At 41.6% G+C, this 65,325-nt stretch overlaps 2 protein-coding genes across 4 annotated transcripts; both read right to left on the reverse strand.

Moving 5' to 3' along the window:
* Positions 1 to 26,391: 26,391 nt before the first annotated feature.
* Positions 26,392 to 32,355, reverse strand: COPRS (coordinator of PRMT5 and differentiation stimulator). Of its 2 annotated transcripts, none has more exons than XM_087440771.1 (4): positions 32,197 to 32,355; positions 29,944 to 30,010; positions 27,358 to 27,579; positions 26,392 to 26,826 (listed from the first exon to the last, which is right to left on the reverse strand). In XM_087440771.1, exons 1-4 carry the CDS (start codon positions 32,293 to 32,295, stop codon positions 26,657 to 26,659), a joined length of 558 nt encoding a protein of 185 aa, XP_087296897.1. In that variant the 5' UTR covers positions 32,296 to 32,355; the 3' UTR covers positions 26,392 to 26,656. The 2 variants fall into 2 exon arrangements, with proteins under 2 accessions (XP_087296897.1, XP_087296898.1); XM_087440772.1 differs by lacking the exon at positions 32,197 to 32,355 and adding an exon at positions 31,864 to 31,941.
* Positions 32,356 to 34,190: 1,835 nt separating this feature from the next.
* On the reverse strand, positions 34,191 to 60,655 carry UTP6 (UTP6 small subunit processome component). 2 transcript variants are annotated; one of them, XM_004441907.3, is made up of 19 exons: positions 60,486 to 60,655; positions 59,182 to 59,266; positions 55,949 to 55,990; positions 55,622 to 55,714; positions 54,865 to 54,912; positions 54,354 to 54,417; positions 52,832 to 52,950; positions 49,514 to 49,591; positions 48,434 to 48,515; positions 47,555 to 47,636; positions 46,500 to 46,684; positions 45,859 to 45,938; positions 45,405 to 45,482; positions 42,598 to 42,777; positions 41,648 to 41,728; positions 41,337 to 41,446; positions 40,220 to 40,286; positions 37,298 to 37,370; positions 34,191 to 36,092 (listed from the first exon to the last, which is right to left on the reverse strand). In XM_004441907.3, exons 1-19 carry the CDS (start codon positions 60,575 to 60,577, stop codon positions 35,935 to 35,937), a joined length of 1,797 nt encoding a protein of 598 aa, XP_004441964.1. In that variant the 5' UTR covers positions 60,578 to 60,655; the 3' UTR covers positions 34,191 to 35,934. The 2 variants fall into 2 exon arrangements, with proteins under 2 accessions (XP_004441964.1, XP_087296899.1); XM_087440773.1 differs by lacking the exon at positions 37,298 to 37,370 and having other exon boundaries at positions 35,902 to 36,092.
* Between the last annotated feature and the right edge of the window lie 4,670 nt (positions 60,656 to 65,325).

Consider the following 65,325-nt stretch of genomic DNA (forward strand, 5'->3'; position numbering starts at 1 on the left):
CATACCTCTGGTGGATGCGAAGGTAAGGCTACTGGATGGTCATGGAGGGGAAGGAGAGTAGGAAGAGAGAAGAAGAATGGCTAAGTGTTCTTTACAACGGCACCGTGTCATTGGCACATGTACGTACACACATGCGCACACACACAGGTCCTCCCCACGCTGAATCAAGGTTTTGGGAGAACCTCTTGGGACGTTCTGTCACATACCCACAGCCCCTTTCAGGCTGAAGTCTGAAAGGAAAAAGGAACTGGTCGTTGAGGCAGCCCAGGCCATGGACATGAGAACAATCTAACCGATGGCTGAGACCCTCTGCAGAGAGCCCAGGACCAAGTGCTCTGGGGAAAACGAGATGGAACTATGGCCTCTTATTCAGTTTGACTCCCACCAGTGCAGGAGAGTGCAAGTCTGGGGCTGGACACACCCAGGGGTGAGTCTTAGTACACTTAAGCAAGTGACTTCCTTTCTCAGAGCTTCAATTTCCTTAGCTTTAAAATGAGAATAATATTCTCTACCTCCTGATGGTGTCTGAGGTCTGAGAGAGAACCCATGTAAGTGCTTGGCTCACTAAATGGAGGCCATACCAGATGTAGCCCTCCTAAGGCCCAGAAGCAACTTCATTGATCCAACCAATGAACAAATACTGAAAACCTTTCCACCGTAGACCTGGTTGTGAACACATGTGAAGAACTCACCAAAATTATCTTAACATTATGAAGAAACACTTGAAAGACTTAGTAAAAGGTTTACATAAGTATTTTCCCAAACCAGACAATCAATCACTCCTTAACAAATAAATTGACCTGGTTAGAAGGACAGATCCTGGAAATAACTTCAGATGGCCTCTTTGCACAAAAATTTGTTGAAGAGAAGTCACATATATCATTCTGATGAGAAATTCATTTTTAGTCTCCAACCCTATCAAAGAAGGCAGGTTAGTTAGGAGAGCACTAGTTGCTGCAACATATGAACTCCAGCATGTCAATGGCTTAACACAACAGAAATTTATTTCTCACTACAGTTAATTTCAATGTTCCTTGTGGATAGGTAGCTTTTCACCATGTGGTGACTCAGGGACCCAAGCTTCTTCCATCTTGTGGCTCAACCATCCCCTGCGGCCTCGTTATAGCCAGTGGAAAGATAACAAACAAGTGGAGAAGCTTCATTGCTTCTTAAAAGTTGACCCACGGGCACCACACGTCACTTCCACTCACATGTCTTTGGTGAGAACTAGTCACATGGTCACAGTGGAGGTAAGACTGGGAGGAAACATTTGCAAAAAAATATATTTGACAAAGTTCCACAAAGTTCTTGTGTCTAGAATATATATAAAGAATATATATATAGTAAGAATATATTATATATCTAGAATTTATACCCAGAATATATAAAGAATTCTTATAACTCTATAATAAGAAGACAAACGATTGAGTTAGAAAATGGGCAAAGGATTTGAACAGACACCTCACCAAAGAAAATATGCAGATGGCAAAAAAGCACATGAAAAGATGCTCAACATCATTGGTCATTAGGGAAGTTCAAATTAAAACCACAATTAGATACCACTATACACTACTGGAATGGCTAAAATTACACAGACTGAGTGTACCAAGTGTTGGCAAGGATGTGGAGCAACTAGGACTCACATACAATGCTGGTGAGAATGTAAAATGGTACAACCTCTCTGGAAAACAGTGTGGAAGTTTTCTTACATATAAGATGTTTAACTTTTTAAGATTGGATATACCCCCAACCCAACTATTTTAGGATACACATTTTTTTCGGAAATACATGGAACATTTAAGAAATTTAATTATATTCAAGTCTCAACAAATTTCAAAAGATTGGTATCCTGTAGACCACTCTTTCTGATCACAATACAATTAAATTTGAAGTCAATTACAAACAGAAAACTAGAAAAAAAAAAAACATGTTTAAAAGTTGTGGGTTATTGGGCCGGCCCCGTGGCTTAGCGGTTAAGTGCGTGCGCTCCGCTGCCGGCAGCCCGGGTTCGGATCCCGGGTGCGCACCGAGGCACCACTCCTCCAGCCATGCTGAGGCCGCGTCCCACATACAGCAACTAGAAGGATGTGCAGCTATGACAGACAACTATGTACTGGGGCTTTGGGGGGAAAATAAATAAATAAAATCTTTAAAAAAAAAAAAAAAAAGTTGTGGGTTAAATAAATCAGTGGAGATTAAAAAATATTTAGAATTCTACAATAATGATAGTACTATATGTTAAAACTTATAGAGTTTACCTAAAGCATTACTATGCTAGTGGGAAATGTATACTTTTATATGCTTTTATTATATAATAAATAAAAAAAATAGATAGAAAAACTAATAGTAGAACAAACCCAAAGAAATTTTAAGGAAGGAAATAATAAAAATAAGAGCCAGAATAATTAAATAGAAAATAAACATACATAAAAGGATCAACAAAACCAAAATTTGGTTCTTTTAAAAGATTAATAATACTAACAAACCTTTGGCAAGATTGATCAAGAAAAAATAACAGAAGGCATAATATTAGGAATGAAAAATGTATATATAACTGCAGATGCCACATAGATTGAAAAGATAGAAATTATAAACAATTTTATGCTAACAAATTTGAAAACTTAGAAAAACATGGACAAATTCCTAGAAAAATAAGCTGACCCAAGAAGAAATTAAAAATCTGAATAATCTTATAACCATTAAAGAAATTGAATCAGTAGTTTAAAATCTCACCACAAAGAAAACACCAGGTCCAGATGGTTTTACTAGTAGCTTCTATCAATCATTCAAAGCACAAATAATTCCAATATTCCACAAACTCTTTCAAATTCTAAAAGGAAGAAACATTCCCCAATTCATTTTACAAGGCTAGTATAAAATTAATACCAAAACTGACAAGGACAGTGCACAAAAGAAAAATTATGAGACAATTTCACTAACGAACATAGACACAAAACTCTTTTTAAAAAATAAGCAAATTAATTCCAGCAACATATAAAAGAATCACGACCAAGTTGGGCTTATTGTGAGAATACGAGATTGTTTTGATGTTAGAAAACCAATTCATATAATTCACATAAAGGAGAAAAATCACAGGATCATCTCAGTTAAATAAAAATATTTTTGATAAATTTTAATATCTACTCATGATAAAAATATGTATATAAATAGACCCTTAGAAAGCCAGAAATTGAATTTCCTTAACCTTCTAAAGTGTTTCTAGGGCCAGCCCCGTGGCTTAGCGGTTGAGTGCACCCGCTCTGCTGCTGGCGGCCCGGGTTCGGATCCTGTGCGCGCACCGACACACCGCTTCTCCGGCCATGCTGAGGCCACGTCCCACATACAGCAACTAGAATGTGCAGCTATGACATACAACTATCTACTGGGGCTTTGGGGGAAAAAATAAAAAAAAATTTTTTTTAAATAATAAAAACTTAAAAATAAATAAATAAATAAATAAATAAAGTTTTTCTATAGGAAATTGACAACAAAAATCCAATTTAATGGTGGAATATTGAATGTTTTCCCTTTGAGACCAAAAAAAGAATGCCTGCTTATATTTTCATTCAACGCTGTATTAATTTGTGACAACATGGATGGACATTGAGGGTATTATGCAAAGTGAAATAAGTCAGAGGGAGAAGGTCAAATACCGTATGATTTCCTTCTTAAGTAGTAGATAATAACAACAATAAACAAACACATAGAGACAGAGATTGGATTGGTGGTTACCAGAGGGGAAGCGGGGAGGGAGGAGGGCGAAAGGGATAATTCGGCACATGTGTGTGGTGATGGGTGTAATTAGTATTTGGGTGGTGAACATGATGTAATCTATGCAGAAATAGAAGTATAATGATGTACACCTGAAATTTATACAATGTTATATACCAATGTTACTGCAATAAACAAAAAGTTAAAGAAAAAAAAACAACGCTGTATTAGGAGGAGAGAAGAGAAATAAAGGTATAAGGGTTGGAAAAAAGAAATAAACATTCATTTTTCATATATATTATTGGCTACATGGAAAAAACAAAAATCTATAGAGAAATTATTAGTTTTAGTAAGAGAGTTTATCAAGGTTGCTGAATAAAAAAATCAATGCACAAAAGTCAATGAATTTCTACAATCAGCAACAAATAAAAAAGTAATTTTTAAAAAGATAATTATGTCAAAAATATATGAAATGAATAAAACAAATGAATAAATCTAATGAAAGCTATGTAAGTGCTTTACGGAAAAAATTATAAAACCCTTGAAAAACATTAAAGAAGATCTAAATAAATGAGGAGATTCATGGATACCTTTTAATTTTAATATACTTTTCTTCTAAAATGTTCAAAATTAACTCTTTGAAAACATATAACAACAATTTTAATTTTTGATGTGTTTAATATAGTCATTCAAACATCGATGGCCCATCTACAGAGCATCCAGACAGATACAATTATGATAAAATTTGGTCATATTTACTATTTTGCCAATTTCAGTAACACAAAATACATAAGTATACACTTTTTTTTAATCTTGTGATTGTGAGGCTATATTTGTCAAGGTAGGGTGGTGGAATACATTTTATTTAACACTTTGTCAGCTTGACTCATAACTTTTAAATATTTGGACAGACAGTATGTGGGCCTCCTTTTGTGTTCTTGTTGTGGGCTCCTCCGGCATTAGGGCAGGCCCAATGACAGGCATTTCAGTGGTTCTGGCTGTGGGCAGGGAACCCATTTCTGGCTCCTGCAGACTCTGAGGGCACCAACCTGGGTGAGTCAGAATGTCCTATTTGGAAATGTCAATCAAACCCCATGAAGCTGGCTCCTGGGAAGCAGGTGCTAACCCTAAGGGCAAAGCTACTCAAGCCACCAAGAGGGAAACTCAAGCATTCGAGGCCTCTTCCTCTCTGGCTGTGTTGAGTCAGGTCTGGAAGATGGGCAGGTGTGGCAGAAGGTTCTAGAAAGGAGGCTGGGGCTCATGAGAAAAACCATTGCTCCTTTCTGTCTGTGCATGAGCAAAGTCTGAAATTCATTCAACAAACATTTCCAGAGTGCTAATCATCATCATCGTCAAAACCGGTAAGATTTATCAAGCACGCATGTCCCAGGGCCATGTGAGGTGACTTCTATGTATAACCATACACAATATACATTATACACAATAGCCACATTCATTAGGTACTATTATCTTCCCAATTTTACAGATGAGGAAACAGAGGCTTGATGTTAAGCAACTTGCCCAGGGTCACATACAGTTTGTACAGGATAGAGCCAGAATTTGAATCTGGATAAACTTGGTGTGTCTGGGTCTACACGTTGGGCTGTGTGCCAGCACCTCAGTTACAGAAGTGAGTCAGTCATCGTCCTTACCTGCAGGGACGTCATGGTCTAGCGGGAAAGTCAAATATGCACATAGATACATTTTGATAACCCAACCTGGATAAAACTGGCCAATCACGAAGGACATCTAGATGAAGCAAAGTTAATGAGCTGGGAACAACAGGGCATGTTGTAAGGACAGTGAGGGGCCTATCGGACTCTAGAAAACGTTCATATAGAAACAGAGTGGGTGAGTGGTAACCAAGTTAGGGTAATACGGGATTGTGGAAGACTTCTGATGCCTAGCTGAAGAGTTTGGACTTTATCATCCAGCTAATGTTAAGGTAGAGGAGTGACATGAAGATTCATTTGTCTCCTCTGCGTTGGGTGGATGGAGTGGGCACAACTAATGGCAAGATGACCAAGGGACCAGTGAGGAAGCCCCTGGCACACGATGGTCTGGGCTTAAGGCAGGTGTTGGCAGTTGGACAGGAAGAAAGCAATGGTTACAGTGCGCTTAGCAAAGGAAGGATGGATAAGGCTTGCAGCTGCTTGGCCAGCTAAGGGAAACTGGCTAAGATAACGACTAGGAATAATACTAGGGTACCACCAGGAATGCAACGTAGCCTTTAAAAACAATAGTTATGAACACTACATAGAAATATGGGAAAATGCTTATGATGTAATGATAAATGAAAAGAGCAGAATTTTTTAAATCACATGTACCTATGATTACAAATGTCTTTTCAAAGCACAAGAAAGAATAAACTCAAATAAATTAATCATCCTACCCCCGAAACTTATTTCTACTTTTTTTGTGTTATGGACTGAATTGTGTCCCCCCCAGATTCATATGTTGAAGACCTAACCCCCAATGTAACCGTATTTGGATATAAGACCTTTAAGAAGGTAATTAGGGGGTCCGGCCCCGTGGCATAGCAGTTAAGTGCACGTGTTCTGCTTCAGCGGCCCGGGGCTCGCAGGTTTGGATCCCGGGCACGCACCGACGCACCGCTTGTCAAGCCATGCTGTAGTGGCATCCCATATAAAGTAGAGGAAGATGGGCACGGATGTTAGCCCAGGGCCAATCTTCCTCAGAGGAAAAAAAAAAAAGCTGGGGGGGAGGATTGGCATCGGATGTTAGCTCAGGGCTGATCTTCCTCGAAAAAACAAAAAGAAGGTAATTAAGGTTAAATGAGGTCATAAGGGCAGGGCCCTGATCCAATAGCACTGGCGACCTTATAGAAAGAGGAAGAGACACAGAACTCTCTCTCTCCACACACACACAAAGAAAAGGCCAAGAGAGCTCACAGCGAGAAGGCGCCATCTGCAAGCTGAGGAGAGAGGCCACACCAGGAACCAACACTGCTGGCACCTTGATCTGGGACTTCCACCCTCCAGAGCTGGGAGAAAATAAATTTCTGTGGGATTTTGTTATGGCAGCCCGAGCAGACTAATACAGTTAGCCAATCAGTCACCACGTCCTGTGGATCCTTCCTTTGCAATTCTCCTTGCAACCATTGCTTCCTTGCTCACCATTCCCCACGCCCACTGCAAACGTGGCCCAAGATCATCTTGTGCCCAGATGAACACAATAGACTCCCTTATCTTCTCTGACTTTGCACTTCCTGACTTGCTTCTTATATTCCCAGCCACCAATTCTTACCTTACTCCATCCTGACTATCATCTCAAACAACCGAGATGTTTGACAACTAATATTTTGCTCTAGTGCCCACCAACCCTTGACTCCCTCTTTCTAGAACTCTCTATGCTCACCTCTCAGATGCAAGTTCTCTGGCCTCTCCAGGCAAACTAGAATTTTTCCATTGTAAGTGCAGAAAGAAATCCACTTTAGACAAGCACTCCAATGGCTGCTGTGAAGATAATCTCTTTCCACCTCTCCCGCCTCGTTTCTGTGTGTCTCTTCTTAGCTCCATATTCCCAGGCTGCTCTTGCAGACGGCATTTTCCGCATGGAGGGAGAGAGGACCACCAGCAGCCTTGAGCCTAAATCATCCTAGGTTACCCAACTTCACGGGAAAACAAAGGTTTTTTCTGCCAGCATCCATATGTCAAATTTCAAGAAGGGCTGTGACTTCTTGGGTCAAATGCCTGCTCATGAGTCAGTCACTCTGGCCAAGAGGAAAGGAAACTTTACGAAGCCAGGGCTGGGTAACAATACAGTAGTTTGCCAGGGTGAGAGAAGCCCCTATTACCAGAAGAGGAAAGAGACGTTGAGCAGATAAAAACACATGTCTACTCTTGCAGGTGACACCTGCTCTGATGCAGCCCAGCACACAGGATACCTTCTCCAGGGGCCCCCTCGCTGACTGCCACATCCTCACAAGCGGGAATCAGAGGGCACCTCCCTAGACAGAGCCTGACATCCTGTACTGCCCCATACCTCCAGGGCCACAGGTACTGTAATCTATTCCAGTTGGTAATCCAGTAGTGAAGCATTTGAGCGCTTCTTGGAACAACAACAATGTTTTCTTCTACAGTGATTCATACAAACTTGGCCATGGGGCTTTACAAAGGAAAAACAAATAGACATTGACATCTCTGATGCAGAACTCTAAGTCCTTCCAGAACAAAGCTGGGCCCCAATTTGACAGGAAGGATTTGGTTTACAATGAAAAGGGGGAAAGTCTCTCAAAGGTTAGGCTAACACTGGATTACAGCACAAAATAAATCTACAGAAGCTGCATCCGGGGAGATCCTTTAAATATGGTAAGCCAATGCTGGCAATGGGAAAGTGAATTGGGCACACGTGTACGTTGTTGGTAAGGTTGTAAACCAGTATAAACATTTCCAAGAGAATTTGGCAATCATGTCTTTAAAATGCCAATACATTTTGACCCATAAATTGAATTTCCAAGAAACCATTCTAAGGAAAGAATACAAAACACTGAAGATGCTTTATGCAAAAAAGATGTTCACCGTGGTATTATTTATAAGAGTGAATATTTAGAAACAACATAAAGGAGTGATTAGATACACTATGGTAAATCAATTCCATGGGATATTTCTCAGCAATTAAAAGTGATGTCGGGCCAGCCCCATGGCTTAGCGGTTAAGCACGCACGCTCCGCTACTGGCGGCCTGGGTTCGGATCCCGGGCGCGCACCAACGCACCACTTCTCCGGCCATGCTGAGGCCGCATCCCACATACAGCAACTAGAAGGATGTGCAACTATGACATACAACTATCTACTGGGGCTTTGGGGGAAAAAAGGAGGAGGATTGGCAATAGATGTTAGCTCAGAGCCGGTCTTCCTCAGCAAAAAGAGGAGGAATAGCATGGATGTTAGCTCAGGGCTGATCTTCCTCACAAAAAAAAAAAAAAAAGTGATGTCTAGGGGCCAGCCTGGTGGCATAGACGTTAAGTTCACATGCTCCACTTTGGTGGCCTGGGGTTTGCAGGTTTGGATACCAGGCACGGACATACGCATTGCTCATCAAGCCATGCTGTGACAGCATCCCATATACAAAATGGAGGAAGATGGGCATGGATGTTAGCTCAGGGCCAATCTTCCTCAGCAAAAATGAGGAGGATTGGCAACAGATGTTAGCTCATGGCCAATCTCCCTCACAAAAAAAAAATGATGTCTAGTCAGCTCATAGAAAACAAAATATAAGCAGCTTTGAAAGATTTTTAGCCTTTCTTATAAGAAAAATTTATATTAAAATTGGAATACTATTTTTACCTTTCAGTTTGTCAAAGACCAAAAACATTGTTAACACTCTGTGTTGGTGACAATATGGAGAAACAGGCATTTTTAGATGTTATTGGGTAGCGATTAAATAGGTACAGCTCCTACAGAAGGCAATCTGATGATGTCTATCAAAATTTAAAGTGTACATTTTAAAATGCATCTGCTGACCCAGCAAAATTTCACTGTTAGGAATTTATCCTACAGATATTACTGACACATGTGCATGAAGGGCAAGCCTATTGCTTGAAAAATTGTCTATAGGAAAAAAAGGAAGGAATAGCTGTCAATAGGAGACTGGATAATATGTCACGGTACATCTATGTAATATATACTATTAGCTGTTAACAAGACCTAGTCAAAACCAAATGTGCTTTTGTGGGATTATTTCCAAGATACATTAAGTGAAAAAGACAAGAAAGCAAGATGCAAAACAGTATGTCTTGTGTTCTCTTATCTGTGTAGAAAATCCCATTTACGTTTGAATATGCATAGAATTTCTCAGGATACACAGGAAGTGACGACAATGGTTCCTCTAGGGAGGATGTCTGAGGTCAAGGGAAAGAGACTCTACATTGTACACCCTGCACTATTTGAATTTTTTTAAATCATGAGTATGTACTTCCTTTTCAAAAAAAAGACAAAAATAATCCATGGGCTATTAAAAGGATGTCTATATATGTTTATTGTTATATAGATAAATGCCTATATTATAATGTTAAGTGAAAAAAGATAAGTTAAAAATTTGTCATATAGTATATTCACAGTTACGTGCAAGGAAAAAAAAACATTTTTTTTTTTTCCCCCAAAGCCCCAGTAGATAGTTGTCTGTCATAGTTGCACATTCTTCTAGTTGCTGTATGTGGGACGCGGCCCCAGCATGGCCGGAGAAGTGTGTGTCCTGCGCACCTGGGATCCGAACCTGGGCCGCCAGCAGCAGAGCACGCGCACTTAACCGCTAAGCCACGGGGCCGGCCCAAAAAAAACATTTAGAGAGAAAAAACTGGAAGAAAATGAGGAAATGTACCAAACTGTTAACCTTGGGACTAATGATTTATCTTTCAACTTTTTCTGTAGTTTTTAAAATGTCTTTAATAATGAGATTTTACTGTTATAATAGAAAAAATAAACTTTTAAGCATTATGTCAAAATATAGAATCCATCCATCGTTATACTCCAAACGCCTTCTGTATTTGGACTCAGGGGAGACAAGAAGTTAATACACCACTCAAGGTCTTTTCAACTCCATGATTCTGCATTAATGAAGCTTGTTGTGGTTTCTTAACTCCTTTTTACTTTTTCCGGCTTGGCAACTGCTGCCGATAAAGACGAGATATAGTTCATAAATCAGTCAAAAGAAAAGTGTATTCATAATACCCACTACCAATGAATATGCAGTTGGATGAGCTTTATCAGAGCTTTACTGCATTGCAAATTGATACCACCTTTTTGGAAAGCAATTTGGCTATATGAATCTGAAGCTATAAAAAGTGTTTACCCCCTATGACCCAGTAATTGGACTTCTGGAATCCTAAGGAAAAAACCTGAAATACTGGAGAAGTTTATGCATAAAAGTCTTAGTTAAGAGTGGTATGCAACCATAAAAAATTACAATTACAAATAGCATGTAGCGACATGGGAGAATGTTTATGATACAGCATTAAGTAAAGGAAAAAGAATACAGAAAATATGTATATCCTACAATTACAACCACTTAATAAAATGCATGTGAAAAAACCCTGGAAGGAAGTACACCAACGTGCTCACAGTGCTTGTGTTCAGGTGGTGAGATCTTGGGGGAGTTTTTGGGTTTTTTCTCCTTTTCTCTTTTCCAAAATGTTTATAATGTATTCTTTTTTAAAATAATATATTTGTAAATACTTAAAAAATTGAATTCCGGGCTGTTATACAGAAACAATTACTGTCTATGTCACTGTGTCTCTATTTCCCTTTAGTGAAAATAAAGCCCCTTCATCTCATGTAACAATAACAGTCACCGATATTTATTAAGCAACCACTTTCTGCCAAGCTCTTTACATATTTTAGTTCAATGAATCCAATGAAGTAGAAATTCTTGTTACCATTTTGCAGGTGGAGAACACTGAGGCTCAGACAGGCTACATGACACAACTAAGAGGTGACAGCATCGGGATTCAAATGCAAGTCCTTCTAGCTTCAAACCCAGTTCTTTCCACCACGTCACAGTAACTACCCTAAACAGTTCTTGGGGTCCAAGTTGTGCAAGAGAGAGTGCTAACGCTTTACGCACATTCTCTCATCTCATAACCCTGGAGACGTAGATGGCAGCCTCATTTCACAAATGAGGAAACAGCGGCTAAGGGAGGTTAAGTCACCAGTACAAGTTACCACAGCTGGTAAGAAGTAGAACCGGGATTCTAATCCAAGTTGGCCATGGTCATGGTAATCATGACGCTGTCATGCCTTCCCGTGACAAGGAAAAGCCAGACACCCTGAGCCTGGGACACAGGGCACCATGCCTGGCGCAGCCACTCTCAAAAACAAGCATCTGGTAGGGTGGTAAATGCAATAGGAGGTGGTCACCTGGGGCTGCCTGGCTGGGCAGGGCCCTCTCTGTGTACACTCGCACACCTGAGGCCCCCAGCTGGATGAGCTGGCGCTGTACACAGAGATGTCCATGTGGCCTGGCCAAGGGCCAGCACAGATGTCACGTCCTCCTCCCAGCGCTGACGGTGCTGGTGCTAACCTGCCAAAAGCCCTCAAGAAAAGCTGTTCAAGCTCTCTTGTAGGATTCCTGGTTCTGGGGGCTAGGGGGGAACGACACTGCCTCCTCTAATGGTGGAAAATTCCACTGCCACCTGGCTTGGCAAGAAAAAGTGATGTCTAACCTCCTTGACCCCCGGGAGCCATAAGGCCTTGCTGGGACCCAGAATCCAGGACAAGGCTGGAGCTGTGTGCCTGGACCCAGAGGCTGAGCCAACAATATGAGCAAGGGCTCCAACTCTTGGGGAAGCAGGAAGTCCAGGTCAGCCTGGGGTGACCAAACAGAGGTACTCAGGCAAGAGGCCAAGTGAGGCCTGAGTATAGCCAAGGGGCCTCTGAGATGTGAACATAGCTGAGGGGAAGACAGACCAGCACCAAAGAGAGCTCTGAGGATACGGAGTGTTGGGGATCCTCATACACTGCTGGACCCAAGCCTTTGGAAAACAGTTTGGCATCAGCCAGCAAGCACATACTCTATGACCTAGTAATTCTACTGGTCGTAATATACTTAGAGAAACTCTTCCACCACGTGGGCCCCAGAACGTTCATAGCAGCACTGTTCATAAAAACAAAAACTGCAAATAGCCCAAACACCCATGGACGTGAAAATGGATTTAAAAATATATACTCTATTCATTCAATGGAATACCATATGGCCATAAAAATGAATAAGCTACCACTTCATGAGTGAATCTCGTAATCAAAATGTTGAACAAAGAAAACAAATCACCATATAATATATACAGTGTGATTTCACTTAATAGAAGTCCAGAAAACTCTCCAGACTAAACAACATATTGATTAGGGACATATGCCTATGTGGTAAAACTACACAAGCAAGAGAATGACCAACACCAAGTTCAGGATGGTGATTATCTGCAAAGGATGAGGGGAAACGGTGGGATTTGAAGGGAGCACACAGGGGGTTTAAAAGTATTGGAAACATTGTCTTTGTTAAGTTAGGTGCTGGGTACATGGGTATTTATTTTTATTATTATTTTTCAAACTGCCCCCATGCATTATATATACTCATGTGTATCTATAAAGTATTTCAATTTAAAAAAAACACAAGGAAAATCTGAGTGGGGAGCTGCTGCTTGTTAAGTGGAGGTGGCCCAGGATCTGGCTGCCTGCCTAGCTCTGAGCAGGCCTCACTGATGGTGAACGCCCCAAAAAGATAGGGGCACAGGCTCCGGTTGGCCTAGAGAAGAGAGTGTGGAGGAGAAAGTGCAGATCTGAAGTCAGAAGGATGAGTTCAAATCCCATGTCTGCCATTGACTGACTGCATGACCCTGGGCAAGAAAGTAAAATTCTCTGAGATTCAATGTCATCTGTAAAATAGGATATGCTAAGACCCCAGGCTTTTATCTCTGAATCCTCAGCACCTAGCATCTTGTTTGGCATAGAATAATAAATACACATCAACTACCCAGTCTCATCAGAAGAAAAACATCAAATTCCAATAGTAGGCCATCCTATAAAATACCTACAGTACTCCTCAAAACTGTCAAGGTCAACAAAAACAAGAAAAGTCACAAAAAGACAAGTATTGTATGACTCCACTTACATGAGGTACCTAGAGTAGTCAAATTCATAGAGAAAGTAGTATGGAGGTTACCAGGGCTGGGAGGAGAGGGGAATGGGGGTTGTTGTTTACTGGCAACTGAGTTTCGGTTTAGGATGATGAAAACGTTCTGAAGATGACGGTGGTGATGATTGTACAACAAAATGAAAGTACTTAATGCCACTGAACTGTACACTTAAAAATGGTTAAAATGGTAAATTTTATGTTATGTATGTTTTACCACAATCTTAAAAAGTCAAACCAAAAAAAACCAAGAAAATTCTCAGAGAGTGCCACAGCAGCCAAGAGGAGCCTAAAGAGACATGACAGTTCAATATCAATGTGGTATCCTGGATGGGATCCTGGAACAGAAGAAGACGTTAGGTAAAACCTAAGGAAATCTAAATAAGCTATAGACTTTAGTTAATCATAATGTATGGATACTGCTTCATTAATTATAATAGATGTATCGTACTAATGTAAAATGCTAATAATGGGGGAACTAGGTGTGGGGTATAGGGGAACTCTACTATCTCCTCAATTTTTGTGACAATCTAAAAATACAGTCTTTTAATTAAAATTATATATAAATACAGCAAAATAAATACATAAAATTTCAAAAATAAAATTTTATATATATACATATATATATAAAACGAAGGCCAAAAGGGGCTAAGGGACTGGAAGGAGGAAGGAAGGAGGGAAGGAGGAGGGAGGGAGTGCTGGCCAGGTCCCAAGCCTCTGTGTTCAGGGCCTTCTGTTCAGGGGGCCCGAGTTACCAGCACAGTGGCGGATCCTCACCCACAGACTTACCATGTCCGTGCTCTGGTCTCGTCCACCTACCCAGGAACAGTGGCCCTGGTCCCTCGTGGAACGTCAGCCTCTTCCCTGCTCCCTCCCAGGTATCTGAGGAAGGGATTAACTGCTCTTTACCTTGTATTTCTTACCATTGACATTCTACATTGGCCATCCCTTCTTCCCAACCAGACTCAGGGCCTGGCAGACCACTGAGAGAATACAGAAAGGCCACCTAAGCTGGGAGCCTCTGCCCCTCACAGTCATGAGCTCCATTAAACAGAGACAGTCTCTCACTCATGTGGAATCACAGTCTTTGAGGCCACCCACCCCTAAGACTTTACTTATTTTATCAAGTAAGAAGCTGAGGCCCAGAGGGTCCACCTGACTTGTCTAAAATCGCAGCTAGTTGAAGGCAGGGCTGGGACTGGAACCAAGGATTCCCGAACTCCAGTCTTTTCTCCTATAACGTGCTGCCTTCCTAAAGCTGATATTTAATGGACTTCTGTTTCTGGCAACAGAACAGACTAGGCACTCTGAAGTACTTCCTGCTGAAACAGGAAAAATGCTGGATAGGGCCAGCCCGGTGGTGTAGTGGTTAAGTTCACGCACTCTGCTTTGGCATCCCGGGGTTCACAGGTTCGAATCCCGGGCGCGGACTGATGCACCGCTTATCAAGCCATGCTGTGGTGGCGTCCCACGTACAAAATGGAGGAAGCTAACACACAGATGTTAGCTCAGGGTCAATCTTCCTCAGCAAAAAAGAGGAGGATTAGCAAGAGATGATAGCTCAGGGCCAGTCTTCCTCACACACACAAAAAACTGCTGGATAAAATGTTTTCAATCCTTTAAAGGAATCAAGAAAGCTGGCAAAAAGGGTTAAGAATAGTCACAGGCCAAAAAAGAAGGGAAAGGAGGAACCCAGAGAGGATACGGAAGCTGGGCTTTCTCCCTGAGGAAATACACCAGAGCCAAGCAATCTTGAGCTTGGTTTTCAAGGCTTCATAGAGGGTATGAAAGAGGAAACAAATCCTAGCCCCATCAAGGTGGAGAATCCAATGGAGACCTTCCTGTAAAGCTGGGCCACATCTCCAGTACAAGAGTGGGCTACGATAAACTCATGCTCCCCACAGAGGAGCAAGGAAAATTGCTCATGTTAAACATTGGCAGTGGATGGAAAGAAAAAATCTTTTACCCTAAGAGTTCTTTAACCACAAGCCAGCTCTTATATTTGAATTCATAGATAGTGGGCAGAAGTCCTCAAACCAATTGAGCAAGGCTTTAACGGGGCAAGAGAGTTAGCCACAAGATTATTTGGGGGCCAAGCATTCCAGGCAAGCAGATGGCCAGGCTCTTGCCTGGCTTGTTCCAGGAATACAAGAAGGCCTAAAGGGCTAGAGTGGTGGCAGCCAAGCAGAAGTAGAAGAAGATGAAGTCACAGAGGTAACAGGAGACCAGGTTGGACGAGGCCCGGTGTGCCATTGTGAAACCCTGCACTCTTCCTCCCCATTGGGGGAGTTTGAGCAGAGGAGTAAGATGATCTCACTTACATATTAAAAGATCACCATGTGGTGATGGTTGTACAACAATGTGAATGTACTTAACGCCACTGAACAGAACACGTTAAAATGGTAAATTTTATGTTACGGGTATTTTACCACAATTTTAAAAAAAGGATCCCCCTGGCTGCTGTGCTAAGACTATGTGGAATGGAAGCTGCGAGACCAAACAGGAAGGTATTCTAGTAATCTAGGGGAAAAATGATAGTGGCTCCAGCAAGGATGGGAGCAGGAGAAGGGAGGAGTTCATATTTTGGATGTGTTGGGAGGAAGAGCCAATAGGTTCCTGAGCGATTGGAAGGACAAAGGTGCCATCGGCTGAACAGGGAACAGGTTTACAACAGGAGAACATAAGAAGCTACGTGTGGGACTCGCCGAGTTTGAGACATCTATCGAATATTCAAGTGGAAATGTCAAGTGTTGGTGAAGATGTGGAATAACTGGAACTTTCACACACTCTTAGGAGAGTCAAAATTGGAACAATCTTGGAAAACCCTTTGGCATTGTCTACTAAAGCTAAACATGTGCATAATTTATGACCCAGCAATTCCAGTCCTAGACGTCTGTCTAATAGCAATCTGTATGTGTACTCACCAAAAGACACAAACGAGAACGTTCATAGCAGCATTCTTCATAATAACCCCAAACTGGACATAACCCATCAACTACAGATTAGATAAACGGTGACATATTCACATAGTGACATGTTGTCCAGCAATGCAATGGAGCTAGCTACTGCTATGCAATAATATGGATGAATCTCACATGATAGAATATAATCTTCATAGATAATAAAGTCAAACGGAAAAAGAATATAAACCATGTGGCCAATTTAAGGTTTGAAAACAGACAAAAGTGGTGTTCAGACAAAAACTTGTTCACAAATGCTCATAGCGGCACTATTCATAATAGCCAAAAGATGGAAACAACCCAGAAGTCCATCAACTGATGAACGGATAAAGAAGTGTGGTACAGCCATACAATGGAATATGATTCAGCCATAAAAAGGAATGAAGTTCTGATATATGCTACAACTTGGATAAACCTTGAAAACATTATGCTGAGTGAGAGAGGCCAATCACAAAAGGCCACATATTGCATGATTTCATTTATATGAAATATCAAAAATAGGCAACTCCATAGAGACAAAAAGCAGGTTAGTGATGGGGGCGGCCCCGTGGCACAAGCGGTTAAGTGCACACGCTCCGCTGCTGCGGCCCAGGGTTCACTGGTTCGGATCCCGGGCGCGCACCAATGCACCACCTGTTAAGCCATGCTGTGGCAGCATCCCACATAAAGTGGAGGAAGATGGGCACGGATGTTAGCCCAGGGCCAACCTTCCTCAGCAAAAGAGAGGAGGATTGGCACTGGATGTTAGCTCAGGGCTGGGCTTCCTCACAAAAAAAAAAAAAAAAAGCAGATTAGTGGTTGCCAGCAGCTGAGGAGAATGGGGAATGGGGAGGGACTGCTATTAGGTATGGGGTTTCCTTTTGAAGTGATGAAAATATTCTGGAACTAGGTAATGCCAATGGTTGCACAACATGGTGAGTATACTAAATGCCGCTGAATTGTATGCTTTAAAATGGTTAAAATGGTAAATTTTATGTTATATGTATTTTACCACAATAAAATAAAAAAGATAAAACTAATCTATGGTGTTGTAAGTCAGGATAGAGGTTACCTTGGGGTGTAGAGAAGGGTGAGTGACTGGGAGGAGGACAGGGCTTCTGGGGTGCTGGTAATATTCCTTTGTCTTTTTTTAAAACCTGGATGGTAGTTACATGAGTGTGTCCATTTTGTAAAGATGCGTTGAGCTAGAAGAGATGAGTGTAGACAATTCTTTCAAGAATTTCGGCCGCAAAGTGGAGCTGAGAAAGTGGGCAGGAGCTAGAGGGGAAAGTGGGATCAAGGGAGGGTTGTTTTCAGATGGGAGAAATGACAGTGGTTTTTCTGCACAGGAGAATGATCTCATAGAGAGAGAGAAATAGATGACGTAGGAAAGGTAGGAGAGGATTGCTTACATGGTCCTTGAGTAAGGGAGAGCGGATGAGATCTAGTGCATGAGCAGGGGATCTGCAGTTAGTCCACCCATAGTGACAAGCAGGAAGTGATCCCATGGGTGTCAGTGCTGGCGGGTGGGCACCAGTGGTTAGTCAGCGGAAGTTCCCACCTCGTTTATTACCAGGTTTATTGCCCATAACTTATTAACAAGCAATCTGAGACTCAGGGAGAAAAGAGGATTGCTCACAATCACACAGTTCGGTCTCCCCGACTCCAGGTACCTGACACTAAGCTGCCCAAGTGCCACCGTATAAAGGAGCACTTTCCATTGTTTGCCCTGAAACAACTTCTCAAACTTTTAGGAGTAGCGCTCCGGGCTTCTAAGGATTCTGGGACTTGATGAACAAGTCTGTTCTGCCTTGTCGATATGCCTTATCACATAAAGGACTTTAATTACGGCCCCTCTTCAGCCTCTGTCTTTCCAGCCTGAAGAATTCTAACTGTGGAGCTCGCCCTGACGGTAAAAGCCCTTCATCACTCTGTTGGCCCTTTGCCAGTTCTATTACGTCTTTCTTGGAATGCAGAGGCCATAACAGCAGAAATCACAGTGGCTTCCATTTTGAAGAGCCCTTTGCAGGGACAAGGGCCCCATTTATATATTCAAACCGATGGTCAGCGAGGCTGTGGCTTGCTCAAGGTCACATAGAGTGTCAACAATAGAGCCCAGCAGAGGAGAATTCCAATTGCCATGATCTCTCCCGCACACCCGACTGCCTGCATGCAGGACTCCAGATGAGCACATACATCAGGGCACATTCAGTAGCAAGCGACATGGGAAAAATCATGTCACGTTGGCTTAAAGCAATATGGAGGATTTATTGGATTACAGAACTGGAAGTCCTGAAGCAGGCAGGCTTCTAGATTGGTTAATAGGAGCTCAATGACATCATCACGCTCCCAATTTCATTCTGTCTTGCCATCCACAGAGGCTGTAGTGGGTTGAACGGCAACCCCCAAAAAGATGTCTCCCTCCTAACCCCTGGAACATGTGAACGTGGCATTACTTGGAAAAAGGGTCTTTGTAGATGCAATTAAATTAAGGATCTTGAGAGGGGATCACCCTGGATTATCCAGGTGGGCCCTAAATCCAATGACAAGTATCCTTACAAGAGGCAGAAGACGAGAAGACAGACACGGAGAGGAAAGCCACGTGAAGACGAAGCAGTGATTGGAATGGGCAGCTGCAACCCCAGGAATGCCGGCAGCCACCAGAAGCTGAAAGAGTCAAGGAACAGACTCTCTCCTGGAGCCTCTGGAGGGAGCACAGCCCTGCTGATAACTTGATTTTGAATTTCTGGACTCCAAAACTGTGAGAAAATAAATTTCTGTTGTCTTAAGCCACCAAGTTCATGGTAATTTGTGAGGAGTTCCATCTGGCCTAGGAGACTAATACAGAGGACAAGAAATTCAATTATACAGGTTAACTTAGGCCTGAACTCCACCCCCTGCCTCTATGTCCAGGGGTGTGCTTAGCTTTCCCCAAGGTCACGAGCTTGTACCCACTCCTGTCAGCTCTACTTTCCGTAAATAATTCCAGTCCATCCCCTTCCATCTCCATAGCTGTTCCCCTAGTTTAGGTCACCATCCTCTCTTGCTAGATTACAGGCCCCAGATTGGCCTTCAGTCTCGGCCTCCTCCCACCACTCCCCACCAGGCACTAGAAGCGTCTTCTGAAAACGAAAATCTGCCCATGTCACATTCCTGCAACAAATCTTTCAAGCCCCTTGGCATAGCCCATTTCAAGGCCCCTTGCGTTCCTGACTTCATCCCTCACCATGTCCCTCACCAGTTCCCCAAATATGCGAGTCCTCTCATATCCGGGGCCTTTGCACACACAGCTCCCTCTGCCTGGACGATCCCCACCATCACTTGCCTGGCCAAGTCCTCCAGGGCTCAGCTTTGAGCTGTCTCCCTTGAGGGGGCTCCCTGACCTCCCACGTCTTCTTCTGGGTTCCCACTGCACCCTGGGCTTCCATACTCCTCTGGTGCTGTAACGCTCTGTTGGTGCGCCATCACCTTCCCCCTAGACTCCGAGCTCCCTGAAGGCAGGAACCAGGTCCTCTACTGCTCCATCCTGAGTACATAGTACATAGCAGGTGTTCAGAAACAAATTGAGGAATAGAGATCAAACCTACACTGGATGGATTCCCTTGCTATTTCTGAAACAAAATTCTTCTTAGACTTATACGAAATCTAGATGTTTCCCACCTCAGGAGAGTAAGCATACAAGCCCAAAAGCTTGGAGTCAGAAGACCTGGGCCACACCCTTATGTTTGTGACTTTTGGCCAGTTATTTCACCTCCCTGAGCCTCAGTTTCTCTTTCTGTAGAATGAGAATTATAAGCCTTACTTCATAAGAAAAACCACCGACCACATCATCAGGCACAGGGATGCAGCACAGTGCATTCCACTTTCCCTGCATGCACGCACACTTTGGTTGAAGTCAGCAAACATGTACTAAGCACTTACTATGTAACGGACTCTGGGGTAGGTGTTGGGGGGTAACAATGATGATGTTTACCCCAGATTTCACAGTAACCTTTTCGGAGAAAACTCATCTATAAAATCAGGAGGAAGCCCACTAACAGGAATGTAACTCTGAGCCAGCTCAGCCTCTCCTCCAGGGCGCCCCACTTTCCCTTTGGGCACGCTAGAGACAGCGAGTCAATGGGTCTTTACTGCCACCTGCTGGAGGAACGGAATAAGGCCACAAGGCAGCAGCCAAAGAAAATCAGGCGCCTGCCTTGAGTTGCCAAACACATGGCTCTAACTTCCATCTGCCACATTTGTTCAACAGCTAATGAGAAGTTGTCAGAGGAAATTGCTTTTGAAATCAAAATCACTTCACCAGAAAAGAGGAAAAAAAACGGAAAACCAACTGCACCTTGCAATGGCCAGAAAGCAGAAGCGTGCCTCCTGGGGAAATTTCTCTCTCTGACTCAAAGGAGACCCAAGAACCCTGAAGGCGGAGAAAAATATCTTCTTCAGAAACTTTGGCTATAATTTACTCCCCAGGCCATTATCAAGTACAGATCCTGGTAGAACTCTCCAAATCTTGGCGCCCTGGAACCCAACTGAACTGTCCTCCTGCCCATAAACACCTGCAGGATCTAGCTCAGTCCCAGAACCAGCTCGGTAGAAACTGCCGGAAGCAAGGAGGCCATTCTTTCCAAAGGCCTTGGCTTTGCAGCCAGGATCGCTAAGTCAACAAACTGAGAGCCAGCCCTGCCGCTTGCCTTCCTGTTACACACCCTCCAACTTCTCCCTGGCCTGCCACGCTCACACCACATACTTGTGTGTGTGCGCGCACGCACACACACACACAGAGTCCTCCAGATCCAGCATTCTCAGTTATCTGGGTGGGGAATCTGCTCTGGGAGAACTGGGAAGCAGAATCCAGATGGGCTATAGCCAGGGTTTTTTTTCTCTTTCTCCATATTCCGACCATCCTGTGAAAAGTTGGGCCCAAGAATGCAAACTCCGGAAAACCAAGGGCAGTGCAGGGCCAAGATATTTACTTAGCCAATGAGTGTGCTTCCATCTCCCTGGAAGGCGGTCTCAGATTTCCTCGGGGCCGTGGAGCTTTGTTGAGTCCAGCCAGTTGCCTCTGCACATAAAGAGAGTGGTCTCTGCAGCCTCTCCAGTCAACCCACCCAACCTCCCAGGCATCTGAGAGCAAAGCTTGGGGAAGCACCACCCACCAAACCCTCCTGGGGTCTCTCGATGACCAAACTGTCCCCACCATAAACACAGCACCAAACTAATTTAGGGGTGGAGTGAAAGGGTACATTCCCCGAGAATTTCCCAAAGGGAAGAAAGTTATAACAGACAGAAACATGCTGGAGTCATCAAAAATAGACAAAATTACCTAAACAAATTGTGATTGGCACAATTCTGTTCTACCACAGTAGAAAAACTGCAAGTTTTTCATCCAGATAGAAAATAAAAACAAAGAAAAACTGATCAGCACTCTGGTATTAATCAACTCATGATGATAATTTAAATACACCGTGCTCCACCTACCTGATGATCTGGCCCCCAGCCCCCAGTCCCCAGCAGGAACTTGTTCTCTTCTAGGCTTCTGTTAACTTTGCATTTCCTGTATCTTGGGGGTTCAAGAAGCAAAACTGTCATTCTCTTTGACCTCCTGATTTCTGACCCTGAGCTTCCATCTGGGCCTTCTAGGGTTCTCCTCACTTCCTCATGCAGTGCATCAGGTCACCCAGTATCCATCTTCAAAGGTCCTCCCTGTCCCACGGCTGCTCTGGGTCCATCAGGTTCTCTGCATACTCAAGGCCTAAGCATCTTTTGCAAGATGGTCCTGACTGCCTAGAAGCACCAACATCCATCACTCTCTGAGGACCTAACTCCCCAGGGACACACTAGGAAGCAGGGCTCATGTTCCATCTGCCCCTAGCATTCTCAGATGTCTCTCTCTTCTCTTCATCTTTCTTCTCACAACCCAGGGGATTTTTTTTTCTTTTTGGCCTAGGGAAAATTCTTTCCCTCCAAATTTCTTCAAGACACGTAGTCTCTTGGCCCCAAACCCCCTGCCTCCTTACCAAAACTTAAAAATGTTTAAAAAAAATTTTTTTAAATCCCTTTTTGTAAAACAAAAGCTAGAAAAATTTCTTGGCTGTTTTCGACCTCGTCACATGCTTCCACTAAGGCAACAAGCAGAGGGCCAACTGCCTGCTTGCATGGAGACAGGGCGTGAGAGAAACAAGTGCATATCTCAAATGTCATCCAGTCACATGATAAACACATTTTCACTCTCCTTTCCATCACCCAAGATTTTTGCTGTGGTCAGGTCAGTTGTGGTTTCTTTCTTGGTAAATGATATTGTGTGAAAGAAATGTCAGGATAAGTTTCTCTTTTGTCTCTCTTAACAGACCCTTAGTACCTGTACTTCTCTAGTAGCCTCTGTCCACTTCTCTCCCTCTCTGCATTCCCTCCTCTCTCTCCCATTGCTGCCTCTTCTCAGCCCAGCTCGCACATTCTGAGTGAAGCTGGCCGGAAGGAAGTCGCCATTGCCCTGCAGTCAACAGAAGCAACAGTGCCTGAGGCTCAGGTGGCCCCCCACATCCCCCAAAATGTTTTTTGTATGCGTGTGTGAGGAAGATCAGCCCTGAGCTAACATCCATGCCAATCCTCCTCTTTTTGCTGAGGAAAACCAGCCCTGAGCTAACATCTATTGCCAATCCTCCTCCTTTTTTCCCCCTTTTTCTCCCCAAGGCCCCAGTAGATAGTTGTATGTCATAGTTGCACATCCTTCTAGTTGCTGTATGTGGGATGCAGCCTCAGCATGGCCGGAGAAGCCGTGTGTCGGTGAGCGCCCGGGATCCAAACCTGGGCCGCCAGCAGCGGAGCGCGCGCACTTAACCACTAACCAGCCCCCCACTAAAATGTTTTCGCCTACAATGCCCATGTCCTCACCCCTGCACCTGCCCCAAGTCACTACATCATCTGAGCACTTTCTCATTTCCCCATCCCAAAATGCCCTCTTCAGCTTTCACCGTACTTAGCCTCCCTCTATAAAAGACGGCCACTCCCTCTTCCTTAAAAGCCTTCTCATTCTTAGATCTGGCTTGAGCAGCAACTATGCTCACCTGATCTTCCTCCTCCTCCACTGCCACAGCCGCCCTTAGGATCCAAGCTTTCCATCTGCTCTTTAATTGCTAATGCTCCCCAAGGTTCCATCCTTGGCCCTCTTCTCACTCTACACGCCCTCACTGAATCATCGCAACCTCTCCCAGTGCTGCAACGCCTACCAAAACCTCAAAAATTCCCCAAACATTCCCTTTCCCTCCCCTTTTCCTCTCTCTTCCCAATTTCAGACACTTATTTGCAACTGCCTGTTGACTTTTTAGTCGGGAAAACAAAAAGCCAGAGAGAGGCTAAGATCGCTAATTTCCTATATTTGAAAAAGTGTCAGGACCACAGAGCAGACCAAGAGCAAATGGGTAGATTTTAACTCAATACAGGGAAAATTTTCTAACAAATAGCACTAGCTGGCAATAAATGGGCTCCTTCTGAGTAGTGAGTTCCCCGTGACTGGAGGTGGGCAGAGAGGATTCCTGCACATAGCAACTGAGTAACATCCATGTTCTCTCTCTATTCTGAGATTGATACTTCTCAGCTCAGCACTCAGAGATTCGGATATATAGGGGGTTTTTTCTCATTTCGTTGAGTACCTAAAATTACAATTCTTCATTATAGGACGCTGGTTAGAAATCGTGTGATTTCCTTGTGATATTTCCTTTTTATTTAATTATTTTTTAAATAACCATGATTTGTTGTTTATCAAATACTTTGCATTACAAACTCACTTGTCTTGGCATATAGACACTCTAGTTTTTAGAGAGCAAAATTTACCTGGTCATTGATTGAAGCCTTTCAGATTAAAGCACGGTTGCAAAGCTCACTGCTTCTGGACCATTCTCTCTGTTCTATTCCTATACACTGTCTTAAAAAATAAGTTAATAGAAAAGGAATCCTAACTAAATCCGAATCTGATTGAAGACAGAGACTTTTTACAGGTTCTTCAAATACCTCGTTCTTCCTTCACCACCAGCCTGGGATGTTATCAGTCAACCCTAAATACAACTGGGGCAAATACAGCACCATTACTGCAGATCATTGAATTTGTGCCAATATAATTGAACATTTTCACGCTGGGCTCCATGCTGTGAACCACGGATGCTGAGGACTAAGCCATGGTCCTGCCCTCAAAGAGGGAGGCAGACCCATAAAGCAGTGATCGCAGCAGAGTGAGCAGGTGTTGTGATGTTTGTCAGAACAGGGAAGACGAGGTGGGGGGGGGGTAACTCTGTTTTAGAATAACATCGTCTTTATTTTAAATACCTAATTGCAAAATCTATATTAAAATAACAATATAACAGCAAATTGCCTACACCTTCATCATCTAATCAAACTGTTTCCATTTGTCCATCTTAATCCTGATCACTTGCATAGGCAATTTTTTCATATTTGTAATATTATCCGAGTAGTTTTATAGTCTATATTTTCACTTATCACGAGTATTTCTCCATTTCACTACTTTTTCCCCTCACCCCCACCTCACCCCCTTGAGATAACCAATGTTCGCAGCCTGCAGAGTTATCCTTCTACAACTTTCTCTAGGCTTGAATCATCCTATGGGGGCACCAGAACAATATTTAAGTCAGAACAATTGACTACCCCCCCTTCTTGTTCTCCCTACGTACCCAACTTGCAGCCACAAAAGCCATTCTAATGTCTTTGTCTTTAAGAGAATATTGTTTTCTCCGTCCTCGCTCCAGTACATCCTATTTCCCTCCCACTTGCTTTGCTGGAAATAACCAGAGGGAGGAACCCCAAAGAATAACTCCTAAAAAGCAAGGATCCTAGATTTCACTGTTCCACAGATCACAGCAGCAGCAGCCTGTGAGTATTCTTGCTTAGGTACTCATGCACATGTGCTCTCCATACTGTTTGTTCTGCCCTCCCTCCCACGGGTACTGTCCCCACCTCATGACTTGTGCTTTTACTCACAGTTCCAGCTGCCTCCTAACTGCCCCTTACACGTGGCCGACATAACACCACCTTTCCATTCAGCAATTCTGCCATCCTCCTCAAGCCCCCATTTCTTGGCTGTTTCTCAAGTTCACCTCATCACACCAGGCATCCTCATTTTCACACTAGTCTCATCAGCCATGGCACTGGGAGGAGGAAAGAGCAAGCAGTGGGGTGATATGGTCTATGACGGTCCCCTCAGCAAGGACAGTGGAAGGGACATTTTTTCTCCCTAAGACAACGTTGGCCATGAGGCCCCTCAGAGGCAAAGCCACTGCCTTCCCTCATATGGTTCTGTCTTGTTCACACACTTGGTGGGGCCTCTGAAAAAGTTTCAATGGTTAAATGTTCATTTAACTGCTCTGGAGTTGACTCAGATTTCAGATCTGCAACTTTTCCTTGATTCAGCTTCAACAAAGAGGGGAGGAGGTGAGAAGCAATCCCTCAGCCTGACAGAGACAAAGGTGACTTAGTTTGGTGCATCACAGACCCGCCGAGGCATGGCCCCCAGATCCCGCCTCTGGGCTCTCACTCACAAAGGGGCAACCCAGAGAACAGACCTCAGAGTCACGTGTGGGTCTAGGTCCCAGTTCTGCTATTTCCCGGCTGTGTGATCCTGGAAAGGCCAAAACATTTTGAGTCTTATTTTCCTCATCTCTAAAATGAGGTAAACGACAACAACAAAAAGTAGTGACTTCATATAAGTAACTGTAAGGATTAAAACATTAAATGGAAAATAGAGTTTAAAATCCTTTCATGCCATTGGGGGTTATAAAGTTGCTGGTTTAATTAATTTGCCATTTAGTTTTCCAGCCTACAGAAAGTCCTTGTTAACTAAGTAAATGTTCAATTTTCCATCAACAGGAATAGAAATCAGCCACAAAGTCACCAACGTCTTTTGGACTCCAATCCCTGGCCAATAGTGCCAGGTCTATAGAAGCAAAACTAAAAAATCATTTTCTCTCGCAGAGCAGTTTTAAGTCTCCAAGTATCTCAATCCTTAAAATGCAAGTCAGGGGCTTTAAATGAAGGCGTAAGGCTTTGTTTAGAAGTATCTAATTAAAAGGGGAAAAAAAGGAGACAAAAGCATATTGATTTTTTTCTACATTTATTTATAAAGAACACAACTTCTCCTGACACAGACACAAACACTCACACATTCCAAGGAGGAGCTCATTAAAAACAACAACAACAACAGAACTGGGTGACAGTGGGACCTTACTTAACACCAGTCTGCGTGCCCGACTCGGGGATCACTGGGAATGTTTCCTCAGATCCGGCATCTCGCCTCAAAGAAAGCAGACCTCGATCTGGAGGGCCGGCCAGCCACCCACCACCAGGCAAAAGGCTGCATACTCAGTCCTCGGCATCATCAAACTGTCCCGTTTCAAAGACCATCTTGGAATAATGGGGTATCAGAGGAGGCGGATGGTGCCAACTGGGGTCATAGATCATGTCTCCTTGCGCGGCACAGCACACCCAAGGTTTGACCTCTTGAGAAATGCAACCCTGGATGTCGTCGGCATCTGCAGGCAGTTTTAAAAGACAGATTAAAGGAAGGAAAGAAGGGAAGTGAACACGGATAGTCAAAAAATGTCTAGGGGGCAGACACTTATACTTTCTTTGTTTAAAAACACCCATATGTGCACAAGTGGACACACACACATACATAGTCTTCCCTTCCTGAAGAATTGCAAGCATGTTCATTCTAGGGCGACCCATAGTGCTTCTCAGAAAAGAGTTCTTAGCAGTGCAGAGGAAGCAACTAGATAACAGAGCACTTCTGTCTGCAGCTGCTCAATTCACACAAAGATATTTGGAGAGAGTAACACTGTTTCAATGTTAAAACTAACCAATATATTATGGAGTCAAATACAAAATTTGCATTTTTTTTTTCCAATATGAAAGAGAAGCTGTCACAGAAATTTCAGACCCATAACAGACATCAAGCTAAGCTCACGGATGTGGGTTCCTCTTCCAAACTGTCTGCCTTTAGGGGTAATCTGGTAAGAGGGTCTCAGAACCCTGGCCGAGGACCCCAGAAACTCTACACCTACCATATGGATTCCCTTGATCTGCTTTCAATTCCAAGTCCCAGTCCTCATTAAAAAGATCAGCAGCCTGTTCCTTGGCTGGACAGCCAGACATTCCTTCTGACAGCTCCCAGGTATTCAGTTCCCCGTCAGAATCCTCATCATCCACAGCAAAGCCATCCTCTTCAGACTGGGTGCCCTCATCACGGGTAGGACTGTCATTAGGGATACTCTGTGCTCCACTGGCTAAGAAATTGACAAAAGGAAGGTCTTAAAACAACTGGTAAACCAGATAGGACCTACTCGTGGGCTTGGAAAATTCCGGGCAGACTTATTAAGAGGACAGCAGTAAAACAAATGTACAGAATTCTTTAGCCACCTGACCACTCAAAAATAATGTTGTTCTGTTTGCATTTTTAGAAGTAAGGTTGATCATTTCTTTTCAATAAGACATTTTGCCTTAAACAAGGCCATTCATTGCCAGGTCTTGTAATTCACATAGAGCCAGGCACAGTGTGTATTTTCAGGTAGTTTACAAGTCATTGAGGCAAACGGCCTCTGGCAGACGATAAGCTTTCCCAATATGAGCTCGATTTGAATTTTTGCTCTTCTATTCCTCCCTTCACCCTCAAAGAGCATGCAGAGGTGAGGACAAGGGGTAAGAGGAGGAAAGCAGGCACAAGGACAGAACTGGTCTAGTCACAATGGACAGCCACGACACCTCCCGACAACAGGAAGGTACAGTTCCAAAAGATCTCAAAATAATGAAAGAAACTCTGGGGAAGGTTCATGGGCCTCCAAGCATACAGTGCTATGGTGATGCCAGGTCAGAGGTGCGAAGAGAGTCAGCCCAAAACCAGCAATGCTATTAACACTGTAATACTAGTAACAGCTATAAGCAATACAGTAATAATTCAAGGCATGGGTTCCGGAGCTCAACTGCCTGGGTTCAGATCCCAGTTCTGCCAATTACTAATGTGTAACTGAGCTGAAATTTACTCAACCGATTCCTCAATAACTTAAACATAGAATTACCATACAACCTAGCAATTCCTCTCCTAAATGTATACCCAAAAGAATTGAAAACAGGTATTCAAACAACACATTTCAAGAACATTTACAGCAGCACTATTCACAATCACCAAAGGGTGGAAACAGTCCAAATGTCCATCAGCCAATGAATAGGGAAACAAAATGTAGTATATCCATATAATGGAATTTTTGAGCCATAAAAAAAATGAAGTACTGATACATGCTGCATGAACGAACCTTGAAAAAATTATGCCGAGTGAAAGAAGCCAGACATAATAGCCCACATAGTGTATGATTCCATTTGTAAACAACTCGCATTTGCCTGTCCAGAATAGGTAAATCCATAGAGACAGAAAGCAGATTAGTGGTAGCCAGGGGCTCAAAGAAGGGGAACGGGATGTGACTACTTAATGGGTACAGTGTTTCCCTTTGGGGTGATGAAATGTTCTGGAATTAAATAGTCGTGGTGGTTGCACACATTGTGATTGTGCTAAATTGAATTAAAGTGTACACTGAATTGTACACTTTAAAATTCTTAAATGGGGCCAGCCCCGTGGCTTAGCGGTTAAGTGTGCGCGCTCCGCTGCTGGCGGCCCAGGTTCGGATCCCGGGCGTGCGCTGACGCACCGCTTTTCAGGCCATGCTGAGGCTGAGTCCCACATACGGCAACTGGAAGGATGTGCAACTATGACCTACAACTATCTACTGGGGCTTTGGGGGAAATAAATAAATAAATAAATTGTTAAAAAAATAAATAAATAAAATTCTTAAATGGTAAATTTTATGTTGTTTTTATCACAATTTAAAAAAATTTTTTATTCTGTGCCTCAGTTTCCTCATTTGTAAAATGCAGATAGGATTGTTGTGAGTTGGAAAAGAAAAAGAAACACTTAGAATTGTGCCTGGCACACAGTGAGTCCTCAGTAAGTGTTAGTTGCTGTGGCTGTATCTATTTCTGTGCTTGGTGCTTTACCTAGATGAGTACATCCAACAGAACTTTCTGTAGTGATGGGAACGTTCTATAATCTGTGCTGTCCAACAGGGTAGCATTAGCCACGTGTGGCTACTGAGCACTTGAAATGTGGCTAGTGCAACTAAGAAACTGAATGTTCCAATTTAGTTAGTTATAATTAACTTAACTTTAAACAGCACCAGTAGCTAGTGACTGTTACAGTTCTGGATCCTCTCACCTAATCCTCAAAACAACCCTCTGAGGTAAGTATTATCTCCATTTTAAAGATGAAGAAAGAAAGGATAAGTGACTTATCTAAGGTCACAAAACTTGAGCCCAGGACTCTGACCTGGGGCTGAAAGTGAAAACAATTTTGCCTGGCTCCAAAGCTGATACTCTTTCTGTTGTCCTAAGCTGTCTTTCTCAGCAGAAGGGATGGGTTGGGACACAAGTCCAGGACATTCCTTCAGGAAGCTCTAGTAGGGCTTCCAAATGAGGGCACTGTTGAAATACTAGGCAGAAAGGGCAACTCTGCAGCAAAGATGAGAACTGGCTAGAAAGAGAAGGTAAACAAGACAGAGAGGCTGTCCTTCTCGTCGCCTCTTTGGTCTCTGCCGTCTACTTGCCTAGTCGATCCATGGCCTTCTCGGTCTCTCTCTCCTGACTGGAGTGCTCCGCTGGGGCAAAGCCCGCCTGTGGGAAGAAGAAACAATTTCCCAGGACTTGGCTATCTGGGGTATCTCAGCCCCAAATCCACCCTTCCATACTCTCCTTTGTGAGGCTGGGGCTGGGACTGTGCAACCCACATTTCTGCTCTGCCCTGGAGGGAGAAGGGCCTTGCTCCTTCTCATTCTATAAGCATCACCACAGCGACACTTCTTCACCCCTGCCTCTTCACCCCTGGAGGCTGGAGCACCTGCCTACAGCGGCCGCTGAATCGAGTTTACAGTTGCCAACACTTGCAGAACCAGCCTCATCACTGGGCCCTCTCTTCAGAGGTCTGAGTCCCAGGCCCCTGAGACCCCTCCTCCAAGCTCCGAGACTTCAGCACTAGCTAGGGCAGCCCCCGCTCCTTAGAAGTTGGAATTTCAGTTCTGCAAAGGCTCTCCTCTGAGCTTGTAAATTTTAATCATTCCAATCTCATCCCTTTGCTCCCTCAGCCCTAGGGCTGGTAGCTGTTTCCTGCAGTTGCTACCTCCATGTTCGTTTTACCTTTTCAGTTAACTTTTTATCTAGTGAACAGCTCTATCAAATTCTCTGTCTCCTGATTGATACATGGGGGCACAGAGCTGTAGCTCTTCTGCAGTGCTGAAGGGAAACATTCCCCACAACCAACCATATGCTTCTCTGCTCCCATCACTCAACAGTTCCCAAAATCCTATCACCTCCAAGACCTCCTTCTAAAGGGAACGAGAAATGTTCACAGCCTGCATGACAAGAGATGATTTCCATCCCAGCTCTGCCATTCACTCCGAGTGTGACCTCAGACACATCATTTCATCCACCTGCCTGGGTTTCCTTCTCTGGTATTTGAGATGATTGTTCTGAACTTGCAGGGCTTATGATGAAATAATATTTATGAAAACACCTAGCACGTAGCAGAAACGTAACATTTGTTGAAATCCACCTTCTCTGCCCCTACATCTAAACTGCACTTGGCACCTCCCCCAATTAGCTCACGATCTTGTCATCCCCAGCATTAATGAGCCAATTCCACCTCCAGTAATCAGGGACAACCCTCGATGACTACTGCAGGCCAGCTGACGGGACCTCTCATGTGGACCACTGCCATAGCCCCCTAACTGCCTCCCCACTCGCCCATCCTGAGCAGCCTTACTTAGTGTTAATCACTACTCTGCTCAAAAACCTTCAACAGCCCTCCACTGCCAGAGCACAGAATTAGCCATGGCATTCCCATCTCCCTCTCCCCTCACGCCCCATCAACCTGTGGAGCATAGTTCTCTCTCTGGCTCTGCCACCCATGCGCCCAACCATTTGCCCTGCACTTCCTCACCTCTTCCCCTCTCCAGGCACCGCCACCCTCTCCCCTTGGAGAGGAAGCACACACCCTCTCCTGCCATGCCATAGGACAAAATCAGTCTCATCCTATCTGCACTCCAAAGTAATTTTCTTTTAAGTCTACCACTACATTTTTCATATTTTACTCCGGTGAAGTATTCTTTGATGCCTTAACAGCCATTCCATCCCTCCATTGAATTAACAGGCGTGTCTGTCTCGCCAGGCACTATGCTAGGCGCTGGGTTAACAGCACTAAACTGAGGGCTCCTTCCCTCGAGGAGTTCACCATCTAGCAGAGATTATTGACTGTAAACAATGGCAGGTGATGACTGCAATAACGGTCTTTGAAAAACCAGGAGCTGTCTGGCGCGCAAATGAAAACAAGTTTCTGGAAAGCCTGCGTCAAACCAGGCCTTTTGGTTTCAGTAAACAGAAAAGGAGAGGGCGCATGAGACATCATCTGGTGCTCAGGCTGAGCTGAGCATCCCCACCAATGGATACAGGTCCCCTCTCCTCGCCACCCTCACCTGGCCCCTGTCCAGGCCCCCAGCAGCGACCCCCGGCTCTCGGTCATCAGCATCACCTCCCATTTAGCAAGTACGCAGAGGCGCCCCCGGGAGCCGACAGCCTTCCCTCCGTGCCCAGCGCGCCCACCCACGCCCTCGGGTGCCCCGCCCCGCCGCCCAAAGGCCCCTCGGCCCGGCCGTTTCCAGCTCGAGCGCGCGCCCAAACGGCGCTCCACGTTCGCGGGGCGGCCCAAGGCGCTTCCCCGGCTCCGCGACCCCCGCGCGGCCCGGCCCCGCAACTTCCCGCCCCGGGCCGCAGGTGGTGGCCGCGCCCGGCCCCGGCGCGGCGCTCACCCCCAGGTTGGGGGGCGCCTCCTGCGCGCTCGGCAGCGGCGGCCCCCGAGGCGGCTCTGCGGCCCCCAGCGCCTGGGCCCTGGCTGCTCGAGAGTCCATGCCGGGCGGCCCGCGGCTCGGCGCCCTGGACGCTGCTCGGCCACGTGACGCGGCGGCCTGGCTCCCAGCCCGAGGATACGCCGCGGAGGGGCCAATCAGCCGGGGGTGCTCCCGGCCGACGGGGCGGGACGCGGGGGTCACGAGGAGGCAGGGGCGGGGCGAGGCGGGGCGGGGCGCGCCGGGCAGCGAAAGCCCCTCGCCTAGGTCCCGGAATCTGATTTCTGTAGCTCCTGCCGGTGCAGATCCCAGGGCTGGACGACCGACTGGGCTTAGAATGTCAAGTGTTATCCCTGCCCAGCCACCCTGGATACGCCTCAGCTTCAAAACCTCGAATTCCTGTTAGAACAGTCCATTACCGGAGTCTACCTGACAGTGTATAAAGCTCAGCTCTCAAAACTTTTAATGCAGTTGTAGCTCCAACCACATTTCCCTCTCTCACTTCACAGGTTTCTCCAGAACTCAGGCTGGAATTGGACTATAACTCACCCACAAATGGATGAGACAACTCAGCAGCCCAGTGATTCTCCACCTAGAGCTAATGACAGTTCTCTCAATTAATCCATTAGAAACCAGGATAGATGACCAAAGCTAACTCCTGCGATGTGCACACAGGGTACAGGCTGACACTCGGTCACAGTAACCCTAACCATTCTGTGCTGTGCTAGTCTGACCTGGCTCCTGTCTTTCAATGCTCAGAGCCTGGCCCTCTACAACCTGCAATAGCAGCAACAGATAGGCAGGGCCTGAGCTGGGGATAAACCCAACTCGCATGACAGGCTTCACTGCCTTTCTCCACACTGCCTAAACCCTAATAACAAACCTGCTCAGGGTGTGATAATCACCTTACCGTTTAGGTAGCAGAAAGCTGGTAGCTGGGATTCCTTGCTCACCAGGCCACCTTATGACAATCTTTTGGGACATTTAGAGAGACTATTCTTTCATCTCCCTCAAAGAATGTAAGGCATTTGAAAAAATTTACATAACAGTTGACACATCATCTTTCTTTTCTCTATGTAGACTTTCCTACAGGGAAGGGAATGTGACGGATTAACGTGTGCCCTCGTCTGGCGCAGAAGTCAGTTTCCCCAAATCTAACTGGATCTAGGTCAACACTGTCCAGCAGAACCCTCGGCAACGGTACAAATAAAAGTTCTATTATCTGTGCTGTCAGATACAGTAAATGTGCAGCTGCTGAGCACTAGAAATGTGACCAGTGTAAATGAAAAACTGAACTACTTAATTTCAATAAATTTAAATTGCCACACGTAGCTAGAAGCTATCACATCTGACAGTGCAGCTCTGGGTGAACTAGCTAAACGCATCTTCATAACTTGCAATGTTGAGAACCAAATACAGGGTTGTGATGACCCCAGGGTGACCCACCTTCACAGCCTTGCTTTAAGGAGCCAACCATCACCCTCTTTGCTCTCATCTCTTAACACGCAACATGTATCTCTTTCCTAAAATAAAAATGCCATGTAAGGATTTAGAATGTTAAACTTCCCAGGACTTAATGGAGAGAGGCAAGAGGAAATTTTTCTTATTTTAAAACAAATAACGACAGGGCCAGCCTGGTGGCACAGCAGTTAAGTTCGTGCGTTCCGCTTCAGCAGCCAGGGGTTTGCTGGTTTGGACCCTGGGTGCAGACCTACTCACTGCTCATCAAGCCATGCTGAGGCAGCGTCCCACATAGAAGAACTAGAAGGACCTACAACCAGGATATACAATTATGTACTGGGGCTTTAGGGAGAAAAAAAGAAAAGAGGAAAATTGGCAACAGATGTTAGCTCAGGGCCAAGCTTCCTCAAAAAAAAAAAAAAAAAAAAAAACCCACAAATAACAGGCAAACATTTAGCGTACAAAAGCTTAAAATAAAAATGCCCTAAAACAGACTCTAATATTCAAAGGAATTTAATATATAATAAAGGTAGTATTACAAATCAGCAGAGAGAAAAACGACTGGCCACAAATGGTGGTGTGGAAAATTTAGTTAACTGTTTGGGGAAAAAAACTGAGTTGTCAACCTCAGCAAGAGGAAAGGTTTTCAACAATAAAAATACACACATACAAAAAAACTCTGGACGTCAAAAAACACCACCACACACACACACACACAAAAAGGCTGGGAGCAAATTATTTGCAATAAAGGAGAGATGAACTAAAGATTAATATTCCTAATATATAAAAAACTCTTATAAATTAGTAAGAAAAAAGTTCAAAAAATAGTCAAAGAACATGAAAAGATAGAATCAGGAAAAAACACATCAACTTCACTAATAGCAAAGGAATGCACATTAAAATAATAATATATCACTTTTCACCTGTTCAAATGGTAAAAATAAATATAATACCCAGTGCAGGTAAGGATGTTGACATTTTCATACACTGCTTGAAAGTATTTTCATACATTGCAAATTGGCAATACATATTCTTTAAAATAGTTATATCTTTTAATCCAGGAATTCTGTCAAATGTCAATCTCCTACAGAAATAATCAGGGATGTGAACAAAGATTTACAAAAATCTTCATCAACAGCATTTATAAGAAGAAGAAATTAGAAATGACAAGATCCAACCACAGGGGATTAGTAAAATAAGTCATGGCTCATCTGTACAATAGAAAGTTATGAATTCATTAAATGTTTCTAAGGCTATTTAATGACATGGAAAAATAACATAGTATTAAGTGAAACATTAAATAAAACTTCACTGAATGCTTCTCCCAGTGATATCATAATGTTAAGTTAAAGGACATAAAATTCAAACAGTTGCCTCCCCTGCTCCGAGAATGCCCTTCTCTGCTCCAAGCCATCCTCCATCCTTGCTCTCAAGTCCTTCTGCGCTGCTCTAATCTACTCTCTACCCCTGCCCTTCTCTTGTTGCCAGGCCTCCCCACTGTAAACAGATCAGTTCCAGAGAGAGAAAACACTTTTAAAATGTCTTAATCTTCCTAAAGGATAACTTTTTCCCCAATACCCAGCATCCTTCTCTGCTGCTTCACCCAGCTCCCTCAGGATATCCAGCTCTGCTCCTCCAACCCGTACCTCCATCCCAAAACCTTCCCTTCCTTCCTGCTTATGACGGACACTCAGTGAATGAAGGAATGAGTAAATGATCAAAAGTATAAATCCATTCTGATAAAGGAAATCAAATTACTGAGTTTACCCCAGATGATGAGATTACTGGATGCTTTTATTTTCTTCTCCACATTTTCCTGTTCTCTCCATATTTTCTACAACAAATGCATACCACCTATATTTTTATAATAAGGAGCAAATAAACATACTGAACTATACTTTCTCCTCCATTTTAACTGGCCACTAATCTAGGTCTAGATTAGAAATACTCATGCTTTACCAGAGGTAATAAAAGAAACTCAGTTGTATGACTTCCATATATTTTGGAAAATACTTAAGACCTACAGCAGGTCTGGCCTCAACAAGTAGCCTCTGGCCACTAAACAGCAGTTCTCTTTTCTGGAATTAAAGATTAACGCATTAACAAAATTAAAGCATGTCTCAAAATCAGAAAGCCATCTTGTCTGCCATCTCTAAGCAAATTGCAGATGAACTCTTAATACAAATCTGCCCAGAGGGCTTACAATACTATTTCACAAAGCTGGCTGTGTTCTTCCTTTTTTCACAAATGGCCGGCTTGATGCATAGCATGTTTAGCTACAAATGCCTCTGCAGACTCTCCCTGCAACATTTTCATGGCTCGCCAATAGATCTGTCCGCAGTTCTCAGGTCTACCAAGCGGGTGGTTCAATTCTTCTTTGATGTAATCCATCCAAAGATCTTTAAAGAGAACCAAAAAAAACTACTGTAAACATACAATTAGATAACTGACAAGGCTTTACTAGGCAAAGTTAATTATTTAATATCAATTCAATGCAAGATTTCTAAGAAACTCAACTTCTTGCTGTTATTTCCCTAGAACCCTATGTGAAACAGTACCTCTCTCAGCTTCTTTACGCTAAGGTATATCAAAACTTTTTTTTAAATAAGAAACTTCACTTTAATCATGACAGTCTATGTATTTCATAAACTCAAAAATACTAAATATTTTAGAGGGAGGTTTTTACGAAGTCTCTTTCAAGGTGAAACTGACCTCAATGAGTTCACTATAGTCTTGTTACCATGCTTAATAAAACTTGCGTGGGTTAGTAAAAGTGCCATTTTCATTCATTTCACTAGGAGAAGATCTGTTGAAACCTTGTAAAGGCTAATTTTTTTTTTTTTTTGGTAAGAAAGATCAGCCCTGAGCTAACATCTGTTGCCAATCCTCCTCTTTTTGCTGAGGAAGATTGGCCCTGGGCTAACATCTGTGCCCATCTTCCTCCACTTTATATGTGGGAAGCCTGCCACAGCATGGCTTGGTAAGTGGTGTGTAGGTCCGCGCCCGGGATCCGAACCCGCGAACCCCGGGCTGCAGAAGTGGAGCATGGGAACTTAACCACTACACCACAGGGCCGGCCCCTAGCTAATGTATTTTTTAAATGTGAGTTTAACAACTATACACGTCAGTTTTTGAGTTCCTCAAAACAGATTCTACATGACATACCTATACCCAGAAGTATGTTTTACAAGTCCTACAAATGAGGACAATGTGGCAATAGCCAATGACAACTAATGTCAATTAGCATCCCACTACCTCTTTACTATTAACTCCTCCTCCTTTTTGTTCCGGCCTACATTAACCTTTCTCTTACAAATATCACATTTTTTTAAAAGAACCAAACCAAACATATCTTTCTCTAATCCAGAGTTCTTAATAGAAGACCAATGGACTCTTGAGCTTGTGAACTTGAAATTATGAACAAAATTATGTCTGCAAGTATCTATGCACAAAGTGAGGGAGAAGGCAGGGGAAGGATGCAAGTTTTATTCTCAAACAGGGTCATGACCGAAAAAAAGTTAAGAAACACTGTTCCAATCATATTGAGAGGTTACAGCCCACACATGCAAACAGACTCATGTGTCTATAACTGAAGTTTACTTACCAGAGTCTACAGATCCAAACTCTCTCAAAGCCCTCTCATAATATTCTCTTAAGTTCGCCATCTTGCAGGATTCCTAACAAAAATAATCAGACAATCTTGCCTCAAAAGCCTAATTTATAATGTCACAAATTCATTTCAACCACATGGTTAAGGAGCTACCATCTATTAGCTATCAGAAGGGGAGGAGGGTCAGGGTTTAAGATGAACACGGTCTGGCTCTCAACTTATACAGAGAAAAGTCAATGCACTACTCACCAGAGTGAAGTAAATGTCAAACAGTGATAAAAGCACTTTGCTATGGTAGCGTGGAAAAAGCCTAATTAATTCTCAGTTGGGGGAACACGGGCAGCTTCACAAGAAAATATATCTAAAAGCCCTGAGGGAGGAGTAGGATTTAAACAGATAAATAGGGAAGGTTCTACTCCCTATAGCTAGGCATTTCTTCCCTTTGAATATCTGGGCTCGGGCACATATTAAGCCATGTCCACCTTAAAACTTTTTATATCAAGGCAAAGTATATATAAATACTAGTTATATGACCTTCAGCAAGTTTTTTTTTTTATTCACTAGATTACTGGTTGATTATAAAATGATACAACTCAACAACAGCCAGACGGAAGAGATGCACAGGCAAGGTATGAGAAAGGAGCAGGGAAGCTTCCATGCTCTCTCCAGGCATGCCACATGAACACATCTTCACGTGGTCACCAACCTGGAAGCCCCCTTCAGCAAGGTTTTTAAACTCGCTGACCTTAAAAGTTTCCTCACCCATGAAACAAGGATAATGATATCTCTTACAGCAACAACAAGGATTAAATTAAAATGCTGATTAATTATGCACCTAGCAGAGCAGCCGCTACTAACTTTACAATCAATAAATGTTAATTCTTTACCTCTACTTCCATTTAAATGTGTTCTCTTTTGTTTCATTTTCAAAGCAGATTAATTATCTTCAGTTTAAAAATCCTTTTGTATAGTCAACTATTTCCTCATTCAAATTTCTCTTCACTGAGATTGTATTATTTTATAGAAAGTCAATTTAACCTCATAGCTTACATATTATGCATGAAGAACAGAACCACACTTTGAAGGGCTCATAAAGTGCATGGCACTGTGCAAAGTCTTTTCTAACCAGTATTCCCTTTGGCCTTATAACCCTCACACCCCTGAAACAGGTATTATGACCTTTATAGATGAGGAGCCCAAGGCTTAGAATTAAGTGACTTGCCAAAGGCACATGACTATTATGTTATTAAATCCAAAGCCTGGCTATTAATTATTATGCTATACTATCTCTTGTACTGTAGGATAAGAACAGATAATTGACCCACACAATGATCAAAACTATGAAAATAAGGGGCCGGCCCAGTGGCGCAAGCGGTTAAGTGCACGAGCTCCACTGTGGTGGCCCGGGGTTCGCCGGTTCGGATCCTGGGCGCGCACTGACGCACTGCTTGTCAGGCCATGCTGTGGCGGCATCCCATATAAAGTGGAGGAAGATGGGCATGGATGTTAGCCCAGGGCCAGTCTTCCTCAGCAAAAAGAGAGGAGGATTGGCAGATGTTAGCACAGGGCCAATCTCCTCACCAAAAAAAAAAAAAAAACTATGAAAATAAGAGTTCAACCTAATGATTTTTCAAAATTCAAATAAAAATAATAAACACCAATCAAAATAGCAAAATAAAGGAGAAAAAGCAAAACTGAGAAGGTGTGAGGAAATAGGTATACTGATATATCTGCTGATTATCACTATAAATAAGTATAATTATTTTCGAGGAATATCTGGCAATATATAAACAACCATAAAAAAACTCGTATCTCCAGTCCTAGAAATTTATCTCAAGAAAATAATTCAAAAGAAAAAAATGTTATATAAACAAAATGCTCGCAGCACTCTTTGTTTTCAACATCAAAAATCTGGAAACAACCTACATGTAATGGAACAGTTGAGAAAACAATGGGTTTAAGAATACCACCACAACCATTAGAAATGATAACCATGTAAAAACACAGGAATGCATTTACAAAATAGTGTTAACTAAAAGAAAAACAGAGAGAACTTCCATATGGCACATAAGTCAGAAATAAAACAGTACAAAACTCTGTGTATATATGTAAACAAAAAATTAAAGCACACAATAAAATATGGTTAGTTGTGTTAGTGTGATGAGATTACAGATACATTTAGATTTTTGTGTACTACTTTTTTAACTGACACTTTCCTGTATTTTTCCTCACTCACAAGTTCAGTTAAAAACACCAGGACCAGGGCCGGCCCCGTGGCTTAGCGGTTAAGTGCACGCACTCCGCTACTGGTGGCCCGGGTTCGGATCCCGGGCGCGCAATGACGCACCACTTCTCTGGCCATGCTGGGGCCGCGTCCCACAGACAGCAACTAGAAGGATGTGCAGCTATGACATACAACTATCTACTGGGGCTTTGGGGTAAAAAAAAAAAAAGGAGGAGGATTGGCAATAGATGTTAGCTTAGAGCTAGTCTTCCTCAGCAAAAAGAGGAGGATTAGCATAGATGTTAGCTCAGGGCTGATCTTCCTCACAAAAAAAAAAAAAAAAAAACCACACCAGAACCAGTTACTAAGCGCCTACTCTCTACCTCACACCCCAATACAAGAGACAAACAGGATGCTGTGGAGGCAGAGAAGCAGCACCTCACCCAGCCTGGCAAGGACAGCTTCCTACAAGAGGTGACATCTGAGTTTTCTATTTTCCAGACATGTACTTTCCTTTCTTTGCTTTATTACCATTCATTCCTAAACCATCTCTATGAAAAAAGGGTTGGATGAAGGGACCAGAAATGTATACTGTATCGTAACGAGAGCTTTTTAAATAACAAAATGCTGCCATAGATTAGTAACCACTAATACACTTCCCCAGACAAGAAATGCATAGACAGAACACTTACTTGCTCCTTTTCAAACTGGATTATTTTCCTGAAAAAATCAACTGAAAATGGACGGCTTTCCTGTAAACTAAAAGGAAAGGGGGACTGTTATCTTCCACAATGACAGAAAGCCTCTTCCACCCCATAAATATAAATACCTTTGCCAGTGCCTCCACAACAGAAGGTTTAACCAAGACCTAGCTGCAATTCAATGCAGGGACTGGACTTGCACACCAGTCACTCCCAATGCTTTCGATCTCCAATGACTTACTCTTCACAACCACCAAACTCTTTCCTAGTTTTCTTCCTGTTCTCTTCTTTCTTACTTTTAGAGTCTTAAGTTCTCTCTATTATATCTCAAGGTCTTTTTGAAGGAGATCAATAATTCCACTTCTCAGAATATATTCTAAGGAAATCATTTCCAATATGAACAAATAATATTTGTGCAGAAATGTTCATCAAAGCAGCATTACTGTGACCAAATAAATTATGGCACACCCACAGACCAGTATATCACACAGCTATTTTTAATAAATGATATTTATGGAGAATTGTTACTGACAGGGAAAAGGCCTGACTAATTTTCATCAGTGAAAGTAGTATACAAAGCATAGTGGTTAAGTTCACACGTTCCACTTCAGCAGCCCAGGGTTCACTAGTTTGGATCCCGGGCGTGGACCTACTTACCACTCATCAAGCCATGCTGAGGTGGCGGCCCACATAGAAGAACTAAAAGGACCTACAACTAGGATATCCAACTACATACTGGGGCCTTGGGGACAAAAGAAAAAAGAGGAAGATTGGCAACAGATGTTAGTTCAGGGTGAACCTTCCTCAAAAAAAAAAAAAAAGTGGTATACCAAATGTGAATATAATATAATCTCAAATATGTGAAAAACAAATTTTAAAATACGTTAAGATGGTTTTTCTCTTGATGAGGGATTACAGTGATTATTAGTTATCCTTTTTTTTCCACAATGGGTATGAACTGCTTTTATTGTTCAAAAAAAGAAAAAGAAAGTTTGAAAAAGGCTCTTGGATTTATTCCTCAGATACTATTTGTGATACATACAACTGGGTATGAGGGGCTGAATATGGGGTCGAGAGACCAGTAACAACTATGAATGTTTATGAGTACCTTTTAAACACAGCTCTGGCCTTTTTGTAGCCGCCACTTCGATAAGCCCAATCCACGTACTTATCCTTCAGAGTGACTGAGTCCGCACCCGTGACAGCTAAGATAGCTTTCTACAATTTAAAGGACAAAAGAAACGAGATGCATGAGAAAATTTCTAAATATCAGAACAAATTTTCCCAGAACCATCCCAGACCACTCAATTAATAGTGCTTTAGAAGCACCTGCTTTAGAAATAACCCTAAAGCTACCAACTAGTGAACCTACGTGCTCATTCCCCACACACCACAAGACTTAGAACGTGGAGCCTATACCTTAAAAATGGCTTCAGTATCTTCTTGGCTTTGGGCACCTTCACTCCACTCTGCCCAAGAAATCCACAATGGCAGACAAACCTGCTCACAATAAAAAGGGGTAGAAAATGACAGCTTAGCACTATGCTCTGAAAACTAGTCACTATGAAGACAGGGTCCTCCTAAGATAACCAAAATTTGAAATATGGATTAATTCCCAGTCTACCTCACTGGGACAGAATTGTCAGCATCTGGCAGTAATGGTATGCCAGAATACAGATAGCCTTCTTACCAAGTCACCCAAAGTAATATTCTCCTGCTAATTCTAGTTCCCTTCTGTTGGGGAATACTGCTTATAGTTATTATCATCAATTATCTATTAGTTAATTAAGCAATCAACAGCCCACAGCTAGTCAGACTCATAGCTACCCAGGTCATTGTCTCTGCTGTCTAGGCCCCACAACACAAGTACTAACTAATCTAGGCTGAACCATCTGATCTTCACTCATGTCCCAGAGGCACACACAAATGAGCAATAAAGCAGTTAAGATTTTTCTCCCACTCTACCTTCTGGAACACTTTTTCCCTACTAATATAAAAGATTCACGGCAAACGTTTAAGGTTTAGTCTCAAACTTTTAAGGTTTAGACATATATGTATGTTTAAAATTGGGCTTAAGTTCAGCTTTGGAAGTAGGTGAGAATAATATTCTATTAATATTCCTCACTTGTAAGGTATCTACATAGAGCAGAAAATTTTATATAATTTAGTCAATTTTCCAATAAAGAATTAGAAACAGACTATAAATGCAAGTAAATTCTTCTACTCCTGACCCTTGAACCATCACCTCTTAATAAAAAATGTACTCCAGGCCCACCTTTCATCAGACACGTATACTCCAAAAGAGCTTTGGCTGCAGTCTTAAAAAGTTTCCCAAATAGAATGAAATGCAAAAGACTCAACTCACAGACCTGGGGTTTCAGGTGCACAAAGGCTTCCTCAACAACCATGGCTATGTCAGGGCTCTTTGTGTCGATCAGCACCCGCAGCTTCATCTGCCACATTGTCACAGAGTCTCTAAACAACTCGGTCCCGGCCACTACCACCTCCAGGGCTTCCTTAAAGAAGTCATGGCGCAGCAACAATTCAATCTAGATAAGACAAAGGATCATTGGAAAAGTAACTAGGGAAAGCTAAATCATCTATGTCAATGGAGACAAATAAAGACCTCATTTGAGGCAACAGACTCAACAGCCTTTCACTAAACCTTTTACCACGGCTGCCAAACAGGCAGAAAGTGAACAATTTGGAATTCTTCCTCCATTCCCTGCTCCCATCCCCAAGGCCTATCAAAAAACAGGGAAGAGGTAAAAAGCAGAGGGCCTAAATAATTTAGACTGAAAGTTAAGTTTTTAATAAAATAGTTCACTATAATAAAACCCACACCCACCAGACAGAAAATAAAAATCAGTAAAGATAAAACCAGTACTTGTGGGGTGGTAAGGAAACAACTTTACTCATTCAAACAGAGTTGGGCACACTATCAACTGGTACAATTTTTCTCAAATACAACTTAACTCTACGTAACAAGAGTCACAAAAGTGTTTATATCTTAAACTTGGGAATTTTACTTTAACAACTACAACCCAACGAATAAATGAACAGAAGGATATCTGTTCAAAATGCTTGTACCCACACTATTTTAACATGGGAAAAAAATGTTTAAAACCAATCCAATTTTATAAAATTGTGAAACAGCAAGTAAATGGCAGTATATACTCCACGCATTCAGCAAGCATTTTTATTGCACACCATATACGCTAGATTCAATAAAAAGGAAATCAGGTACATTCCCTACCGCCCAACAAGCCTGCAGTCTACCAGTAGAGACAGTCTGACACGTGCCATGACAGTGAAAGAATCATGCTACAGGACTACAAAGTAGGAGCGCCCAGCAGGGTCTATGGCAGTGAGGAGAAAGGACTCCCAGAAAGGAAGCATCACTAATGCTAAAACTCAAGGAAGAGCAGGCATTAGTCAGGTGAAAGCAGAGATCCCCAGCAAAGGAGAAGGCTCTCCTAACCAGCATGTGTAAGAGGCTGAAAATGAGAGACAGCTTGGATACACAAGGAAATTCAAGTTCAGAATGGCTGGAGGGCTAGGATGTAAACTGGAGACCTAGCAGGAGAGCCTGGAAATACAGGCAGGGGCTAAATTAAGGAGAATGAGCAGCTTTATCCAAAGGACAATGGGAAGCTACAGAATAACCTGATAATCAACTTTAAAAGATCATTCTGTGGAGAATAATCTGGAGAAAGGATGGGTATAGAATCAGCTAAGCCTTTTACGTTTACAGGCAGTATGCTGAGGAACTCTCATTAAGGCAAGGTCACCAAATGAGGGATGAGGTGGTAGGCTTAGGAAGGGCAGCATCAGAAATTTGAGGAGCAGAGGAAAGAGCCAGAGCGGTGAATGACAAAAGAAACAATAAGGGAGGGCCCGGCCCGGTGGCATAGTGGTTAAATTCACGCACTCCGCTTTGGCAGCCCAGGGTTTGCTAGGTTCGGATCCCAGGTGCAGACCTACGCATGGCTTATCAAGCCATGCTGTGGCAGGCGTCCCACATAGAAAGTAGAGGAAGATGGACACGGAAGTTAGCCTAGGGCCTATCTTCCTCAGCAAAAAGAGGAGGATTGGCAACAGATGTTAGCTCAGGGTTAATCTTCCTCACAAAAAAAAAAGAAGAAGAAACAATAACGGCAAGAGAGCAGGACTACCAAGGCAATACTCAAAGCAAAGCCCATCTGAATCAATAGGGTGTGACTGTCTTGCCAGCATTCAATAGCTCAAACAGGAGAAGCTGAACTCATCCAGGCCCGGGATTTTTCACAGATAGATGCCATAACGAGAGAGGGGTACCTCAGTCATGGTATAATAGAATAGGCTACTATATAGTATGTACATATATGTAAAAAGTATAGAAAAACGTTAATATAAAAATAGTGGAATACAATACAAAATAGCAAGACATTAACTGCAATCATGTAAAAATTGCATAAAGATATGAATCAAAAGAGGTTAAGAGTTATATAAAAAGCACTCAACAAATATAAAGATTTTTGTCCTTTCTGCCCCTACAAGGGTATTTAAATACATTTATTACCACATTCATGATCTCAGGTACTGCTCTCAGAAACTTTGTGCGGTGGCAAAAACAAAGATCACCATCACTATCACTATTTTAAATCAAGTAAACTCAGAAAGGTTAAATGGTTTGCCCATCACCTAGCTATTAAGTGGCAAAACCCAGTCTAGACCTGTGTATTCCCACACACTTTATTCTGGTCTCTATAATGATCCTTACCTGCCCCAGAGGGTAGGGATCGGTTAATATGCCTCTTACTAGAATGTCAGCTTCTAAAACACAGGAACACATCTAATTTGTCTTTATTGTACAAACGGTTATTCTGGGCCAGGTATATATGTTCAGGATGTTCAGTGAAAGATAGATGGGTGGACAAACAAAATAAACCCAAACTGTGACTTTGTTCTGAGTGTTTTCCACTATATAAAATTCCACCCTTTACTGGTACAGATTTCATTTCTGGCATACACCAAATACCGACAACCAAATATAAGCACTCTCTACATCTACCATACCAAACTTCCAAATGGGCTGTCACAAAACTATATACATATTAAAACACATGACCCCAGCACGAACCAACTGGAATTAGGTACGTGTAATTGGCAGTGAATGTGTTCTCCATATCCTTACCCACTGCTTGTACTGGAATTCTGGTAGAAGTCTGAGTTCATGTGCCTTCCTGAATGCAATCATGGTTCTTTCCAGCCTCTGAAATCACAAAAACCTATCAGTTCATTACAAAGATCCCAGCAGGGGCCTTCGGCCTCTGACAGGAACAAAAGTAGTTTTGCTCATTTCTAAGAATTGAGAGAAGGGACTGAGGTAGTTACACTTATGATTAAATGAGTTGGGCAGCGGCACCAAGCACAGCCCAGTTCAAGAAGCACCTCCTAATGTGGTGGCCAGTATCAGGGCAAAGCAGACTCTAAGCTCCAGAATGACAGGTCACTCACAGGAGAAGAGTGGTTATGCATGAAGGTCTTGGAAGCTGTCCCAGACCCCAAAAGAGCTGTGAGTATGTTCTTCTTCCAGGAGACAGTCACTTTCTAGTCAGCCACTGTAACCACGTAACATAAATTGTTACCTTCTCTCTGAGGAACTGACTACTTGTCTTCTTAGCAAACCTTTCCAAGCAAAAGTTGATGTAACACTTCCACATGGCCTCTAGAAAGGTCAGAAAGATTACACTGATCAGATCACCAATTCTCTTAGTTTAACAATCATGATAACATGTTTTCTTTGAAGGGAAAACTCCTCTGAAAAAGACTTTAAACTAGTCTAATAAAAAAATAGTTATTCTGATTACAGCCAATCAAATATCTCAAATATTGGGGGGAAAAAACTGAGTAATGACACAAATATAAAAATTAAAACCCTTATCCATGCTATATATTTCCTCTACCTTTATTCTCTAATATTACAAAATTAAAAAGTAAATCTGCAACAAAAGATAATTAAGGAATGATTATTAAACAATCTTCTGAATTATCATTTCCTAAGTATCATTTCTCCCAAATAAGTGAACATAAATATCACTACTATCAAGAAAAGTCATAAAAGCTCCATCTTTCACCACCAAAGAAAGAGCAAGTTGGAAAGCCAGGCACACTGTAAACTACCACAAAGAGACTCCTGACATCGATTTTGGCAGTGGGAATGGAGCTTCAGTTTCACATTCAAGAATACCATTACTTCTACACCACACCATGGCTTGGTGAAGATCACCTGTAGGGAGAGACTCCACTGCCTCTTCGTATACAGCACAGCACCTCTCCTCCTTCCGGCCCACCTCCACTGCTTTGGATTGTTTCGTTGTAGGCTGCTCTTCTCCTGGCTGTGACTCGATCTCTAGTTCTCGCCGTGCCACATAATCCCAAGTGAGAGGGTCATCGGTGTGCAGAGCCTGAAGGCTGGAAAAAAAAAAATACAGTTTACTGGCATCAGCCCTATGACACAAGACTAACTCAGAATATCAAACAGAGAGAGAGTTTCCTGAGCTCTAAAATGGAACCAGGACATCCCTTTAACAATTCCATACTGAGCCATCTCCCAACAGCTCTCCAGATATCTTCACACTCATCTTATAAATGTTGTTAATGGATCAGAGTTGTCACACATTTATTAGGCTTCAGAACATTTCAGACATCATTCACAAATGTTAACTTTCAAGTTAGCTCTTAGCAGGTTATGTGTGACAAGACAATCATCTTGGAGCCCTGGAGAATCTTAGTATATGCAGGCTCTTGATTTTCTATAATCGAGGCTGAGAAAAAGCACAACCTAAGCCTCTACCAAAACTCTGAAGATATCCAAAGAGGAAACTGATCCAAGTTCTATTTTCTCTCCCATGAAAGTAAAGGGTGCTATCTAAGAGTGAAGTACCCACAAGGCAGACTGCAAATAATTCTCAAACCATATAATCATTAAAAAAAAAAAAATTACCTGCAGCACTCAACTATAAACATTCATGAATACAACCTACATTTTATGGACAGAAGACATGCCAGGAAAGCAGAAATACAGATTTTTATATAAGCCATAGGAGATATTTGTTAGTGAATAAAGGCAAAATATTTCCCAAGGGAAGCCAATAAGTGGTCAAACAACTTCTCCAGAAAGATATTTTTTTATATGGATTACATGATACAATGGTCCTAAAACTTAGCTTCCTTCCAAGGATTTAGTGTGGTATCTTCCTTCCCCTTTTCTAAATATCCAACCTCAAATCTTTACCACAAGATCAGAAATAAACACATTTACCTTTCCACTCTTTTACTTACTCATCATAAATTTCTCTTTGAAGATCTTTGGCAAAGTCAAATAGCTGTGCAATTGAAAGCAGTGACACATGAAATTCTGCACCTAAAATTTCAAAAGCAGGGGAGGGAAGTAAGACTCTAAAGTATCACTTTACTCTAAGAGTACCACTTTCTTGATGTACTGGAGTTAGTTCTTTTGTTTTTTTAAATTGGGAAATAGGTCATAACAAGAAAAAAAAGAGAACTCCTAGTCCCACTACACGAGCAAAGCCATTATTAACATTTTGGAGTATTTATAGGTACTTTTTTTAATACTTCTTCATATATTTATTGGTATTGTCTATTTCTTCTTTTTAATTGCCTATTTATGTCAATTTTTTTTTTTTTTGGTGAGGAAGATCGGCCCTGAGCTAACATCTGTTGCCAGTCCTCCTCCTTTTGCTGAGGAAGATTGGTCCTAGGCTAACATCTGTACCCATCTTCCTCTACTTTGTATGTGGGACGCCTGCCACAGCACGGCTTGTAAGCGGTGCATAGGTCTGCGCCCAGGATCCGAACCTGCCAACCCTAGGCCCCCAAAGCAGAGCATGTGAACTTAACCACTTCTAACTTTTATTCTACACTTCCTAAGGGCATAAAAGAATGTATTAAATCATCTGTTTCTTTTCAACTCCTCACATGAATTAAGTACTCAATAAAAACTTACTGAAATTTTCAAGTATATCCTAAGAGGCAATAAGCCTTTTATGAAAGAAATAGGACATTACTCCTACAATCAGAGTTTTATACATATTCTAGCAGAATTTCTAACAGAAATTTTCAAAATTAGCAAAATGTCTTCCTCATTATGAATAGGATGTTTTACTTCCTCACATAAATAAATGTTCAAAAGAAACCCACCTTTAATCATGCTAAGAGAATTTTTGTAGATGATCCGTGCCAACTCGCCCTTAAGGATTTCCTCGGGATAATCCAGAGTCTCCTAAAGAGTGTTATATTAAACATAACTTAACAGGTAGTGCCAGTAAGTAGAAAAAGCACTAGGATGAAAATGAACAGTCCTAGACTACCTGTGCCACATGAGCTCTGGCAAATCACGTCTCTCTCTGGGCCAGTTCCCTCACTTGTAAAATGTGCAGCTTGAACTAGACCACTGATCTTCTGACTGTGTTCTCTCAGGCTCCTGGAGTGGTAGCAAGATCACACGGCTTAAGGCCTCACTCTCCATTTAGACCAGAATAGGTCGGGTTTTACATGTCTTGATTACCCTTCTGAGTAAGACTTTATTTGGATAAAAAAGTTCAGAGCTGGAAACCACAGTAACAGATGATAGCAAAGTTCCATTTTCAGCTCTAACATTCTAAAACTTTTTTCTTTTATTCTGTCACCTAAAAAATTATATAAAAAGGAAAAGAAAGAAGCCTAGGAACCACACATTTCACCACCTTTCTCCAGCTCCTTCAACCCATTAACATGTCATTTAATGAAATCATAAAGTATTAAAGAATAGCATTTGGCCATTCCATCAGTAATAATTCTGAGGACCAATTCAATTCGTCCAAATGTCTATTTTTTTTTTTTTTTAAAGATTTTATTTATTTTTCCCCCGCAAAGCCCCAGCAGATAGTTGTATATCATAGTTGCACATCCTTCCAGTTGCTGCACGTGGGAGGCGGCCTCAGCATGGCCGGAGAAGCAGCGCGTCAGTGCGCGCCCGGGATCCGAACCCGGGCCACCAGCAGCGGAGCGCGCGCACCCAACCACTAAGCCACGGGGCCGGCCCTAAATGTCTACTTTTAAAGCACAAAATTCCATTTTTATGACTGAGCCCATTTAATTAAATCAACTCTGGATTCATCTTAAAGTTTCAAAATGACACTAAATTGGAAAGAAAAACATATTCCAAAGATTTTCTCTTACTCCTAAGCAGACACAAAACACTCTAAATTGTTAACAAGTGACAACACATTAGGATCTTACCACATCCATTTTGGCTTTTTCAAATTCTTGCTTTTCCTTTCTCAATTTCTCAGCATGCATCAGCTCCATCCTAAAGTACTACAGAAGGGAAACAACGAACTGAAAATCTGGAGATAATTTTTTAAATTAGAAAAACATAATATGCCATTTTTTACCCACAAATACCAGTTCTGGAAAAGTTTGGCGAGAGCATTATATTTTATTCTCTTATGCAACTACCTGCCATTGACAAAGAGGGAGAGATCTTTGTGGTTGTGAAACAGTTCTGTATTTTGATTGCAGTGGTGGTTACACAAATCTACACATGTGAAAAAAATGACACAGAACTAAATGACACAGAACTATATACACACATTATACCAATGTCAATTTCCTGGTTTTAATATACTATAATTTTATAATGTAACTATCAGGGGAAACTGAGTAAATGGTACACAAGACCTCACTGTACTATCTTTGTAACTTCCTGTGAATCTGTAATTATTTCAAAATAAAACTCAATGGCAAATATGTAACATCAAGCTATATGAGGAAAACTAATGCACGATTAACATGTACTATAAAGTTGGACTTATCCAGAATTTTTAATACTTTGAATTCCATGTTACAAGACATATTAAAATGACAAGTTTAAAAAAACTGTTTATAACCTTTAATTCAATAATTCTGCTTTCAGGAATCTATCACAAGGAAATAATCCTAAATACATACCTAAAAGTTTCATACACAAAGGTGTAAGAACAAATACTGGAAACAACCTAAGTGTCTAACAATAGGGAAACTGAAATAGATTATAAAAGAAGCAGACTGCTGATGCCACCAGAAAACAGTTACACTAATTTAGTAATGGTCAGTTACTATAATTCTAATGTTCTTCTACCTTTTTTTAAAGCTGGCTACAAAATTTTACATGTAACAACCGTTAACCACTATGTGAAAAACGTACACAGAAAAAGAGGAAATGCACCATATTGTTAATAGCATTTGTCCTCAATAAGTCAAACTTTTGTCCTTTTCTGTGCTTTTGCTTTTCTGATTTTTTTCCTCCAAGATTTCCTAAAAATACATATTACTTTTACACAGCCATGCACCACATAACAACCTCAGTCAATGACTGACCACATATATGACTAACAATAAGATTAGTACCATATGGCCTAGGTGTGAAGTAGGCTATACCATCAAGGTTTGTGTAAGTATACTCTATGATATTCACACAAATGACAAAATCGCCTAACGACGCATTTATCAAAATGTATCCCATCAAGTGACATGACTGTAGTGTAAAATAAAAAACAAACTTTAGTTTTTTTAAAAAATGCAACTATTAAAACAGATAATATACATCAGAGGTTCTCAAAATGTGACTTGGGGATACCTGGGGGTTCCCAACACCCTTCCAGGGGGTCTGCAAGGTCAAAATTATTTTCATAGTAATACTAACATGTTATTTGTCTTTTTCGCTCTTACTCTGTCAAGAGTTTATAGTTTTTCAGAGGCTATGTGATGGGTGCTATCACCCAGAATGAAGCAGATATGAGAATCTAGCTGTCTTCCATTAAGTCAGATATTTAAGAGATTAGCAAAATGTAAAATAATGCCATTCTTCTCTTAAAACTTTGTTTTAGAGGAGTCATTTTCATTTAAAAATAAATACTAACATGGAACTACAGGCACAATGTATTAGGTAAAATACGGAACACAAGAATATGTAGTAGAATCCCACTTTTCAGAAACAACACTTGTTTTAAATATCCATAATATGCATAAAAGTATGGGTGGTAAGATTATTAATACTTTTTCTGTTATTTTTTCATAAAGCTATTTTCTCTGAACTACTTATGATGAACAAATTCTAATTACTTTTGATAAGAATAAGTAATAAATCTATTTCCATTTTGGAAAATACAAGTATAGGCGTTTATGAAAGCCTCCAAAAAATATATATAATAATACCATACAATAACCCTCTAAAAGCAGGGAAGATTGATTCTTACAATAGCTTCTCAATAAAAATAATACAGGCAGCAAAGGAATGTCTAAGAGAATATAAAAAGAAGGGAAGGGATGCAAGACTACAACATAAAACATCATTAAATTACTACAAGATCAAAAATACAATTGGAGGCTGGCCCCGTGGCTTAGCGGTTAAGCTCGCGCACACCAACGCACTGCTTGTCCGGCCATGCTGAGGTGGCGTCCCACATACGGCAACTAGAAGGATGTGCAACTACGACATACAACTTCTACTGGGGCTTTGGGGAGAAAAGGGGACAAAAAGGAGGAGGATTGGCAATAGACGTTAGCTCAGAGGCAGTCTTCCTCAGCAAAAAGAGGAGGATTGGCAGATGTTAGCACAGGGCTGATCTTCCTCACCAAAAAAAAAAAAAAAATTGGGACAGCCATAAAACCTACTAGCATGAAGACCCATTGTCTTTTTCCCCTCATCACACAAGCCTTAATTTTCTTTTTTTTTTTTTGTGAGGAAGATCAGCCCTGTGCTAACATCTGCCAATCCTCCTCTTTTTGTGCTGAGGAAGACTGGCCCTGGGCTAACATCTGTGCCCGTCTTCCTCCACTTTATATGGGACACCGCCACAGCATGGCCTGACAAGTGGTGCGTCAGTGCGCGCCCGGGATCCAAACCGGCGAACCCTGGGCCGCCGCAGCAGAGCGCGTGCACTTAACTGCCTGCGCCTCCGGGCCAGCCCCACGGCTTCATTTTCATTTGAAGACTACACGGCAGTTTCTCCCTTATCCTGACAGAAACACCTCAGAAAAAGGTACAGTTTCTAATAATACATTATACATAGCATTTGTTTTTTTTTTTAATCAAAAGTCTGGCCATCGTTGTTCTAGTGCACCCCAGCAAGAGGGGTCCTCAGTAATTTCGAGACAAAGAGAACAAGAAGAAATTGGAAAAAAAGGAGGAAGAGAAGCCAAAAGAAGAGAGAGAGAAAGAAAAGAAAGGGGGAGAGAGAAAGATGCAAGAAAAAAAATAAATAAGGACAAAGGTATAAAGATGGCTGAACCCTGCCCCCTCCAACTAAAAAAAGATAGGGTCCAGTTCTCTAGCCCTCCCAACCATAATGCGCAGGTAGGATTTCCAATCTCACACTAACAACCTGGAAGATGCACACGGTCCTAACACCTACCAGTGGCCAAGAAATACGCTCCCAGCCCCCCTTTCCCCAGCAGCTCCTCTACTTATGCCTAACCTCCATAAATTGAAGTCTTTCTTAACTTAATAAAGAACATATGTCTTCAGAGGGCCAAACTAAGACATCACTCTGTCATCTTATGGGCACACATACTCACTTCTTGGTAAAGTTTTGGACACTCCGGATGAAAGCGCAGAGCTCGAAGAAATAGTTGTCTTGCGCTTTCTGAAGACAAGCGATCTTCCATTTCCCATTTGGCCGCCATGATCCACAAAGCTATAAATGAAAAACATCAGACTTCATTTCAATAAATTAATCAAGTCAGGACAAAAAAGACCAACACTCCAATTTTAATACTCAAAGAATTAAAAAAAAAAAAAAATCGCACCAAAAGAGAAAGGGGATCAAGATAGAGAGTTTCTAATGGTTACCTGTAAAGTACTGTTGTTTTATCTAAAATTAGAGTATTCTGAAGCAAATAGGTAAATGTTAACACTTGTGGGTACTTATGTGCCTGTTACTATATCACATCAGATCTAAGATCAACATCATTGTAATTCACATACAAATTTTAAAAGTCTTAAAATGATGGAAAAAATTGTGCATCTTAGAATCAATGAAATAAAATTATTTTGCTCTTTTCTCTATATTTAAAATAGTTCATAATTTTTTTAAACAGCTCATAATTTTAAAAACAAATTTTTTATCTTACTTCTTGGGAATAAAGCCTTTAAAAAATAACAGCCTTGTCCTTCTATATCGGAAATTAACCTTGAGTTAACATTCCAGCTATTTCCCTAGAAACTTAATAAAGGTCAGCTATGTTACCAGTCAAGACTGCTTTTGGTAAAAATGACCCATGGTTGGTAACCACATCTGGACTAGGAAGGCTGGGAATAGTAGAGAGCCATTGCTCTGGGCTTTCTTGAGCATGTAACTCCTGAAATCGAGCAGGATCCTTTCTAGGACCCCTGAAAGCTATGCCCATCCGTGGGTCTTCTAAGCCAGGGCGGTGCCTCTACCCGTTCAGGTGAAATGGTCTCATCCCCTCACACCTGAACTGTCACCCTGGGAACTAGACTCTAGCCACTGAATTGCTAAGAGTACTCCACTGAAGGAACACACCTAATGCTGTCCTGCTGTATCCTTCTGAATAAACTGGTGCCAAATGTAGCCTATTTGGGTCTTTCGTACTGTGAAACATCTGTCTGGTCAAGTCTAATACTTGGTTGAGACTAGGCACTGGAGCACCTCCATTATAAAATAATGTACCATTTACACAGTAGTCACAAGAGAAATCCTTCTCTTACAAAACCTAAGTACCTACTCTGTGCCAGTCACCTGTAAAATCTGTATTAAAGTTTTCCCCTTTTAAGTTTTTGAAATCCCTTAAATATGACTACCTCCAAAAAGAATGTCACTCAAAAAACCAGAGAGTTTATCATTAAAAAGAAACATAGCCCTTCTTGCCCACAAATACAATACTTGACACAGTAACTAGTACATGTAGGCAGAGATGAACTAAAAGGCAAGCTATTTGGACCAAAACTGCTGAGGCCAAGTGCCTATGCTCAAGTTCTCAAAATAATTTCTTTTAGGTTTATCAAACAAAATAAATTCCAAAACAGCCTGAGTCTACATAGAAGGTAGAAAAAGAACTGACAAGGATTTCACCATACCTGGCTTGTTCGAATGAATGGCCAACATGGCAGAGAATACCTTGCTAAGTTGAGCTTTGCCAGCCTGTAAAACAGGAAGAAAAAAATTTTACTTACTACATAGCAAAATCATCGTTGCTAATCTCTAAGTGATCTGCACCGTAATCTTACCAACTGTAAAATTCAATGGGCAAGATCTGCTATTGCTAGGGACGTATAATCAAATACAGACACATCCATCATCTTCTACCTAAACCACTATATGTAAACACTCTAAATATCTAAAAAATTTTTCAACTTTACCCAACAAATACACATAAAGATCATTTTCAACTAACTTGGATGCCATTTATATAGTCAATCAGATATGCAAATGCTGCTACACTGAAGTTCGGCCTTCTTGGGTTTTTTCCCTTTTGTTAACCCTACATCTTTGGAGAAAACATGGAGTTCAGTAATCAAGTATGGGACTTAAAAGTCAGACTAACCAAAAGAAGGAAAGAGGGAAAAGATACAGCTGCCCAATACTCACCCATTTCTTACAAAAGACTACATAGGATAGCCAAAGTTGAACATCATCCTGCAAGAAAAGCAGTGTAGTAAGCTGCCTGTATTTGAATTCTATATCTAATACACCTTGCATTAATTAATTTTGTTAGAAACAGAGGCAGCTGTTAGAAAATCCAATGTGTTACCACATCCCTCAGCATATTAGGCTCTTCCTCACCGAGGCCTTAGATCTCTTAGCCATGATAACTCAATCTGTCCCCCCACTCCCACTTACCATGCTCCAAGACAGAATTTGTTGTCTATCCAATTTGTTCAACGCAATTCTCATTAAATGGTCTCAATCAGGGGTAGCAACCCAAAATTTATCATTTCCAGGAACGCAAGGTACTTCCCATATAATATGTGCCAGTTCCAGAGCCAAACTTAAAGAAAATCAGTTAGTGAGGTGCTGCCCCTACTCTAACCATTTATCTTCCACCTTCAAGTCTTCAGTATGCTTTACTTAGAGATATATCCAAACAAATCCCAGACAATTTGCTAATCCTTAATTATGTACCAAATCCATTGTTTTCAGCACCATCTTTACAGAATAACTGTAAGGCAATGAGATCAATTTTCTCAATGGTTTGATAAGTGGTTTCAAGTAACAATACCATCATCAGACTAGGTATTGAGACACACAAGATAAGAAGAGATGACAAAACGTGAATATCCAAGCCATAATATGTATAATGCACATCCTCACATCTCTTACAGTTAAGGACGCTCTGATCACTTACTTTCCACTTTGCTGAAGCACGTCGGAAGACGCCTTGTACCCGGTGTACAATAGAATTCTCAATCTCATCCTTCTTAAATGAATACCCAATGCGCTAAAAAGGGACACAAAAAAACTAAGCCTTAGTTTAATCACATTTATCCAAAGCAGCATTCCTACCTGATCATTAAACACTACTGATAGAGAAAGCAAACAATTACAAATACCCGTTATGAGCACATCACAACACAATATCAATGCCAATTACTTGCAAAACCCAGGTTTTAGCTATAGAACCACACTATTTAATGCTACATTTTTTCCAACTTCCAAAAAATCATCTACTTACAGTTCTTCTTCTCTGGATCAGCTCCAAAAGATTAATTTCATACTATGGAAGAAAAACACGCCAAAAAAAAAAGAAAACAAGAAAAATTATGACCTGTTAAATACAAGAAATGCATTTAGTTATAATCATAAACAAAAATCAAGAATATAAAACAGGAGATAATTTGCTATCAAGAAGCATAATTTACAGTAAATGTCTAGATTCACTGAAAATTCACCTTACATCTGCGAATGTAAGAATGTGTAAACACACATTAGCAAGCACATAAACATCTTAGATACAAAGAAAACGTTATTAAAACCGTAAGGCATAAGATTTATAATATCAATCTAACTTTCTAGTCTACAACAGTGTGTTCAAACTTTTAGTAAATTAACCACTGAAAACTCTTAGCTGATGCACAAGCAAATAAATGAGAGCAGTACTAGCGGAAACAGGGTGCCTAATTGGCTCTCCCTATCCTCCCCTCTAAAGGACCACTCAGAACCTGTAAGGCTCTCTAAAAATCACCACTCTGCAATTCCTCTCTAAGCCTCAGCTTGACGACTATAGAGACGGAAAGCTCAGGACCTCAGAAGATCGCATGCTTCATGTGAAAACTTCATGAAATATTTCAAGCACACAGAACACCCATGCAGCTACCACACAGCTCCATTAAGGCCTACGTTCTACTATATTTGCTTCAAATCTTTTTTAAAAATAAAACATTTCAGGGCCGGCCCTGTGGCTTGGTGGTTAAGTGCACGCGCTGCGATGCTGGCGGCCCGGGTTCGGATCCCGGGTGCGCATCGAGGCACCACTTCTCCGTTCATCCTGAGGCCGAGTCCCGCATACAGCAACTAGAAGGATGTGCAGCTACGACATACAACTATCCACTGGGGCTTTGGGGGGAAAAATAAAATAAATAAAATCTTAAAAAAAAAAAAAAAAAAAAAACATTTCAAATAAAGGTAAGGCCCTCTGATTCCACTCTTCTCCCTCCCCAGAAGAAATGACTATCTTGACACTGTTGTTTGTCATTCCCAAGCATGACTCTGGACTTCATTATAATGCTATCTTGAAACTTTATATAAACGGTATCATACTGCACCTATCACTCCATGTTTTTACTTAACTTTATGTCTTTAGATATACCCCTGTTGACACATGCAATTCAAGTCCCTTCATTTTAACTACTGTATAGTATTTCACTGTATGAAAGCACAATTTACCTATCCTTTCTCCTGCTGATGCATATTTATTTCCAGTTTTTCCATTACAAAAAGATGCCGTTAATATTCTTGAATATCTCTTTTTGTGGACATACTCAGGAACTTTTCCAGGGTGTATACCCACTTCCAACACTCATATATAAGCTTCTCAAGGCAATGGTTTTTGTCTGCTTAATTTATTATTGTACTTCATCAGATTGAATCAGTGCCATATACATAGTAGATATTCAATATTTACTGTACAACCAAATGAAGGAAATTGCTGGGTCACAGAGTATACACATTTTCAACTTTATGGGATATTACCAAATTGTTCTCCAAAAGTGGTTGTATAATTATATACCGATAATGTCAGTCTTTAAAACATTGGCTAATATGACAGATATAAAGCAGTACTGCACCCGGGTTTTAACCTATATTTACCTGATTACTAGGAGGCTAACATCTTTTCCTAAGTCTACCAATGAATGATGTTTCCCTTTGTGATTTGCACTTTCATATTGTTCCAGTCATTTTCGTTTTCTTTCCAGTTTTTTGCCATTTTCTTTTTTGATTTGTAGTTGTTTATATATTCTAGATTCTAATTATATGTATTGCAAATATTTTTCTCCCATTTTGTGACTTCTCTTTTTACATTATTTACGGTGTTTTTGCACAGAAATTTTTACTTTTAACCTAGTCAAATCAATCTTTTCTTCATGGTTTGTGCTTTCACAGGCTCACTTATTTTAAGAAATCTTTCCCTATCTGAAGTCATTCTTGCACATTTCTTGTAGAAGATTTAGGTTCCCTCTCCCATATTTAGCTTTTCAATTGAGCAGGAATTTATTTTCGTGTACTATGTGAGGAAGGGATCTAATTTTATTTTGTTCAATATGGATAACCAGAACCTCACTGATTTAAAATGCCATTTATGGGGCCAGCTCCAGTGGCCTAGTGGTTAAGTTCAGCATGCTCCACTTCAGTGGCCCAGGTTCAGTTCCTGGGCACAGACCTACACCACTCGTCTGTCAGTGGCCATGCTGTGGTGGCAGCTCACATACAAGAAGAGGAAGATCAGCGGCAGATGTTAGCTCAGGGCAAATCTTCCTCAGCAAAATAAAATAAAACAAAACAAAATGTCATTTATGTCTCATAGCCAAGTTTATATGGTTGTGTGCAGGGGGTGTTATATAAGAGTTTGTATGCGTGTTTTTAATCTACTTATTTCAGTTCTGCTCTCTAAAACTAATCAATCTAATCTACACAGAGCTCTTCAAATATTAGAAGAATGAAATTATTTGCCACTTCTTCAGTCTCCTTAAGGCTAAACATCTCTACTTCCTTCAATGATTCCTCCTAGAACAAGGTTTCCATCCTGGCTACCTCCAACCAACCTCTCCAAGACTTTCTTAAAGTGTAGTCTTGAGCCTAACACAATGCTCCAGCTATTAATTTCATCAAACTCACTCTCCTTTATTTTTCCCCACAAGACAGTGTCTATCAAATGTCTTGCTGAAATCCTGATACACTGTGTCTTCGGCAGTCTCTGATCTATTAACCCTATAGAAGAAAAAAAAAAAGTTCAGTTTGCCAAGGACTAAAGCCTTAGTGGAGCAATGCTATACCCAAATCACCTCTATTCCTGTTCAAAAATTACCTATTTTTTTTTTTCGGAGGCAGATTGGCCCTGAGCTAACATCTGTTGCCAATCCTCCTCCTTTTTACCTTTTTTCTCCCCAAAGCCCCAGTAGATAGTTGTGTCATAGTTGTACATCGTTCTACTTGCTCTATGTGGGACACTGCCTCAGCATGGCTTGATGAGTGATGCGTAGGTCCGCACCTGGGATCCGAACTGGCGAACCCCGGGCCGCCAAAGGAGGGTGCATGAACTTAACCACTACGCCACCGGGTTGGCCCCCAAAAATCACGTGTCTAATCATCATTTCTAGAATTTTGGAGAAAATCGACATCAAGCTCACCGTTCTATAACTGACTTAAAATCTGTGAGAGGATTAAAAAGTAATGAAATTATTTACTTACTTGAACATAATTGATAAAGTCTTCCTTAAAAAGAGCTCTTCGCTGTATTCTGTATTCTAGATCCGAAGCCTTCTTAATGATAGCCCTGAGGGGGAAATCATTTACAATTTTAACACTTGAAAAGAGCAAAGTTAAATAACTTTGGGGTTTTTTTAAGTTTCTTTATTTTTAATATATTTAAAACACATAATTACCAAAACATATAATTCCCAAATAATTATCCTTCCTAAGCAAGTATTCTCTTACACAATTACTTCTATGTTCTTAAGGGCATCAAGATGTATTTTAAAACTTTCATGAAAATCACCTTAATCAATTACCAGGACCATTGACATTCCCACCAGCAAAGCAAGTGATGTTAAGTACTTTAAATTATTTCTATGCAGTATTAGTAAAGACTTCTTTTTCTCCAAATTCAGGTCACTTAGGTTTTAATAACAATCAAATCTCTTTCCATGCAGACTAAAAAAAAAAAAAGCCTAGATTGTCTCTACCTAGAAAGGTTAATTATTACTCTAAAGGACTTATGGGAGAAGAGTCACTGAGCTAAGGAGTGAACACACAACATGTGTATATTAGGAGAATTTAATGCAAGATGTGCAAACTAATAATTGTCTCTAGTTAATGGCAACAATAATAACATTTACTGCCCACTTATTAAGAGTCCACACTGCTATGCTGAGTTTCATTAACAAATGTTTACTTTAAGGCTCCCATACTCACATCACTACATTCACAGTAATGGTAAAATGAAGAAACAGTCATAGAAAGCCATTAAAAACCATTAAACTTAATTTTAACAAATTACTGAATGCCAACTATGTGCCAGACGTTGATGGCTAAGCCCTGGGGTAGAATAGGAAACTGAATTAAATGGTCCCCATCTTCAGGTCTTGTTAGGAAGATTTATCTACTCCTCCCGGGCTCCCAAGGCACTCTGTTCGCATCTCTAGAGCAGCACACTGTACTACAATCAACTTAACAGAACACTGCACTGTAAATGTTAACTGGTCTGTTTCCCCCACCACACACAGTTAAGCTCCTGATGGGCAGGGATCCTGGTTTTATCACCTTTCTAGCCCCAAGACCTGGCTCCATGAAAAGCTGTATGTTTGGGGGTAAATGGACGGATCACCGTGCAACGAACAAGAAATTAGTTCGGCGCATCATCAAAATCTGGAAGTGGGCTTCCCACGCTAGGAAAAATAAACACAGCTCAAGTGCCCCCATCCCTGCCCACCGCCACACACACGCCCCCAACCTCCCCTCAGCCCGCCCCAGCTCTTCCTCTTCCTCTGTCTCACTTAATCTCCGCATGACTGAACAGTCCAATGCGCTCCAGTTGTTCCAACTCGGGGAGCCGATCTTCTATGCGTTCCTGAATTATCTCCGCCATGAGGTCCGACCGCTACAAGCCCTCAGACCGGCTGTCACCAGCCAGCACGCGCAGGAAGCGCTCACCTTCTCCTCCCGAGACCCAGCCCCAGCGCTCGCACGTGCTGACGTAACGTGCGCCCTAGGTCGCGCCCTTTCCGCTTCCGTCGCCCCCGCCACTGGAGAAGGCCTCTGGCTCTGGCGGCCGCTGTTGCCTCCATGTGGCTGACTGTGGGGTTGCAGCGAGGACTCCTCCCTCGCAGGAGGACTCACTTGGACCGGAGTGGAGGGGCGGGGCTAAATGAGCGCGAGGCTAGACGTGGGCGGGGATCGGAAAAAGTGCCTCCGGGTCTAGAGGGGTTACCTGAAAGAGGCGTGAAACGCGTTTTCTGCAGGATACTGTCTCATTTTATTCTGCTCTGATCCCACGTCCTCGCTTTCCAAAACCAAGAACCAAAAAAAGAAAGCAAAAGGCAAGGATAGAGGATATCGTATAATTTCAGTAAAAATTTCAAAAAGTCTGTAATGAAAGGCGTAGGAGGGCGCTGAAACTGACTAGGCTATCCAAAACACTATGTCTTTGCTTTCGGCTGGATTTAGTAAACCAGTGTGATAACATTGGTTTTTCACGTGCCAATTAGACTCTCTAATTGGCTGATTAATTTTAAAATGGAGAGACATTTTTATTATTTAAATAATTATCCTGGCTTTGTAGACAAGATCTTTCAAACCACGTGGCCCTGGGTGGGTATCTGAAACTGTATTTTCTTTAGAAAAGGGGATTTTGGTATTGAAAAGTTTGGGAGTTACAGAAATAAATCCATGATACAGACCATCCTTAAACCATTGCTCAAGCAACTTAGCATTTCTAAGAGAGTCATCAGACAACCCAGCTTGGAAGCGACATTGTTGGTGTAATTACTAAACCTAAAATAATAACTATATGGCTCAGTTCTTTTTAAGTTCTGGAAGATGATAAAAAACTAAAGCAGGAGTTCTTGCTAGACCTGTTTATTTCAACATTCGCATTAGCACCTTGATCCTCTGTGTGATTTATGAAAGAGGAATAGGCTCAGCAATTAACTATGTTCCACCTCTGTGCCTTTCTTTGTTTTCCTTTCACATTTTACCCCACTGGTCTCAGAATTGAGGCAAAGGTTGGCTTCATCATTTCTTGATTCCGTCAGCTGTAAGACATGAGGGAAGTGGAAGGAAATCAAAGATGGAATTTCTTTGTAATAGGAAAATCTCTGGGGCCTGTGTTAACAGTAAGAGTGGGGATGCCACTAGTTAGTAAGCTCCATATGGGCAGGGAATTTTTGTTTTGTTCACTAGATACCTGGGAGCCTAAAACAGTGCCTAGAATATAATAAGCACTCAATAAATAAATGCATGACAGAATAAGAAAAGGCACTTGCTAAATTTCTTTAGGTAAGAGGGAGTCAGCAATCTCTGGGAGATAGTAATCTTTCATTCCAAGGCAAATTTGATAGATAACTATGGGGGTTGTGTGTGTGTGTGTGTGTGTGTGTGAGAGAGAGAGAGAGAGAAGACCAGCCCTGAGCTAACATCTGTGCCCATCCTCCTCTACTTTACGTGGGACGCCTGCCACAGCATGGCTTGATAAGTGGTGTGTAGGTCCATGCCTATGATCTGAACCTGCGAACTCCAGGCTGCCGAAGCGGAGCACGAGAACTTAACCACTATGCCACTGAGCCAACCCAATAACTACAATTTTTAAATCAACCCAACTATAAATACTCTCCTCTCTTATTTTCAAATTTAGCTTCTATGTTTCTCTTGCTCTAAGAATTATTATAATGATAACAGTAAAGCCTTCTTTTGTCTCTTCTGCATTTCATAAAAGCTATCACTTATGTAGGACTTACTATGTGCTCAGCTACTATATGCACTAAGTTATTTGTATATTAACTCACCTACTCCTCTCACAAGTATTTTAAAATATCAACCCAAGAAGGAGCTCTTGAAGAGGTAAAAAGCACCTACTAGAGAAAGCCCAATACAGCAGAAGAAATTGTGTTTTGAATAATGCCCACTGGGTCTCAGAATCCTTAGCTGAGCACACCTTCTAGTTAAGGATCCCTAGGGCCAGAGAAAAAGTGCTCTTGAGTCTGGAGCTCTAAGGTGCATTGTGGAAAGCTTGACATTTCTTTTAGTTTATTATTTGATCTTTAAAATTCACCATGGATGTCAGATTAGCAAGCAGGTATACATTCACCATAGATGTCAGGTTAGTAAGCAGGTATTGACTGGGAGGGGGCACAAGGGAGACTTTGGGGTGCTAGAAATATTCTATATTTGATCTGGGTGGTGGTTATATGGGTGTATACATATGTAAAAATCCATCCATTGAGGTATACATTAAGATTTGTGCACTTTATGAAAGTCATGCTTTAATTTAAAAGAAGAAATTAATAACCAGACCATCTCCTTTAGGATATTATTTTCTTCAACAGCTTCAACTATTATTTTTATGTCTGTGGTAGGGTCAAAATATTGAAACACAAATGACCAAAACCTCCTCCCTCTCCAAAAGAGTTCATGCAAATTCTACATTCTAGCCCACAATATATTAGTATTCTTTTTAATATAAATTATTGTGATTTTTTTTCCAGATTGTCAAGTAAGATTAATAATCCCAGAGAGATGTACCCTGCTCACCCCATGTTGAAGAAACGCTTGGCCCCATTGCCGTGCTCATGAGCCAGTTTGGAAAATAGAGAAGACAGGTCTCAGGGTCCTAAGACAATCTCTTAAGCTGTCTGACAGATCAACAGTAGCCAGATGTTTGCAAAGTTAAAACTTCTACTCTTGCCTTCAAAGTACTTAAATGTAAATTTCAAAGAAAACTTGAACTTTTCCTTAGACTCATCATTATCATATCTGAAGATTAAGTTCATGGACAGCTCAGTGGTTAAAAACAGCAAAGAAAGAAACGTCCGTCTTTTAGTAGTAGCAGTAGTAGTATTTGGTAAAGTGAAGTACCTAATCTCAGTGACAATGAGAGGTGAGACACCTGGAATCCCCTCCCCCTACCTTGTTCGAAGTCCCCTGCCTGCTTCCCCCACACAGAGAGCTCCAGGAGACTTCAAAGTCGGAGCAGAAGTGATAGACACAGATTGGTCTTTGATGCCTAAGAACATCGGAGCCCTGTAGTTTGATGCGAATGCAAAGCATCTGTACTTTTCAAACCTTTCATGTTATCTCACATTGCTAACAACAAAAGCTGAAAAGTTTGAGGTGACACACACTACACACATTAAAATATTTGGAACCAAGAACTTTTCATTTCTTTTTCTATTATATATAGCTTCTTTTACTTTGCAAACCACATTGGATAGTAAATTACTTCTGGCACGCAGCCTTGTCAGCTTGCCAAATTTCAACTGCAGCAAGTTTTTACAGCCGGGCTAATAAGCCCTGAAAATTAGGAGATAAGTATAATGGAAATAATGACATAGTCTTTAACTGCAGGAGCATAGAAGGACAATGTGAGATTCTAATAGATTCTACTTTTAAAAGTTTTTTTATTCTAATGAAATCTTTAAAAATTTTTTTAGATTATTCTAGTTCAAAACACATGTAAATGGAGAGAGTTTCTTTTAATTGGTGAAAAGCATATTTGTGGTTTTTTCCCCTGTGGCTTAAGCTATTGCTTTTTGCAAACTCCAAAAAAAAAGAAAACCAAGAATATGGTAGTTTAGGGATAACAACCTACTCTTAAAACAAACTGACATCTTGAAAAAACATGTTCTGAAATGATTGGCTTCCAGGATGGGGCCTGGCGATTGTTTGTGTATGAATACATTTCATCAAAGCCATAGCTGATTAGCTACATCAACTTTTTTTCAGTTTGCCCCCAATCCAGACAGAAACCCAGTCCCTGCTTAAGTAACTTTCAGGTCTTTATTGAACAAAGCTTCAAAAAATTGAAAATGAATATCGCATTTAATTTTTTTCACTGAAAGAAACAGGTAGTATCTATCGTGAGGTAGTATCCATTTCTCTAAATTTAATTTTTACATCCATTCCCATTCACAGTTTACAAGTGACAAGGAAAATTCTTTTTCCCCTTCTCGTTCTGCCCTCCAATTAGACCTGGACTGATTAGTCTCAGCACCACATGCTCAGTCCCAAATTGTTTAAGCAAAGAAGAGGTTTGGAGTTGCGTTGTGTATTTTTTTAACTATACTAAAATAATATGGCCTTACTCCAGAAATGCCAGCTTTCTTATAGTTCCCCAACCATACCATGCTATTTTATACTTCTATTAATGCCACACTATTCCCCACACCTGGAATGTCTTTTGTCCCCTTATCCATTTGGCAAATTTAGTTGATGGAAAAAAAAAAAAGAAGCCTACCCTTAACGCCCCACCATCCCACCATCACCACCAATTTGTGTGCTTATAAACATTTATATAAAGGGCTCAGTCTTTGAATCTCTTTTTTCCCTCTCACTAATTCTCTAGGTGATCTTATCCAGGCCCATAACATCAAATGTCATCTATCAGTGCTGTCCAGTAGAACTTTCTGTGATGATGGAAAGGTTCTATATCTGCACTGTCCAGTATGGTAGCCATGAGCCCCATGTGGCTCTTGAGTACTTGAAATGTGGCTAGAGCAACTGAGAACCTGAATTTTTAAGTGCCATTTAATTAATTTAAATTTAATTAAATTTAAATTTAAATTGCCACACGTAGCTAGTGGCTGCCACACTGGACTGCAGAGATCTATATGACTTCCAAAT

This window comes from Ceratotherium simum, chromosome 16 (genome assembly GCF_057802395.1).
Source record: "Ceratotherium simum simum isolate JZ-2026a chromosome 16, ASM5780239v1, whole genome shotgun sequence".
Lineage (NCBI taxonomy): Eukaryota > Metazoa > Chordata > Mammalia > Perissodactyla > Rhinocerotidae > Ceratotherium > Ceratotherium simum.

Bases quoted from the DNA above. Each gene is read 5' to 3' on its own strand.
- UTP6 (XM_004441907.3), bottom strand. From the start codon at position 60,577: ATGGCGGAGATAATTCAGGAACGCATAGAAGATCGGCTCCCCGAGTTG. The intron at 42,778-45,404 runs GTAAGGATATGG...TGTCTTATCTAG, and splicing joins AATTCCAGTACAAGCAGTGG to ATTGAATTGTTGCTGCGCCA. The intron at 41,447-41,647 runs GTATAGGCTCCA...TTTAAATTGTAG, and splicing joins ATACTGAAGCCATTTTTAAG to AAAGCTATCTTAGCTGTCAC.
- COPRS (XM_087440771.1), bottom strand. From the start codon at position 32,295: ATGGACTCTCGAGCAGCCAGGGCCCAGGCGCTGGGGGCCGCAGAGCCG. The intron at 30,011-32,196 runs GTGAGCGCCGCG...TTCTTCCCACAG, and splicing joins AGGCGCCCCCCAACCTGGGG to GCGGGCTTTGCCCCAGCGGA. The intron at 26,827-27,357 runs GTAGGTGTAGAG...AACTGCCTGCAG, and splicing joins AGATCAAGGGAATCCATATG to ATGCCGACGACATCCAGGGT.